This window comes from Chanodichthys erythropterus, chromosome 8 (assembly GCF_024489055.1).
Source record: "Chanodichthys erythropterus isolate Z2021 chromosome 8, ASM2448905v1, whole genome shotgun sequence".
Lineage (NCBI taxonomy): Eukaryota > Metazoa > Chordata > Actinopteri > Cypriniformes > Xenocyprididae > Chanodichthys > Chanodichthys erythropterus.
Genome location: NC_090228.1, coordinates 354,376 through 426,464, shown reverse-complemented (window position 1 = coordinate 426,464; position 72,089 = coordinate 354,376). Strand labels below are relative to the sequence as shown.

The following is a 72,089-nucleotide window of genomic DNA, read 5'->3' as shown; positions in this document are numbered from 1 at the left end:
TATGAACTTAGAATACCATGACGTAAGCCCCAGAAATGAACGAAGACTAACCTCGTCAGCCGGGGGCGGAGCGTCTGCCACTGCAGAGACATGCGAAGCATCAGGCCGCAATCCCTTCCCAGACAGCGTGTGGCCCAGAAATGACAGTTCTGGCTGTCTGAAGTGACACTTTGCTGTGTTCAGTTTCAGTCCTGCCTTGTCGATTCACTGCAGCACGGATTGTAGGTTTTCATCATGTTCCTCGAGTGTTGCTCCTGCGACCATGATGTTGTCTAAGTAGCAATGAACTCTGGACTGACCTTTAAGGATTTCAGACATCATCCTCTGGAAGCAGCTTGGAGCTGAGGCCAGTCCATACGGAACTCTTTTAAAACGAAATAACCCATCATGTGTAATAAACGCAGTAATGTTTCGACTGTCCTCATGCAACACAACCTGATGGTAAGCACTTTGGAGGTCTAATGTGGAAAACATTCTAGCTCCACACAGGTTTGCGAACATCTCCTCCATATGCGGAAGAGGAAAACTGTCCACTATGATAGCTTTATTAGGCTCACGTAAGTCGACACAGAGCTGAATCCCCCCGTCTTTTTTTCTGGTGACCACTATCGGGGAGACCCACTCAGAAGCATCCACAGGCTCGATTACATCCTGTTGTACAAGCTTCTTTAATTCCTTGGACACCTCATCGCGGATTGAGAAAGGTAAGCGCCTGAGTTTTTGTTGAATGGGCTGAACCTCAGGCCGAATCTTGACACGATGTACAAATCCTCTTGCACACCCCAGTCTGTTTTCAGAGTTTGCAGCTACAGATGAGCCAGGATGTACACATTGGGCGGTACTGATCTGGCCATCACATAATTGTAAACACAGTCCAGTAAAGAGGTCTCTGCCCAGCACAGCTGATCCCTTTTGTACGATGTACAGGTCTGCAGTAGTACAATGGTCACCATATGAAATGCTGGCCGACAGGCATCCTTTCACTTCAATTGCATCACCCCCAAAACTAACTAGACTGAGTTTTGGTGATGAGAGGGGTGCTTGATTGAACAATGCAGTGTAAATGGACATAGGTAATATGGACACGATCACTTCAGGCACTGTAATTTCACTCACCCGTTTGCTTCCACGACATGCCTTAGCACTTATTTGTACTGTACACATTATTTTACCACAGTTACGAGCAGAATGTTCAATATTTAACACGATCACTTCAGGCACTGTAATTTCACTCACCCGTTTGCTTCCACGACATGCCTTAGCATTCATTGTTCATTCATTAAAGTCCTTTAATGTCCTTTTTTGTTACAGTTCCTGCACACCGCATCCTTAGCAGGGCATCCAGGAAAATTAGCTGCATGCTGCTCGGATCCACAGCGGTAGCAGGTAAGCAGGAAATCCACATCCTGGCTGGTCTTTGTTCGAATGGATTTTGGCTTGCTGCTGAATTGGTAACACATATAGAAAGAGTTTATTTTTCATTAATACTTAAGTAGTTCAGTCACCTTTACATCCTTAACTAGCTGTTATTTTATCCATTGAATGGGTGACCTTATCCTTATCAATCATCCAAACATTTGGCAGGAGCTGCCACTGTGTCGAACGATTTTGAAGTTGGAGGAAAAAATAAGATGGAGTTTTTCTTCCTACCATGGTACTTCCGCCTACATCATGCATGATCTTTCCAACGTGATTATATAATGCGTGGCACATTGCAGAGCAAGTGCAAGACGAGCATTTTTGTTTAAAAATTATATAATTTTATTTTTTTTTGAAAATGACTGATCGTTTCACTAGATAAGACCCTTCTTCCTCGGCTGGGATTGTGTAGAGCCCTTTGAAGCTGCGATAAAACTGGACCAAAAAAATTTGACCCTTCAACCCGTTGTACCCTGTTGAAGTCCACTACATGGAGAAAAAGCCTTGATTTCTTTTTGACTGAAGAAAGAAAGACAAACATTGGATGACATGGGGGTGAGTAAATTATCAGGAAATTTTAATTATGAAGTGAACTAATCCTTTAAAAAATTTGAAGACAAAAATAATGCATCCATTCATTAAACAAAATAATCCATATGACACGAGCGGTTAATAAAGGCCTTCTGAAGTGAAGCAATGCATTTTTGTAAACTTTATAAATTCAGACAATAAGCATACTGCAACCTATGCTCTTTGTTTAGGTATGTTACAATGTTAGTATGATAATATTTTGCTTGTAAACTTAGTTGTTTTTGACCCTCTGAATTTTGAGGTTCTGAAAACTGTGATTCTGAATAATTGTGATTTTTGTGAATCACACAAAAACATGAAAATACAAAAACACTACATTTGTTTCTCAAATTAAGCATTTATTTATGACTCTCCCACTGCCAATCAATCTTATTTCCTATTAACTTCGAGGAATAAACGGCACACAGATGTTTCGTGTTTACAAGTGGATTGATAGTGAGTGCTTCTGAGGGTGAAAATGAAAAACCATTAATAGACAATCACTTTTAAGATCACTCACGTCATGCTTTGCTTCATACAAAATAATTTTTTGTATACTGTTGAATATATTTATGTGATAGAAATGAATGGTTTTCAGTGTTTTCAGTCAAGAAATAGATAATGGGTTAAATGTTACACAAAATAATAACTACTTTTGTATAATTTTTTCCTAATTTAATGTTTTGCATTAGTGACACGTCACACTTGAAGGCAGCATTAGTATTTGTCTGGTCATGTGATTTCAACATGCCTGTCCACACAAGACTACATGCTTCATGTTAAATAAAACTGCTTTAATTAAGCCATTGTGATATTCTTCAAAAATATCATCAATTTCTGTAGAGCTCAACACTTTAAATGACAGAGAATGGAAACCAACCTGTTTGTTCCTCAGTATCTTCTTGTTTCACACTGAATAATTCTTCAATCTTCATGTCTTCACTCTCCTCTTTTATAAACGCCATCTTTATATGTACATCATGTGGATCTCAGTTGCTTGACCACAAGTTTTTCTGTGTGTTTGGGAGCTGTCATGTTTAAAATTAAATTAATTAACAGCTAAAAATAAATCCAAACTAAATCTCTGAGTGCGTCTTACAGTTTTTTACGATTGCTTAAGCACAATTTTGAAAACAGGGCCCGGTTTGTCAAAACACTACACACAATTAACACAACCCTACACCAAAGTAGCACAACACTTCAGATCATTTGCAAAATGAAACACTTCATTCAAAGCTTTACATTAATTTAACAAAACCCAACTTTGACACCGTGTGGAACACACATGGTTCATACATTCTGATTCTGTTTGATTCATTTACACACTGCTGTGCTCAATCTTAAACACTTGTAACTTTTATACTTTTCTAATTATGTAGTCTGGTTTTTTGATTTTTTCAGAGATATTGTTAGAGTAAAGTACATGAATATATATATATATATATATATATATATATATATATATATATATATATATATATATATATATATATATATATACAGTATAAACACAAGATCAGTATTGCACATTGATGAAAATATTTATTTCTCACCACATTGTAAAACCATTCAATACATCAATGCTTTTCCAAAGGTTATATTTTGCACTGAAAATTAGAACATATTCTAAATATAATATATTACAAAAACAAAAATATTTGTGGAGACAAAACACCAAAGCATCATCTCTTGATGTCATCTCTTGAATCCATCCTTGCACAGATCCTGCATCAGTTCGGTCAGGCCTTTTCCATGGCTTGAATGAGGCATATCCTGACAGAGGGCTGGAGATTGTAAACCTTCCATGCCAAAAAAAACAACAAACAAACAAACAAAATCTCCTCAATGGGTTTAAGGAAGTATGGTGGGATGTATTGGAGTGAAAATTGTGGATGCTAATGAAACCAGTTTTTTGACCAGGGCAGATAGGTGGAAATTTATATCGTCCCATATGACAATGTATCTCATCTGCTCTGCATCTATTTGGTCTTCTGCTGTGATGATTTTGTGCAGTCTGTCTAAAATGTGAATATGTGGGCTGTGTTGTAAGGGTCTAAGTTGGCATGCTGGTGGAGGACCACATTCTGTGTGATTGCAACATACATTGGGATGTTACCACCGCGTTGGCCCAGGACATTCAAAATTATGTTTCTTCCTCTCCCTCTTACTGCAACATTGCCTTTCATTTTGTTGAAGACTCATAAACTCACATTTTGCCTTTTTATAGTACTATAGCACCTGATTGTTGAGTTTACAGTTAAGCACCCAAGTGTCTTCACACCTGACGGCTGTGTTTGATCAATTGGTTTATAGGGGTGGTATTTTGGAAAGCAGTGTCTTGAAATGGCAAAGAAGTGACATTATGTTTGATTTCTGTGTCTAATGTAGAGAAGTGTGTTTAGTGTTGTGCAAAACAATGTGTGGAGTGTTTTGCAAAAAGTGTGAGGCTGAGAATGTGCTTATAGTTGTACAGATCTAGCTTTGTGTTTTGCTCCTTGAGTGTAAGGTTTTGCTAATTGTGGGAAAAGTTTAATTTTAGTGTGGAAGCAATCGTAAAAAACTGTAATCAGCTCCCTAGGTCAATAGTCAGTGCACTAGCAAAGAAGTCATTCAGAAAGATCAGACCATTTAAGGCTCTCAAAACTAACTCTACAAATTAATAGAATAACATAAATCATAGGCACTTACAGATACTTCGGCATTTATGAATTATAGATGGTATTATTAATTTGTACATCAGATTTACAGTTTTTTCCAATTGCTAACACACAATTTTTCAAACTAGTCTGGTTTTATCAAAACACTTAACACAATTCACAAAACCACACACCCAAACTGCAAAATACCTCATATATCCTGCAAAATGAAGCACTGCAACCGAAACTACACAGAGCATTATCAAAATCAAACTTTTGCATGAAATTGCACACACTTCATTCATATTACCAGATTTTTGCCTAACCACCTACACACTGTTGGGCATAATGAAAAGCACCCCCATCTTTAGTATGCTTTGCCATAATACTAAAATATGTATCAGATTGTTCACATGCACAGGAATATTTGCAGATACACACACATGCTGTTGCAACATTTTTATTTTTTTTCCTTCACTACAGTAAACAAGTCAGTACAACATAAGCACAGCAGATATATTTACATGGGACTGAACAAAAATATTCTTACAAAAAAAGTAAACTGAAAAAGAAAATTTCTGAAAAAAATATATTACAGTAAAAAAAACAAAAAACAAAAAAAGGCAAGAAAAATAATTAGGCAGCATCTTGCCGCACAGCCGGGTCTGGCCACAACGCCTCGTCAACATCACAGGCAATATCTTCCCTTGCCAGACGTCGAGGGAAGAAGCGCCTTGAGTGCCTTATCCATCCCTGAATTGCACCCACATCAATCTCATCACATGCCTCTTCCATGGCCTGCACAAGAGGCATGCGCACAAAGGGCTGCCGGTCGTATACCTTCCACCGCCATGCCGAAAAGAATTCTTCTATGGGGTTCAGAAATGGTGAGTATGGTGGGAGGTATTGCACGAGAAATGTTGGGTGGTCAGCAAACCAGTTTTGGACTGGGGCTGCACGATGAAAGCTCACGTTGTCCCATACTACAACGTACCGGTTTCTTTGATGGTCTGCATCATGCATACGCTCTGGTGGTATGAGAATGTTGTGAAGTCTGTCCAGAAATGTGAGAATATGGGCTGTGTTGTATGGTCCACGTTTGGCATGACGGTGGAGGACACCATGCATATTGGAGATGGCAGCGCACATTGTGATGTTCCCACCACATTGGCCAGGAACATCTATAATGGCTCTGTGGCCAATGAGGTTTCTCCCTCTTCTTCTGGTCTTTGCTAGGTTGAATCCAGCCTCATCTATAAAGATGAACTCATGTGGGATTGCATGAGCATCCATTTCCAGTACTCCCTGAAAACAAAGAACAAAAATCACTCAATATGGTGTTATCCAGTACACTGGGAAACAATGTTGTGTGTAGTGTACTGCAGTCAATATAGTACTTACATCCACATATGCTCGTCTGAACTCTTTGTTTCTTTGAGAGTTTCTCTCAAACGGCACCTTATAAAGTTGTTTCATTCTGATTTGGTTTCGCTTGAGAATGCGAGCCAATGTGGACAGACTAACTCGTTGAATGTTGTTGAATAAGGTGTTGTCTTGGATGATGTGGCTTTGAATTTCTCGTAATCTGATTTCATTATTTTCCAAAACCAAGTTTACAATGGCAGCTTCCTGTACCCCGGTGAACATTTGGCCCCTTCCTCCACCATGGTGTCGTCTCTCAGTCCTTTAGAAAAAATAAAATAAAAATATATATAGGGCTTGGACAATGCAGCCTAAATATTTTCCCCCACAGTAGAGTACATTGTACAGGAAACTTGTACAGTTCATGAATGGCTGATGTCATACACTAAGTAAACAGGTGTCACCCAACTGATACACTATGACATGGGGTATACTACATGTGTACTACATGAAATTTTGGTTAGATACCTGTTCTCCAGTCTAAAGGTCTGGATGACAGAGGCGACAGTAAAACAGCTCAAGTTTGGCTGCACTCTCTGTCCAGCCTCACGCATTGTCAACCCATGGTTGATGACATGATCTACTAAGGTTGCTCTGATTTCATTTGAAAGTGTTTGTCTTCTTTGGCCATGAACTCCTCTACCTGCTCTACCCCTACCTCTCACTCTTCCTCCCCCTCTTATTCTCAACCTCCCTCTTCCTCTTCCTCTTCCTCTCTCTGCAATGTCTTCCATTGTTGTTGTAAAAAAAAAAGGTTCTCACCTGTGGTCTTTTCATAGTGCTTACATCCTGATTGAAGTGTTAACAATTAACCACTGAGGTGTTTGGCCAGGTGGCACATGTAATTGGTCAATTAGCTCATGTAGTGTCATTTTGAATGGCAGTGTTTTGAAATGGCAAACATGTGACTTTATGTCAGATTGTTGTGTCTTATGCAGAGAACTGTATTTAGTGAATTTAAAAAGTGCTATTTTGAAATCCAAAATGTGTGTAAAACAGAAAAGGTGTTTAGACTTTTGGAGACTTGAGAAGAAGTTTTGCTCTCTGTGTGTCAGTTTAAATAATTGTGCTGTGCATGTCATTTTAGTGTGTTAGCAATTGGAAAAAACTGTAATAGATTACACTTTCATGAACATTTGCTTTTGGTTTGTAAACTTAATTATAAAGGGTTGTGTTTGTATTATCGTTGCATTTCCAGTTTTGACCAGCAGGTGTGGTCAGCTTGCAGTGATTTGTGCGCTTCGAGACAGTGAATCATGGTAAGCAATTGATTCGGAGTTTCTAAAAGCTCCACTTCACATCACTACTTGTCGAGTAGTGATGTGAAGTCGAGTTTACGATATGCTGATTTATAATATAGGGAGCGAAATAAAACTCACCTTTTCAAGTGCATATTTATTCACAAACAGAATAGCTTTCATTGATGTTAGATGAAGCATTGCAATGTTACATTCAATAATAAAAAAATTTATATTAATTGGGAAAGTAGGTCATTAATTTAAGTGTTTATATCAATTTAAACTCAAATGTTTTAAAACACAAACCTTTCTTCAGTCAACTCACAACAGACGCATGAACTCGTCGCCGCCTTATGACATCACGACGCCAGACCAAAATAAATGTCCTACTTACACGTTGCTTCAAAATCACAAACGTGCATACAAATTTCCAAACGTGTAAACAAAACAATAAAATAGAATTCAATGTTGATGGTGAAATTCATATTTAATACATGATGTGTTGGAAATATTAGTGTTTTTAAAAGAGTTCATACATGTGTCAGTAAAGAAGCACACTCATTTGAGTCTTACAGTTTTTTACGATTGCTTAAGCACAATTTTGAAAACAGGGCCCGGTTTGTCAGAACACTACACACAATTAACACAACCCTACACCAAAGTAGCACAACACTTCAGATCATTTGCAAAATGAAACACTTCATTCAAAACTTTACATTACAGTATTTCACAATTGCTAAAACACATTTCTTGAAACCATCACTCATTTTCTCAAAACATTAAACACAAATCCAATCTTCAAACTAATTTCACAAAACCTCTGACTCTTCTGGCAAAATCAAACACTTGCCTCAAAACCATCTGATCTGTGCTCAAAATCAAACAATGCTTTCAAAACATAAACACAGCCAGTCAATATATAAACACTCATCAGCATTCATTAGACACTACATCAAAAAATTGAGAACACAGCGTCCAGAACATGAGGTTACAGAAAAAAAGTATATTGTAACACAGTAAACACATTTTGCCATTACATAAAATGTATAGAAATCACAAGTAACGTGAATTTATAGTATACTGCAAGTACAGTATTATATTCAGTATTATATAGTATTGAATGTCTGTATATACAGTACTTACATACTGCAAACATGCAGCAGTCTAAATGCAAATGACTAAAAGGTCAAAGAAAACTCTAAATGAAAAGCATGATACAGTACACACACACACACACACACACACACACACACACACACACACAAAAATCAAAGTTCAGAGTCAGTGAGAGATTCATTCTGCTTCAGCATCACATCTTCATGTTGGGTCCGGCCTAAATCAAGTCAAGTCACCTTTATTTCAATTGCAATTTATACTACACAGATACTAGTATAGTATAGTATAGTATAGTTTAGTCAAAGCAGCTTTACAGTGATAACAGGTACATGATGATCAGTATTGCAAAGAGGGTTCATTTTGGCTCTAAAAGAAAATAGTGTCATTGTTCAGCTGAAGTCAGTTCAGTGTTGATTCACTTACATTGAATCCATCACTTATTATGTAAATTACTGTAATTATTTTCCTCTATAAAGCAGTTCTGCAGAAAACAGTGATGTCATCATCTAGGCTAGCTTAGTTCAGTTCTCATCCTATAATGTCAGTACTGTCAGATCAATAACATTGTTGAATATTATTGAATATTGTTGAGGACATTTTCCACATCACAAGCAATGTCGTCACTCGCCAGGCAAAGGGAAAAACCTGTGCCGGATCCAGCCTTGACAGCCTTGTCTCCACACCCCTTGCTCTTTCTCCTCATCATCCTCTTACACATACTCTTCCTCCTCTACTTTTCAGATTGTTTTTCCCTCTATTGTTGGTATCATCATTCAGCACCTGTGTCACCTGTGCTCTCTGAACTGACCTATATTTTATACAGTTGATTTGATCACATCATTATAAATAAGTGTGAATCATTTTGAGTCATTGTGTTTAAAGGATGACAACTGTGTTGTAGTTGTGTTTAACTTTTGCCACATGTATTTACCATTTTGCAACACAGTGCCAAATGTGTTTTAGTGAGTAAGAATGTGTTTAGAGTTTTGCAAAAAGAGTAGATGAGATTTGCAAACAGTGTCTTAACTACCTGAACTTGTTTAAGGTTTTGCCTACAAAGTGACTGATTCGACAAATGGGTTTAGGCCACTGAGCTTTGGGTTCAGAGAATGGGGTTTAGTGTTTTAGCAATTGTGAAATACTGTAATTTAACAAAACCCAACTTTGACAACGTGTGGAACACACATGGTTCATACATTCTGATTCTGTTTGATTCATTCACACACTGCTGTGCTCAATCTTAAACACTTGTAACTTTAATACTTTTCTAATTATATAGTCTGGGTTTGATTTTTTCAGAGATATTGTTAGAGTAAAGTACATGAATATATATATATATATATATATATATAAACACAAGATCAGTACTGCTCCTTGATGAAAATGTTTATTTCTCACCACATTGTAAAACCATTCAATACATCAATGCCTTTCCAAAGGTTATATTTTGCACTGAAAATTAGAACATATTCTAAATATAATATATTACACAAACAAAAATATTTGTGGAGACAAAACACCAAAGCATCATCTCTTGGCTTAGCTGGATCTGGCCATAGCGCTTCATCCACATCTCAGGCGATGTCCTTTCACACAAGACAGCGAGGGAAGAATCTTCTTGAAAGGTGAATCCATCCTTGCACAGATCCTGCATCAGTTCGGTCAGGCCTTCTCCATGGCTTGAATGAGGCATATCCTGACACAGGGCTGGAGATTGTAAACCTTCCATGCCAAAAAAAAACAACAAACAAACAAACAAACAAAAAACTCCTCAATGGATTTAAGGAAGGGACCATATGGTGGGATGTATTGGAGTGAAAATTGTGGACGCTAATGAAACCAGTTTTTTGACCAGGGCAGATAGGTGGAAATTTACATTGTCCCATATGACAATGTATCTCATCTGCTCTGCATCCATTTGATCTTCTGCTGTGACGATTTTGTGCAGTCTGTCTAAAATGTGAATATGTGGACCATGTTGTAAGAGCCTAAGTTGGCATGCAGGTGGAGGACCACATTCTGTGTGATTGCAACATACATTGGGATGTTACCACTGCGTTGGCCCGGGACATTCAAAATGATTTAAAATGATGTTTCTCCCTCTCCCTCTTACTGCAACATTGCCTTTCATTTTGTTGAAGACTCATAAACTCACATTTTGCCTTTTTATAGTACTATAGCACCTGATTGTTGAGTTTACAGTTAAGCACCTAAGTGTCTGCACACCTGACGGCTGTGTTTGATCAATTGGTTTATAGGGGTGGTATTTTGGAAAGCAGTGTCTTGAAATGGCAAAGAAGTGACATTATGTTTGATTTCTGTGTCTAATGTAGAGAAGTGTGTTTAGTGTTGTGCAAAACAATGTGTGGAGTGTTTTGCAAAAAGTGTGAGGCTGAGAATGTGCTTATAGTAGTGCAGATCTAGTGTTGTGTTTTGCTCCTTGAGTGTAAGGTTTTGCTAATTGTGGGAAAAGTTTAATTTTAGTGTGGAAGCAATCGTAAAAAACTGTAAAACATAAAAAAGATATTAAAATGTCTTAAAATTATGGTCTTGCAAGAATCAGTAGAAGATAAGTAAGGAAGTAAAAAATAGGATTATTCTTTATAAATGTAACTATCATTACTGGTTTAAAAAACAACAACAACAACAACAAAAAACTTTATTTGCAGTTTGCAGGGTCCTTGCTGATTCCAGAACAATTTTTTCCTGATCTTTGAGCAAACGTTTTTTGGCAAAGCCAGTATTACGACTTGTTCTCAAAACAGTTGCTTGTCAAATGCACAGTACAAACATGCAATTAAGCACTGATGTGACTAGGACGTTTGCTCACATTTTCTGTCCTGCGTGGCAAAATATGATGAGAGTTGCATTTTAAACCCGATTTTAAACACGATGTGGTCGCAATGAGTGATGCAATATTATGCAAATAAAATGATACTGGCAGAAAAATAGAGAACTTTATTAAATCTGCTCTCTCTGCATCATCTTGAGAGCTTTTAGTATGTTTTACAAATGTCTCTGGATTAATTAAATAGCTCAAGTTTAGTCAAAGCCCAAAACATTCTACTCTGTGAGACTGTTCAAATGATATATGACACATGTCTATCTGAGCTGTATGATGTTTTTGACATATTGCAGTACATAGGCCTAGTTGTTATGAGCCAGAGCCATTTATTCATTTATTCCATTCTGTTGTCCTGTGTATGTCTTGTGTATCTCTTCTCTGTGTGTGTACCTGTGCCTGTTTGTGTTACGGGTGGGTGGTGTCTTGTGATAATCTGCTGGAGGCTGCAGTTGGTTTTCCTAATCTGATCCAGATATAATGACTGCCCCAAACACTCAACTTCCACCATCATTGTGCCATCGTGTCTTTGATTGTGTACCTCTTTGCCATTACTTCGTATCATTGTAATTTTGTTTAGTCTACAGTGTCGTACCAGAGAGACTGATTGTGATTATTTGGAGTTTGTGTTTTTGATTGTGATTTTGGAGGACCTTTGATAATTCTTGTTTACTTGATCCACGCCTTTTTGACTATGATCCTGGATTCTGATTTTGCATTGTTTGCTATATATTTATCTCCTGTAAATATTCTTGAATATATTTTTGCCAAATTAAGGGATGTAGAGGGTTTCTATTTATCAGCAAATAACTCAGCTCTACTTAGTTAATCAAATTGGCTACATTCATTGTGAAGTTCCGACTCTAAGCTTTCAAATGACACCTATTTTGTGTTGATCAAGGCAATAGATTTGAAAAATATTACTCATTTTTCGTAGCTAGGTAGCGCCCACCGGCAGAACACTGTTTAAGAGGGACTACTCAGCAAAATAGTTTCTAAGCTTTAAATGATACCTATTTTGCGTTATTACATTTAGTCTTAGCTTTGTCATTTTATTATGATTGTACTTTTGTAAAAGGTTTTCCTTGAAAAGTGTGCTTACAGTATTTTTATTCATAGTAAATGCTAATTTTTTATTGTTCTCTTATGCATTGGAACTCATATTTGAGTGTATCTTAAGTGTCCAAATGCTTAATAAAATATACTGTACACATAACATTTGCCCTTGCAGACTATGCAAGTGAAAGCTTTTTTTATTTTCTCCGTTTGGACATCAGTCAATGTTTTGGCAGGTGTTTCACTGGGCAGCTAAGAAAGCTCTTTGATAGTTGTGATAACTTACTGAAGGCCTTGTGTGGCCAGCACCACCTCCTCTATCCTCTATCTTATCGTAGACATCTTGTAGACTTGACGTCTCATCATCTTTTCAACTTGAACTGAAGTAATTTTTAAGTAGATTAGTATAGACTTGTGCAGTTGAGAAATGTTCTCAAATGATTGATTCTGTACCTTCTCTTCCTCTTGCTGCCCTTGAAACTGTGTGAAATTATGCTTTGCAATGGCAAAAAACTTTGCGGGCATTCTGCTTCCAGTAGAGGGACCCTGGGTACATGGGGATGACATGACCCAAAGATTGCCATTTAATTCTTGATGTTTTAAACAGCTTAAAAAATACAAACACAAATTGTAATATGTACCTTTAGTTCCTTCAGAATCAAGGATCTCATTACCCTGGGCATCGGTGAGAATTACAGGATCATAACTGCCAAGAGCATCTTGAACCTTCCCAACAATGCCATGTACTGTAGCCTCACATTCTATGAAACAGACCACCACCATCCTGCTCGGCCTCAGTTTGCTGTTTACTAGATCAGCTATGTAAATGATTCTGAATTATTAAGAAAAGGATAAATATAGAAAACTGTCTAAGAAACTCCAAACTATTAAATCAGATTACAATATTTTATACATCAATAGTGAAACAAATAACCCTGTATAACTTGCAGTGATGAACAAAAAATGATCAATTACTCTGTATAAACTGTTATAAGTTTAAGTAAAAACAGTGAATATCCAGTGACCAGTGAGTATTATCCTGGAGGATAATAGGCTACCCTTTATAACTGTGTCATTGTTATAAAAAAGGAACATAGCTCTTAATCATAACTTTATTGAGAATCTCCCTAACCCACATAAATACAATAATTATACACCTCTGAAATGAGCAAATCATGAGCAAATCATGGAGGCTCTCAGAGGTGGTGCGATAGTCGCTGCAGATGAACCAGCAGCAGCAGAGGATGAAGTAGTGTGGGTAAAGAAGAAATGCTGAATGACTGCTGATGGGGGTGTTCCTGATGAGAGAAGCCCTTTCTCCACTTCATCCCCATGGACCTCAATGTCCATGTGCAGCAATGTGTAGGGTGCTGAAGTAACCAGAATGTGTCGGGAGAATTGCTATATTTGAGTATCTGTCAAGTACAGAGTCTGCAATTAAACCTTAAAGGAACACTCCACTTTTTTTGAAAATAGGCTAATTTTTCAACTCCCTTTTGGTTTGTTATAAATTAATTAGTAGGAAGAGATGATTGGTTCATGAGCTGTTTGAACTTAGGCGCTACAGCTATCTGTCATGACACATTAAAGAGCCACAAAACGGTATTTATTGTTTAAATTTCTTTAAAAATGACAACATTTGAATTTGAGACTTTGAATAACATTTATTTCAACAATGCAGTAACAAAATAACATTTTCTATAAAATGTAACAACTTATTACAAATTTTGTATAAAATCCCACCTCCCCTGCCCAAAAAATAAACTATTAAATGAATAATAATAATAGTAATAGTAATAAATAAACAAATAACTGCAAGGTGGTCCACCAGAAACTCTTCTGTGTGGTTTCCGCTGAGCCTCCAGACATTCTCTTCTAGGTTCTCCAGGCCCTCTCAATGTGTTGGGTATGAGCTCCTGTCTGGGCATCAACAAATGCCACACTGTGGTTCACTGTATAATGCCTGTAATCGAGCATGTCTGTAAGCCCTCACTCATCACTGATGATGATGAACCCTCTCTTGGCATGGTGAGCAACAAGTCGAATCAGTTCCCTTCTGGTCCTCCTTTCAACTAAGTGGAGAACTGGTTTTGCAGATTTGCGTCCTTGGTATTTCCCCCCAGCATGCCAAACACCCACTTCCTCCTTTTCCATCCACCATCCATTCTGCCTCGCCCATACTGAAAAAGAAAAAAAAATGTCCAAAGAAAGAAAGGAATTTTAAACAGATTTGAAATTAATTTAAATAGATCATGATTAAAACTCTGTGTAATTATGGTGGATAGTTTAACACTTAAAGGTCCCGTTCTTCGTGATCCCATGTTTCAAACTTTAGTTAGTGTGTAATGTTGTTGTTAAGAGTATAAATAATTATATAAATTTTAAAGCTCAAAGTTCAATGCCAAGAGAGATATTTTATTTAACAGAAGTCGCTTACATCGAACGGCCAGTTTGGACTACATCCCTCTACTTCCTTCTTTAATGACATCACTAAAACCGTTTTTTGACTAACCTCCGCCCACAGCAAAACACAAGAGTTGCATTTGTAGAGTGTGTTTGTCGCCATGTCGTCGAAACGCTGTTATTTTCATCCCCCCAAAAAAACCTGAATGCATTAATATGCATTATATAGTACATTCAGATTACAGGGCATTCAGATTACAGACGTCAAAATTCCACCACCCCACCTTACCTACCATTCAAAATTGTCACTGCAATAGCTTTGCTTCAAATTCATTTTATGACCACAGGAATTACATTTAATCGTCCTTTTAAGTATTTTTTTCTTTTGAAGCCATTTTATAAGTTTCACATTTTTCTTTCCCTTGACCAGCTCGATCAACTTTCTGGCTAAATTTGGCATCTTTTTAACACCTTGTAAGTGTAGGTAACTTCTTTATAAGGTTCAATGAATAATGCCAGCTCTACTACAGTGGAGGGTTTCTGCATGCTACTCTTTCTAAAATTCTTCACTTGAACAGCTGAAATTTCACAGACAAACCCATGAAACACAACACAAGAAGACTATTACCAGCTAATACAATAAACATAGCTAGTAGCCTGTAATTTTACCTTTACTCCGTCTTTTCAGCTTTTGGGTTGCGGTCTGAATTGACACACTGTTCAAAGATGGAGCATCACATTGACAGGCCACATTTCTTATAAGGGGCTGTATAAAAGAAATTGCATTGCAGTATGATATGGGCACAAGGCCAAAAATTCCTCTTGATATCAATATCTTTTCATTTGGATATACAGTATACAGTTTTTCTCAAGGGGAAAAAAATCTCATATTTTTGCCAACTGTACAGGGAAATTTGTCAGGTGGTACATTATTATTAAATGTCAAAATTAACAACTGAATTGTATACAATTAGGTCCGTTTTTTATAATAATTGAGCAATTACATAAGACATGATTTAATAAGTTATGGTGTATTTTTCAACATACCCTCTGTAAAGAGTAAGAGATGATAGGTATTACAAATGTTGGTCTTGATTTAAGTGGTGATGTTGGTTGTTGGCGTGCACGCCAAAATAATTTTTTTGATTATGGATAATATGACATCAAGTTATGTTGGCAGCCCTGTATGATGTTCAGTGTCTGAAGTGCTTGGTTGTCGCTAGTTCCACTTACCGTAAAACTTTGCGAGTTACCGACGGTGTAGAGGTGGGACAGCTGTATCTGTTAAAGACAGATATTTAACAAACCCCATTTCGTGCTGTGTCCAGTTTGTGAAGCATCCACGTGTAAAGTGCTTAGAACACAACCGTGACCACTCTGAAATCCCTCCTTCATCAAAACGCAAAAACTCAAGCCATCGGGACCACAACGAGGGAATTTTGGGGAATGGGAAAAGTGTTTCGGGAGAGCCACAACCTAAAACGCACCTCCTAGCCATCTCAGTTTATTGTACGTCTCTTTCACGCGCTGTCAATGCTTGCACTCGCAGGCAGCAGTCTGTCTGTCAGTTGGATGGGCGTGATTAAGGATCTTAAGCCGAAACCCAAGCCCTCAAACTGACGTCATCAGAGAAGGGATGCCGTTGCAGAGGGGAGAAGCATTTTCAGATTTTGATTAAATATTACAAAGCCAAACAATTTTTTTTTTTGTGTGTGGATTGACTTGCACAGATGCGCTAACAAAGTGAATTAGGTCAATTTTGAGTTCATGTGTACTTTAAACTGCCATAACTTTAAAAGACAACATCTCAGTTTGCATTGAACTTTCAGCGCTGTAACTTTGCAGATACTGTTTATGCTCAAGCAGCAACTTGAGAGCGCTGAAAAAGAGACTGATGTCTCTTTAAGACATAATACACGGATCAGTACACTGATACTAAATACATGCGTTCTTTCTCATGTATAAGTTCACTTAAGACATAACCGACTATGCTTGCTAGGATACTCCTGAAGACGGGCATGTTGATAATTAATAAATAATAGTAGGTGGTTTGAGAGAGTGGGAAAAACAATTTATGGTTTTAATTTATTCATTTTTCTGGCCTTGTCCATACTGAATGCCTATCACCCCCTTCTTTGCCAAAAAGATGCAAGAACATGACTCAAAAAACATAAACATAAAAACAGTATTGCTTCCTTGGTGAGTGGATCATTCCATTATTTTGTAAGGAAAATGTTCAGACCTATACTTCAGAAGCTTACATCAGTTGTCCATAGTCATCAATTTTTCAAATTACAATTAAACATTGATGTTCTTTCCATTTTAAAAAGTTTAGGTGTACACTTCTAGACAATTTTAGGAGTGATCCAGGCTTATAGCAGAAAACCTGTGCTCAAAGCCTGTCATTGTTAGAATATCTGGATCTAATATCAGATCTAGAAGGATCTGGTCTGTGATGCTCCGTCGAGGGCTTTTATCAATGATATTACCTTACACAATGGATACAGTGGCTGTGATAAATGTGTACAGTCAGGCATTCACACTGTATTATTTAATTATATATGTATTATTTAAACATACTAAACTTACAGGAGATCACTGGAAAATAACAAGTAGAAAAAAGATCACAACTCCACATACATCAACGGGAACCAACAAGAGACTGAACTAAACAAGGTATATATATATATATATATATATATATATATATATATATATATATATATATATATATATATATATATATATAACATTACAGGACTAAATGAGTTAATGAAGGACAGGTAGATATGATAGGTTGCTATGGGATGAGAACACACTAGAAAACTAGGTCAACTAAAGCAAACAGGAAGTAAACACAGGAACTGGAAACACATGAAACTAATCCAAAACAGAACAAACCAAACAAGCATTTTAGGGAAATAAAGGTCAGGGGTTTTTAAGTTTACAACATGGTCTGACTAATCTTAATGATGATGTGAAGGTGCATGGCCACTTATATTTAATAACAAGGTTTCCTTTTGAAAACTATTTAATGAAAGGAATAGTTAGAAAACCACTGCAGCAAATTATACACACTATTTCAAAACCTGATACAACAAGTTTAAAAGATGAAGAAATTTGAAAATACAAAAAAAAAAAATAAAAAAAAAAATGCTGCACTCAGATGGACCTGTTCCACAAGGTTTTACAGGAATGGTATCACAATTTAAGGAACTGGCAATAGATGAGTTTGTCATCAACACATCAGAGAGTGACAGATGTATCAAGATGATTTTCTGTGAAAAAGCAGTCCAAACACTATTATTGCCATTTCTTCTTACCCATCGTCTGCCATGTTTGTTTACTCTGAAGTCATGTTTGACTGTGTTCAGAATCAGGAATCTGTTTGTGTGTGGTGTGCTGTCTTGATCACACTATAGGAACAAAACAGTTAAATCTATAATTTTCTAACATTTTTAAAATCGGATAAGATTTAGAAAATGTTTTAGTGTGGGCCAGCCTTAAGAAACACTGTGCAGAAGTGCATCCAGTTGCCTTTGAAGGTTGGTTTTGTTGTCATTCCCCTACTTAATGCAAAAGAAGTCTTAAATTGCAGTTTTAGCATGGCGTTGTGGTAGTCATTAAGACTTCTATATTTTAGATGGGCCAAACTTTTTATCTTGAGGAAAATTATTGATAATTTATGTGCAGATCATCATCATATTTAGACAGTGGTGACAGTGTCCAGCCTGCCTTCTTTTCCTCTGTAGGTGCATATACTCATATTTGTACTATTTTTATCTTGGGCTTGGAACTTGTTAATAAAGACTTATGTGCACTCTTTCTTTTTTAGGCCATATTTTACATTGTAGAGTTTCTGGAAACCCAAGAGATTTGAGTGGTACCAGCACTTGTGGGTTGAAGATGAAATCTGTCAGTGGCCAACTCACTACAATCCTGATGAATTAGTAAAAGCCAAATTAAATGAGGTGCAGCCTGGGCACACATGAGATGCATATTGTGTTGGAATTTTATAAACAGCAGGTATGTACATAATTTATTATTTTTATAGCAACCTACAAAACTGCTTGTCTAAAACTTCCTCAAGTGGAAACCCACACTGACCTTCAAACAGCAGAGGAAGATGACAAGGATACCAATCCAAAGAAAAAGTGGAAAAGGCTGTAAGTATTAAAGTGCTATTCTTATTGCTATTGTTTTAGATGTTAAATATTATGGAAAAATCTAATGTCAACATCTGTGAATTTGTTAAAGGTGCCCTAGATTGTTTTTTTACAAGATGTTATATAAGTCCTAGGTGTCCCCTGAATGTGTCTGTGAAGTTTCAGCTCAAAATACCCCATAGATTTTTTTTTATTAATTTTTTTAACTGCCTATTTTGGGGCATCATTAACTATGCACTGATTTTTTCAGCACGGCCCCTTTAAGAGATGCACTCCCTCTGCCCCACAAGCTCTCGACTATATATATACATCGCATAAACAAAGTTTACACAGCTAATATAACCCTCAAATGGATCTTTACAAGATGTTCGTGATGCATGCTATATGCATGCTTCGAATTATGTTAGTAAAGTATTTATTTGGATGGTTACGTTTGATTTTGTGTGAGTTTGAGGCTATGCTCTGTGGCTAAAGCTAACATTACACACTGTTGGAGAGATTTATAAAGAATGAAGTTGTGTTTATGAATTATACAGACTGCACTTGTTTAAAAATGAAAATAGCAATGACTCTCATCTCCGTGAATACAGTAAGAAACGATGGTAACTTTAACCACATTTAACAGTATATTAGCAACATGCTAATGAAACATTTAGAAAGACAATTTACAAATATCACTAAAAATATCATGATATCATGGATCATGTCAGTTATTATTGCTCCATCCAACGCTATCTCACGACCAATTCGTACTTATTCTACGAGGTGGCTATTTCGTATAAATTCATACGACCTCACTCGTGCGAATTCGTACGATTTGTCTAAACCCCAGTGACGGTTAGGTTTAGGGGCGGGGTTTGGGGTAGGCCATTCGTATGAATTCATACGAATTTGTCAACTCGTAAAATACATACGATTTAGCAAAAAACGTATGAATTAGTACGAGTGAGGTCGTATGAATTCATACGATTTAGCCACCTCGTAAAATGCGTACGAATTGCCGTGAGATCGGGTTGCTCCATCTGCCATTTTTCGCTATTGTTCTTGCTTGCTTACCTTGTCTGTGCACAGATCCAGCCGTTAATACTGCCTTTCCTTGTCTAATGCGTCGAATGGGCTGGCATTATGCAAATATTGGGGTCATACATATTAATGATCCCGACTGTTACGTAACAGTCAGTGTTATGTTGAGATCCGAGTGTTTTCCGGAAGTCTTTTAAACAAATGAGATTTACATAAGAAGGAGGAAACAATGGGGTTTGAAACTCAATGTATGTCTTTTCCATGTACTGAACTCTTGTTATTCAACTATGCTGAGGTCAATTTAAATTCTGATTCTAGGGCACCTTTAAGGTTCTCAAATATAATCTATGAGTTCTCAGGAATTGAGATTAATATATCTTAAAGTCAACTCTGAGAATTGTTTCTAAACACATTATAAATGTGCTGAAACATTACAAAGACTGTGAACTATGTAGTACTGAATTGTGGAGTTAGAACATTAAAATTCGGTGGCTCGAATTGGCTTACAAATATAAACACTATGCATAAGGAACTCTTATTTCTATCCTATATAATTTCCAGTATCTTCCAGTACCAGAAACTGTATCTCTTGGTGGGGATATGAGAGCTGACAGTTCAAGCCATTGTGCAAAATATGGCTCATACTCCACGGATCTCAGCACAATCAAAATTGTTCATATCCAGCTCATACAGGTAAATGGAATATAAAAACGAAGTAGACAGTATTTGCCAGGGAAACTCTTTGAGTAATTCATTAAATTTCTGACTTTAGAAATCTGTATTTACGTCTGTTCTGATCCACAGAGTAATGAAGTGGGAAGCAGTGTCCGTATGGAAAAGGAAGGGCTTATCCGGAGTCTGGAATTTCGAAAAATCATCATCTTTTATGTATTGATTATTCTCTGTCCCCCTCTAGCAATAAAGGCCAACTACAAGATGGAGAAGGTGATAATGAACAAGTGTGTTCTTGGTGATGTGAAAAAGCTGAATCCTTTCTAACAAACATCTGCCTTTGAGGGGTGATTCTATGGTGTGATTCTGTAGTTCACACCAAAAACGTGGCCTTCTCATACTTAGGAATGCTCTGCAGGTAAATTGTATAGCAACAGCCAAGCCAAACTGTCCAAACAAAATCTAAAATTAAAAAGTCAAGGGCAGAGAGCTCAACTAAAACAAGCCCTGACCTTGATGATGGTAACTTAAAAATTGTGATTTTCTCCTTTGGTGAAAAACTATAAAAAGGTAAATGTTTGGAAAAAATGTCTGTAGAACAGCCAAAAGAAATGTTCCCACTGCTCATCAACAGCTCCTTGAATTCACACACACCATGACAAAATGGCGTCATTACCTGCTGCAAACCAGTGTGTAGGAGGCTTGACCAGGAGAAAAACTTCATAATTTAAGTGCATTTAACTTACATTTATTAACACATTCAAATACACCCATATATTTTTAAGTAAATATAAAATCCGGGCTAAGAGTGTATAACTGAAACAACTAATAAAATAATGCTTACAACATGAGTTAGAACTAAGAGACTACTGTATTAATGTCAAATTATGTACATACATGCAGGAATTTATCTCAATTTACTATGTTTCATCAAGTCTCAACATGTGACTAGTCTTTCAAATATATTTCTATACTAAAGGGAAGCGGTCAAATATTCGCTTAATGTTGAAATCTGACTGATTTAAATAACCTACTTTTTGCTTCTCTATCAGCACAATACAGGCAAAGATGATAAAATATTTTTGAACTTACCTATATTCCACAACGTCAATGGCTCCCATGGGAACTGACGAGGCCACATGGATTTCCTGTCATCAGCGCATGTGCAAAAGTTGTAGTTGACTCAAATCATTCTTTTTCGTTGTTTCGCCAGAATGAATTGAGCTCGTTTAAAGTTGTGGATTTAGTTCAGACTGATTTGAAATAACTGTACATCCCTTAAACTGATTAGTATTATTTGTTTCAAAATACTCTATTTATTTTTATCAAACATCACCCAGACTTCATTGAGTGCAGTGGGGACCACAGTGTACATACAAAGCCAGTGGCTGCATCTCCCTTATCCTGGCCTGTGCTTCCTTTCTGTTGGCTGACATGTTCGCTGCTCCATCATATGTTTGTCCACGCAGACCAGACAGCGGAAGATTATAATAGATTATAATAATGGAATATTAGAGGAGAGGCAACATGTGAATTGAGCTAATGATTTTCCTAATTATGCTGTTTGCAAATAGATTTAAAATTTCACTCTGGATTTTGGGGGATGTGTAATCATGTTTTCTTGTTGACAGCCATTTCTCTAACCAGGGTCATCTTCACATCTTACTTTCAGTAACTGGTTTAACTTAACCTCTTCAGCTGTATGGCCCCTAAGAGCAGCTCCCTTGCATGCCAAGAGCTGTACAGAGCCCGCAATTTTCATGAGACACCGTCTTGATTCCTGTTGCTGTGCAGCTTTGGCTGAAGATAACTGGACATCTACTGGTTTTGTTTTGGTTTTGGCAGTGGGTAGTGATGGCAACTTTGTGTGCAATGCTTTGGACATGTTCTGCAAATTTTTGAGATGCCTTTTTCCAGTTTCAGAAACCAATTTTGACATATGTTGGATCTGCATTCTTGGCCAAATTGGATTTTTCATTCCCAAAAGCTTGAGCACAGAAATAAAACATAGGATTCCATTGACTCCTGGACTGTAGTGAAGCCAAGGAAATCATGGTACCACTTTTCTTGGAATGGTAGCGTTTTGTTGGTGAGCTGCTGCACAGCTCTGGGTTCAGATGCCTCGGATGCACGCATCGACACATGGCAGGCTCTCTGTGTCCTGCTCCTCCGTGGCGATGATGGCATGTGGTTAAAAAAATCATAACAAATGTATTTGAAAGTGGGCAGGGACACAAACAGGATTTTGAAAAGTGGGGGGACATGTCCCCCTTGTCCCCAGTGGAAATTATGCCCCAGTGGAATGCCATTTGCTGACGTGACGCAAGTGAGATAGTCAGAAATAATTTTGTTTTTTTTATTTACAGTTTTTAGAGAAGTGCATGGCATGACTAATGAAGTCATTGTATTTAAAGGTGCAATATGTAATATTTTTGCAGTAAAATATCCAAAAACCACTAGGCCAGTGTTATATATTTTGTTCACTTGAGTGCTTACAATATCCCAAATGTTTCCAACTATTTATAAATCATGAGAAAATTGCAATTTTAACCAAGGCTCCGGGACGTGTGAGGAGTCGCCTGTCAATTGCGTCATACCCGTGTTACCCTTGGTTTCTGGTTTTATTTTGTAGAAACCATGGAAACGCCAGACGCTTTAATATATTTTACATCATATATCAACTGTTTTGATTTATTTATAGACAGAAAACTAATTGTTGTTATATAGCTCAACACGTTTAGTCTTATTGTTTAAAATCTAATTTTCTTGATATTTTGCGAGTACCATGCTTTACCATGCCTCAGAGAAAAACACTATTTTGTGAAGTAGCTAACATAGCATAATCAGATGCTTTATTTTTAGTAACAGTAATACAGCATTTTCTCCAGCATACAATACATTTTAAAATTAATTGGATGCCATTTATCAACAAAAACCGTCCAGCTTAATATATTCTAAAATCGATCTATCTTACTGCAGTGTGTCTCAAACAAGTGGCCGCCAAATGAATGCACAGAGTAACGTTATAACATAATTTTAAAAACACTCAAATGTATCTAATATGATAAACAGAGCTGCGTTACCTCATACTCATGACCGGAATAGTGGAAGCAGCGCCGGCGACTGTGTCATAATAAAAATTCTGCTGCTCGTGAGGCGCGTGTTGCGCAATCGCTCCAGCGGCCTCGTTCAGCTCCCACAACACTCGGTTCTGCTCTGCTTCAGTACAGTTACTGTTAACTACTACAGTAACGTTAATAATCACATGCATGAACATGATTTATTTCTGAGTCCAGTCCCTATTCTTTTGTGCCATCCGTTGAGGCAAGACCACATATCCCAAGATTCCGCACTTAAACTTGGCGTCATCAAGCTACGCCTTTGTTTTGAATAGGCTTCTAGCGACATCTAGCGGACAGAATTATTACATACTGCACCTTTAATACAGTATTTCATGAGTATGTAAAATACAATGCAGTGAAAGTCTTTTTACTCCATGTAGATTGGTCACAAGAATATTAAACTATTTGTATATTCTGTATTTTATTTATTATTAATATATCTATTGAGGATGTTAGTGATGTCTATTTCTTGATCATATCTTTCTTTTGAGCTGATTTGTAGGGAATCGGTTGAGCCGGTTAACAAAATCAAAATCAAATGTGAACACTGCATAATGTATAATTAATTCTAAAGTGATGGTCACTAGTAATGACTGAAGTATTACCAAATCCTTCAGAAGAAATTACTAATAATTTGGATCAGAATCCTAAAGTGAAAAACATGATAACTCTCTAGTAACTACTGGAGTCACTGTAAACTTTTGAGGTTTTTGTAAAGTATTGGATAGTAATAACTCAAGAGTTACTACATCCTTCTAAAGGAACTACTAATTATTTGAATCAGTATTCTAAATTGAAGATCATGGTAACCCACTAGTAATTACTTAAGTGTTACCAAATACATCAGAAGGAATTACTGTACAAAACCCTCAAAAGTTTACAATGACTTCAGTAGTTACTAGAGAGTTATCATGTTTCTCACTTTAGAATACTGATCATTTATCAGTATTTGTTTGTCAGACGAACCCCAACAGTAGTTATATTCAAAACAACATGTTTACCTGTGCGCTCTTTCAAAAATAAATAAATGCAGTAAAATTGTCATAATTCCACTAAGTTTGTCCTTTTATTTATAATTTTCAATTGCAATGTGCTATTTCACAGCCAGACAGAAATGTATCTAATATTTTGATTTCAAGATATTAAACTGAATCAAATACATTGCAGAAATTACAGACAGACTTACACAACTGCTCACTGTTGGAAGCCATAGCAAAGGAGATGGTCCAGCATTCATATTTGCATGACAGAACCAAAACATTTGAGCAGAAAATCAGATTTGCCCTACATTCATCTGTGGCGTGAATGTAGCCTTGATCTCACACAAACACACATTTTCTGATGACATTTCAAATTGCGGAGCCATTTAAACCTCTTTCCACACAAGGAACACATATAGAATGTCACATCTGCATGACTTTTTAGGTGTATTTGTACGTGTGATTGAAAAAGAAAAGAAAATCAGAATTACACTGATCACAATTAAATGACCTTCCTTCAGAGTGAATGCGCAGGTGTTTTTTCAAATTGCTCCTTTTTCTAAATCTCTTACCATACTCAGAACACTGCAGTTTCTTTCCAGAATTAATTTGTGAATAACGTTTCAGATCTTTTTGATATGTGAAACTCTTCTTGCACTGAAGACATGTAAAAGGCTTATCTCCAGTGTGAACTCTCATGTGAACTTCAACGTTTCCTTTAAATGTGAAACTCTTTCCACACTGAGGGCAGATGAAAGGCTTTTCACCAGTGTAAATTCTCATGTGGCTTTTAAGGGGTGCATTTTTAGGGAAATCTTTTTCCACAGTATTGGCAGGTATAAGGCTCTTCATTGTGAATTCTCATATGGACTTTAAAGTCTTCATATTGATTGAAATTCTTTTCACACTTAAAGCATGTGAAACAACTGACAAACATACATACATGATCCCTCTTAATTTTGTTAAAATTATTTAAATTTTCACAGATTCTGCAGGGGGTTCACAAATTTAAGCAACACCATATATATAGGCATAACATAGCCATAACATAATTCCATGATCATGCAAAACACCGGCAAAAGCAACCTGGTCTCATGATGAAAACGTATCCGAGGGTCGCCAAATACGTTCCAATGAGTACATATCGCTGCAGTTTCGCTGCAAAATGTCCACTGAGCGGCGCTAAAAGCGTGTTCTTTTTTTTTTTTTTTTGCCGGAGCAGATAATAGGGTGAATGTGGTACGTTTTTATGACGTTGCTTTTTAGACTAATCGCCCGCGGTTCTTGATTTGACATTTGCGCTCCATTTCATTTTAAAATAACGTCCCACTGACGCTACGCCTAAATCTACCCGATGGCGTTAACAAAAGCAAACGTGACATAAGAAGTGTCTGTGATCGTATACCGTTTTTCAGCTCGTTTACATCTCTCTTTGAGCCCAATTTTTTATTTTTTTTTTACCAGTCAGTGGCCTTTCGCGGAATTCGTACCCAAGCAGGGGGGAGGGAGTCGACGCCTCGTAAGTCCAACTCCGTATTGGCTGAGCTACCGAGCTAGCTTGGTCACGGCCAAAAAAAGTGAAACGCGTAGAGCCGGACAAGCAACGCAAAGTCCAAAGTGCGTTCGTTTACAAATCGGACACTCTGGTAAGAAGCGTTTTGTCATGACGTGATATTGCGCGAGGAGGCGTCAAAACGAGTCTTTACGAATCCATAATCCAACCCCGGCCGTCATCGAAACCGTGTGTAAATGAGCCAAAGCGCTCATTGACGTTTTAGCGGCCTCTAGCGTTCGCATGTACGTTTCTCCCATGAGACCAGGTTGGGCAAAAGTAATGATTATGAATGTGTCAGGAAAAAAAAAAAATAGCAAGGAGACATTTTAATTATTTATTAATAAACTAGTGTTTTCTGAGTCAGTATCTGCTGCAAAGATGAAGTAGATGATGCTGCCTTGCCATCTCCACAGTATAGGAGAGAGAAATGCGTTTTCGATTTGAATTGGTTTGTTTAAAAGTAGACATTTCAAGTCTTCAATAGATATATTTCTCATGTCTGTGAGGCAAGTAGCCTATGTGCTGAGTTTTGGTTTATTTTCATGACGTGCTTCAGTTCAGGGAGACCGAGACAGCAGAAAGCGCATCCCGTTTGTTTTCTTTATTTTACAAAGGAACAATATGTTCTAGTTATTGTGAGTTTACACATATAAAAGAAGCATTTTGACATAGCATTTTAAGCTGTTCCCGCTGTTAACAGAAAAAATGCAAGTGATCCCACCAGTGCCTCCATGTCTTGCAGTAAGCGCGCTATAGTTCAGCTTCCACACTCCATACAAACACTTGTATATGTGCCTAATAAAAGTGCACATTTATCTAGGTTAACATTTGTTACATAACTACCCGTCTAGGGGTGGGGAGCCAGTAACAAAATAAGAAATAAAATAAAAATAACTAAAGAAAAAAAAAAAGTCTTGGAGAGTGTGATATTGTAACAGTTGTTGTGCGTATATGTTAATAATTTACAGAGACACCAGATTAACGTGACGATCTCTTTTACTCATCTCTTGTTCTTTCTTTCACAGGTCGTATCCACCCACACATTTACAGATGGAGAGCGCCCTCAACAGGTAAGGAGTAATAACACAATTACCATACATCACAATTCCCTTCTTAAGAAATATATTCCTCAACAGAACAGTTTAAGCAACACAACTGCTATTGTTTTAACTTTAGAACTTACTTAGAATTTACTTTATTTTCTTAGCACTCAACCTTCTATTACAACACACAAATTACTTTAGTTTTTTTTTTTTTTCTTAGTTTTAACTCAATGTCAAACTATAACTTAAATCAGTGTTGCTAACCTACTAATTATAAACAACTTTTACACCTTATACATCAACAGTGCTTTCATGGAGAATAAAGTTTTGGTGGTCTAATCAGTCTACCATATCGTGACCTTTTGACCTGTTCTTCCTTGTACACAGTTGGTGTTACAGGTGTTTTCACTGGTGACAGTGCAGGTGACTGCACTGGAGTACCACTATCTGCAGGCTGACTGTTCAATGAAGAACATTCTTCCAGATCCAGAGAGCTTGGTTGTGGAAAAGTCATTTCTCTGGTTTTCAGCAGGTGTCGCCGGTTTCTCCTGAAGGTGTTTCCATCAGGTGTCTGAATCACATATGACCTGGGTTTTCCATGAACCCTCAACACAGTTGCTGGTTGCCAGTTGTTTCTGACTTTTACTCTCACATTGTCTCCGTCTGCTAGAGGTGATAACTGTTTTGCTCCACAATCAAAGTAGCATTTCTGTTTCAACTGTCTGCCCTTGATGGCATTATGCACATTTCTGTACAGCTGGGGTCTCAACAGCTTTTCTGATGTAGGCAGTTTTGTTTTCAGTCTTCGACCCATCAGCAGCTGTGCAGGAGATAGTTTTACACCATCCAAAGGAGCATTCCTGTACTCCAACAGAGCAACATAAGGATCTCTTTGGCTCTCTCTTGCTTTCTTTAACAGGTTCTTTACTGTCTGGACTGTTCGTTCACTCTGTCCATTTGACTGGGGAAATCCAGGACTAGACGTGGTATGTACAAACTCCCAGTTTTCTGCAAATACTCTGAATTCTGCACTTGAGAATTGCGGACCATTGTCCGACACCACTTCATCCGGGATTCCCTGTCTCGCAAAGATGGATTTGAGAGCTGTCACTACATGTCTGCTTGTTGTCTGTGTAAGTTTGGCAATCTCTGGAAACTTTGAAAAGTAATCCACACACAGTAGATATTCACCTCCATCGAAATGGAACAAGTCTACTCCTACTTTCGCCCATGCTCTGTCTGGAATGTCATGGCAAATGAGTGGCTCTTTGCTGTTACTCCGTCTGAAAGTGTTACAGATGGCACACTTCAACACGACATCCTCAATTTGCTTTGCCATGCTGGGCCAGAACATGACATCTCGTGCCCTCTCTTTACATTTAACAATACCAAGATGAGATTCATGTACTCTTGCTACCATGTCTGCTCTCAAGCTTTGTGGGACTACAATTCGCCAGTTCTTGAAAAGTAACCCATCGGAACAGGTAAGTTCTTCTCTGAACGTCCAGTACTTTTTTATGTCTGCTGGAACTTCTTGTATGTCTGCAGGCCATCCTGACTGAACTACTTCCATGACCATTTGCAACTCTTCATCTTCTGCTGTTGCAGTTCTGAATGTGTTCAGCTTCTCTTTTGAAATTGGCAAACAAACTGCCACAGAATGAACTTGTAACTCATCTTCCAGGAGTGGCTCGGATTGTTCTTTTAGGTAGGCTCGGCTCAATGTGTCTGCTATGTACAACTCTTTCCCAGGCTTGTAGCTGACATGTAAATCATAGAGCTGCAATCTCATTAGAATTCTCTGGAGTCTCGGAGGAGCTTTTTGGAGAGACTTTTTGAATACTGTCTCCAGGGGCTTATGATCTGTCTCCACTTGTACTATCTTCCCATAGACATACTGGTGGAACTTCTCGCATCCGTAGACAATCGCCAAGAGCTCTTTTTCTATTTGGGCATATCTTTTCTGACACTCAGTAAGAGACCTTGAGCCAAATGCCACTGGTTGGCCTTCTTGCAGCAATACTGCTCCCAGACCTTCAGCACTTGCATCCACTGACAGTATTACATCTTTGTTGACATCGAAGTACTTCAACACTGGGGTGTTGCTCACAAGTGACTTCAGTTTTTCAAAGCTCTTCTGTTGTTCTGACTCCCAATGCCAAGCTATATTACCCTCTAGAAGTTTCCTTAGCGGAGCACTGACGTCTGACATGTTTGGAACAAACTTAGCCAGATACTGCAGCAGGCCTAAGAACCTCATTAGTGCAGCTTTGTCCACTGGCTCTGACATGTTCTGTATCGCTCTGACTTTCTCTTTGTCTGGCTTCAACCCATCTGCAGTCAGAATGTGTCCAACATAGCTGACTTCAGTCATCCTGATCTTGCATTTGTCTTTGTTCAACTTTAGATTCATACTTCTAATTCTCTCTAGTAGTTGTCGTAGTCTCTTGTCATGTTGTTCCATGTCTTCACCCCACACCAGAATGTCATCCACTATGTTCACAACTCCATCTAAGTCTTCTAGTCTTTGTGCAATGCACTTTTGAAACACTTCTGGAGCTGATACTATGCCAAATGGTAGTCTCAAGAACCGGTATCTCCCAAAAGGAGTGTTGAAAGTACATAGTTTGGAGCTATCTTCATCCAGCTGTACTTGCCAAAACCCATGATTGGCATCCAGCACTGAGAATACTTTGGCATTTGGCATCTCAGCTACTATTTCCTCGACTGTTCTTAATGGGTAGTGTTCTTAATGGGTAGTGTTCTCTCTTTATGGCTTTGTTAAGATCTTGTGGATCTATGCAGATCCTGAGTTTCTCTGGCTTCACTACCGTAACCATACTATTAACCCAATCAGTGGGCTCGGTTTGTTTCACTATAACTCCAAGATCTTCCATTCGTTTCAGTTCCATTTTGACCCTGTCCTTTAGTGCTATGGGTATTTTCCTGGGAGCGTGAATGACTGGAGCAATATCTGGGTTCAGCTGTATGTGGTGTAATCCTGGTACACATCCTAAACCAGTAAACACATCTTTGTATTCATTCAGAATGTCAGTTTGGTCTTTGTTCTCTACTTTGTAAATTCTTTTAATCAGTCCGAGTTTTGAGCATGCTTCTCTTCCAAGGATAGCTGGTGAATCCTCATCTACAATTTGGAATTCTAGCTCAAACTCATCTTCTTTGTAACCACATTTGAGCATTGCCTTGCCCTTTGGCTCCATCGTGTGGCCTGAATATGTAACTAACGAGCAGTTTGACTTCTTCAGTGATGTTGTCTTGTTAGAGGTTTTCTCAAAGTCTTTATAAGACAACACGTTGCATTCTGCTCCTGTGTCTAGCTTAAAGGTTAGTATGCACTTGTTTATTCTGACTTCCTGTGTCCATTTCTTGTTTTCACTTTCCATGGTAGAGACTGTATTCATTTGTGCAAGCCATTTGCTAGCTGTCTGTTCACTTCGTTCAATTTCGATGGTGCCTATAAACAATTCAGCATCTTCTTGCTGCTCTATTTCATGGACTTTTTTCTCCATTTTCCTAGGTTTGCCTTTTTGTTTTGGTGTTTTGCACATGCGGCTAAAATGGTTCTTCCTCAAGCACTCATTACAAGTTTTGCCATATGCCGGACACTTCCTTGGCTCATGTACATAACCACATCTTGTGCATTCTTCCTTCTCTTTCCCTGTGTGCTTGATATTCGACTGTCTGACTGTTGACTTGGTTTTCGTGATTTTGTTCACGGCCACTTCTGCTTCTTCATGCAGTACCTTCATATGGCTTTGTGTTACTTCGTTGGCCCGACAGATATTCACAGCCTTCCTTAGGTTTAAATCCGTTTCTCTGAGAAGCCTAGCTCTCACAGTGTCATTGTTAACACCACAGACAATGCGGTCTTTAATCAAGTCATCAGTTAACAGTCCAAATTCACAGTCCTTATTTTTCAAGTCCGTCACGTATGCATCAATGGTTTCGTTCGGTCCCTGTGCTCTCGTGAAAAAGATATGTCTCAGATACGTAATGTTCTTTCTTGGCTCACAGTACTCTCTAAACTTTTCTTTGAGCACATCAAAATCATCCACATCATCATCAAAGTCCATGGTATTAAATACCTTTATAGCATCATCTCCAGCCACGTGAAGAAATGTCGCACACTTAACTTTGTCACTCTTCTCTGCAATGCCAGTTGCAACGAGATACAGGTCAAACTTTTGAATCCACGTTCGCCAGTTTTCTGCCAGATTTCCTTCGAAACACAAACTGTTAGGAGGCTTCAACTGCTCCATCTTTTTTCTTCTGACACCATGTGATATTGTAACAGTTGTTGTGCGTATATGTTAATAATTTACAGAGACACCAGATTAACGTGACGATCTCTTTTACTCATCTCTTGTTCTTTCTTTCACAGGTCGTATCCACCCACACATTTACAGATGGAGAGCGCCCTCAACAGGTAAGGAGTAATAACACAATTACCATACATCACAGAGAGCACCAGGGCAATCCAACCTCCCGTCCCAGAATCAACACAAACACCAGTTCAAATTAGTTCTGTTTTTAATTGAAAGAATCTCAGAGCATTAACAAAGGAATTGGGAACAAAACTTCAGGGGAGGGCTAGGCCAACATAACAAACAAAACCCAAACTAACTAACCCAATAATTTTCTAACTTACCTGGACAAAGATAACGCACAAATTAAATACATAAATCTTCCCTCTCTCCCTCCCTGGCCATAACCAAGAGAAAAAGATGGAAGTACAAACAAAAATGGCACCCTCCCCCTACATTCCCTTAAAGAAAAACATAAAACGTTAACAAACATAGGCAACGTAAAAACAAAATCAAAGAATAATAAACCACATCAATTCTCTCTCTGATAAAGAGCACTCTGAGGTCTAAAAACGCGTCGGCGCGTTTTGCAGTTTTTTTTTCACATTGCAGCAAAACAGACTTCAAATACTCCGTCATTTTTTGTCATAGAGACATAAGTAATATATCAATTGAAACTATAGAATGTCTTCTTTTATTTATATACACTCAAAGTAAAAACAAAATGTTGTGCTTTTTGTAAAATAAAAAAAACTAACATGATGCGTGATCTCTCCTCTCCCTCTGAACGAAATCCAATCTGATAGTTCTCAGAAAATGAACTGTAACTTGAAGTGAATACTAATCACAGAAAAATTAAACTTATGTCTAAAAAAACGTTAAGATGTCAGGTTTTAAATCATGTAAGTCAAATCGAAAACAAACCTTCTGTGTTTATGTAATCTGTATGAAAAGAGAGCCATGTCAGAAGACTGTGATTCAGCTCATTATCCGCTAATGCGGCCACGCCCACGGAGCCAGCAGTATTCAGACGCAAATTCAGAGGCAATACATGCATTCATCATCTCAATCGTGTTTTTATTGTCTTGAAAAGTGTTTATATGGATGTAAAAGTCATGGTTAGCGATCTCTAGAAGACATGCAGTTACTTCCTGTTTACTTTTCTTCTATGGATGAATTTTAGATGAGTTTTTGTTTCTTTAGCGCCCTCCTGCTGCTGTATGAATTGGAAACTTCATTCATGGAATAGCCTCTTCTTCTTTTAGATGAATTTGTGGACTAAAATGCACAGAGCGCCCTCCGACTTCAAGGATGAATTGAAAACACCAGCGCTCATAGTAATGACAGTGAATATTAAATAAAAATAACCCCTCTGTATAGAAAATTGACATAAGCATATGAGAATCCAATATTTCTCCAAATGTGCATGCTTTTAAACTAAAAGCCTATATTCAGACTCTTTGCATCACAGAAATACATTATATTTTAAAGTATAATATAAAACCATTACTTTATATTGTAATAATATTTTTCTGTATGTTTCATATATCATAATGAGCTTGAGACATCACAGAAGGTTTTTTTTCACAGCCTACCTGACTGAAATGCCTCATTAATATGCAAGTCATTTCAGCTCATTACTATCCAATTCTTTTGTCTTCTCAGGTGAGAATGGCCCATTTTCAGTGGTGATTCACGCCTCCTCGCATACTGTGTTTCTTGGCAAAAAGTGTCTTACAAAAACTAAATGAATATATTGTTTTATATGAAGGAGTAGGCAGCAAAATTTTTACATAATTCTGAAGAAAAAATTATAGTCTACAACCTCCAATACCCAAAAGTCTTGTGAACACAGATTTACTATACTTTTTTTGGCCTTATTTCAGTGACTTAAGTTTTTAGTTTTTTCAATAACCACGCATAAATGTTATTCCTTCAAAAACACAAACATGTACATACATGTTCCTCACATATTATTGTAGCCTAGTTTGTGCTGAATACAGTGTAATGACACTTTTTCCATTAATATGTTTATGAACAACTGAAAAAAGCACAAATGTCAGAGCATGTCAAAACTTCTCCAGGCCCCAAATCAGCCTCAGACTCCAGAGGGTTAAGTTGTAATACTGAGTTCACTCACTCATACACAAAATACAAGAACTACAACAAAATGAGTCTGGGCCACGGGAGGAAGTGTTTGCCCCGATGAAAGGAAGTCCCTCTCCCTTCTCCAGTGTTCCACCACGTCTTATATCCTCACTCCTTCTCGTCAACATCCAATCACCCACGACCGGACTGAACCCATCTGATTGGAACACCTGTCTCATAACGAGAGGGAAAAAGAACAGGAGAGAGAACAAACAAACAAACTCCAACACACACACCCATTACAACACAATGAATACGTCTTTAGACGTAACACCCCCATCACTAAAGTTTTTTTTTGCCATGCAAAAAAAATAAAACGCATCACTCGTCAGCTCCGCACACTCGGGACAGCGCATCAGCGACCACATTGTCTGAGCCCTTGCGATGTTTAATTTCAAGGTTGTACTCCTGCAAAACAAGTGACCACCGCATCAAACGCTGGTTGGAATTAGACATTTGTGACAAAAACACTAATGGATTGTGATCGGTGTACACTTTAATCGGGCTACAATGACCTCCCAAATACACTTCAAAGTGTCGCAACACCAGTACCAAGGCCAGCGCCTCCTTCTCAATAGTGCTGTAGTTGCGCTGACACTTAGAAAATTTCTTAGAAAAATAACACACGGGATGCTCAAGCCCCGAGTCATCCTCTTGCGTCAGCACTCCGCCAGCTCCAACAGCACTCGCATCAACACTCAACTGAAAAGACCGTGCGAAATCAGGAGCTGAAAGAACTGGCGCGTTACACAATAAATCTTTCACTGCAGAGAAAGCGTGATCACACCTTTCATTCCAGTCAAATTTTCTTGAAGTGCTAAGAAGGTCAGTCAGTGGGGACACTATCGTTGCGAAATTATAACAAAATCCGCGGTAGTACCCCGCCATTCCCAGAAACCTCAGAAGTTCGCGTTTATTCACAGGTATGGGAAAAATCAAGGATTGCACTCACTTTGGCCATCACGGGCTTCACATGCCCCTGACCTACCATCTTACCCAAATACGTGATCACTGCTTTTGCAAACTCGCATTTTGAAAGATTCAAAGTTAAGGAAGCCTCAGCCAACCGACTGAACACTTGATCTAAACGAGTCACATGATCCTCCCAACTGTTCGAATAAATAACTAGATCATCCAGATATGCTTCGCAGTTCGTCACTCCTGATAAAACCCTCTGCATCAGCCGCTGGAAAGTCGCCGGAGCGTTCCGCATCCCGAACGCCATTACATTATATCGCAGAAAGCTATCAGGAATGACGAACGCAGATAGTTCACTAGCACGGGCCGTTAAAGGGACCTGCCAGTACCCCTTAAGGAGATCTAGTTTAGTTACATGAGTGGCAGAACCAATTCGATCCACACAATCTTCAATGCGAGGTAAAGGAAAAGAGTCTGCTTTGGTCACACTATTAACCTTTCGGTAATCCGTGCAAAAACAGAAGGAAGAGTCTGGTTTCTGAACCAACAGACATGGAGAACTCCACGGACTTTGACTATGGACAGCCAACTCATTTTTCAGCAAATACTCCACCTCGTTTTTCATTGCTGCTTGCTTCATTGGATTGAGTCGGTACGGATGTTGCTTTATAGGTAAAGAGGTACCCACATCAATATCATGACACAGGACTGTAGTTCTCCCCGGAACATCGGAGAACAGGGTATTTTTGTATTACTCTCACCACATCCTCTCGTTGGCACGCCGACAAATGCTCTAGGTGAGAATCTAAATTGTTCAAAACAACGGAATTCTCCAAACGTACCCCGCAACCTTGACAGTCCTCCATCACACCATCCTCCTGTATCTGCTCAGCACTTACATAAATAGGAGTAGCAAGCACTGAGGACGAGGGAGTCTGTGTCATCTCTCGCACATGATAGGTTTTAAGCATATTGATGTGACAGACCCGGCTCTTACGTTTACGGTCTGGTGTGCCCACCACATAATCCGTTTCGCTAAGCTTCTTCTCTATCGCATAAGGACCAACGAATTTCGCTTGAAACGTAGAATCAGGGATGGGAAGTAGAACAAGAACTAAATCACCCACCTGAAAATTACGCGACACACTTTTTTGGTCAAAGCGCTTCTTCATTTTAGATTGTACGCAAGACAGATGAGCTTTAGTGAACGCACATGCCTGATGTAAACGCTCACGAAAAGAGCTTACATACTCTAGAACCGACACAGGTGAACTAGACTTCTTTAACAACTGCTCACTCTAGAGCTTTAGCGGCCCGCGAACCGTGTGCCCAAACACGAGCTCAACGGGACTAAAGCCCAAAGATTCCTGAACCGACTCACGGATGGCAAACATTAACAACGGCAACCCGTCTACCCAATCCTTACCTGTCTCCACACAGAAGGCACGGAGCATAGACTTTAACGTCTGATGGAACCTTTCAAGAGCTCCCTGCGTTTCTGGGTGGTACGCGCTGGACATTTTATGAGTTACTCCCAACTCGGCAAGCGTTTGTGCAAATATTTTTGAGGTAAAATTTGACCCCTGATCAGTCTGGATCACCCGAGGCAGACCGAAAGTGGTACAAAATTTTACCAACTCTTTCACGACTAGAGGAGCTTTAATCGAACGCAGCGGGATAGCTTCTGCATAACGCGTCGCGCAACACATAACTGTCAGAAGATACTGATGCCCAGTTCTCGATTTGGGCAACGTGCCCACACAATCAATAATCAATCTCTCAAAAGGTTCACTTAGCACAGGAATGGGATACAAAGGTGCCAAAGGAATCTTTTGATTCGGCTTCCCTGCACGCTGGCATGTGTCACACGAACGGCAGAAATCTGATACCGCAGATTTTAATCCGGGCCAGAAATAATATTTAGAAACGCGCTGAAACATTTTCGTGACTCCCAAATGTCCTGACAGAGGATGTTCATGAGCCAGTTTTAAAACTTGCAAACGATACCCAGTTGGTAACACAATCTGATATCTCACCTGCCAGTCTGCCGCATCAGAATGCGGAGGTCTCCATTTGCGCATTAGAAATCCCTCCTCCCAATAATAAGCAGTATTCAACTCAGAGATCTCATTTACATTAACTGCCACCTCAGAACAATTTTGCAGCGTAGGATCAGCCTTCTGGGCTAGATCTCGACCCACCTGTAAATGAACTCCCTCAGTTATTGATATTTCTGAACCAGACTTTACTTCGGCCTCTACAACCAAGGGATTTTTTTCAGACTCAGAATTAACAGCAAGGAAAGAGTCAGAGATGTCAATTACATCGTTGAACTTCTTCAATTGCGACCTCGTTACTGCACAAACTGGGAACACCGTAGGAAACTGAGCTGACAAATCAGACTGAAAGAGGCAAGCATCAGGTCTATTAGCCACCACTGGGCAAGGGAAAACGTTAGCCCCAGCGAGATCATTCCCAAGAATTATACCAACCCCGCCCACAGGTAGATTTGGGCGCACACCCAACTCAACTCCTGTAACGAGATCAGATTTTAAGTGAACATTATGGAGTGGAACCTGAACACATCCCATCTCAATACCTCGCACCAAGACATTTCTACCTGTAGGACTGATCAGAAAAGGGCAATACATCTTTACACACAAAAGATTGAGCAGACCCGGTATCTCGTAAAATTAAAACTGGTTTTATGTCAGAACCACTTGCAAATGATACGGTGCCATGCAGAATAAACAGCCCATAGGTCGTGTCAGATTCAAATACAGACTGAGCAAAAGCCACATGTTTAGTTTTAGCAGCCGCTTTCTGCTTCCAGGCCTTGCAATCAGCAATTAAATGGCCAGGATCTAAACAAAAGAAACAGACCCTGTTCTCCACTGTCCGCCCCGAAGTAAACTGACGGGCTGGCCTTACATTCTTCCCCGGCCTCGAAGTTTGAGGAAACACCCGAGTCTCTTCCCTCGCTACATTAACTATGGGGGAGCTAGTTCGCTCAGAACGTGTAGGGCGATGTGTTAGAATAAATTCGTCTGCTAACACAGCAGCATCAGAAAGAGAATTAACTTTTTGTTCATTCAAATATATTACAACAGCCTCCGGCATACAATTTTTGAACTCCTCCAGTAACAACAACTCCTGGAGTTGCTCAAAGTTAACAACTTGACTGGCTAAACACCACTTTTCAAAAAGTACCCTCTTTTCCCGAGCAAATTCTACACAAGTTTGTTTGAAAGACTTTGAATGAGACCTAAATTTTTGACGATAGGCTTCTGGGACTAATTCATACGCCCGTAACACTGCCGCTTTAACGATCTCATAATCAAGCGATTGATCTACAGGCAATGAAGCACATACCTCCTGGGCTTTTCCCGTAAGGTTGCATTGCAACAATAAAGCCCACATATCCTTAGGCCACCTTAACTTCACCGCAACACGCTCAAATGCGATGAAGTAGGAATCTACCTCTGCCGCTCTAAAAGGAGGGACCAGCTTAACATACCTACTCGCATCAAAATCAGAATGTTCGGAATGAAATGGTTGACTTACCGGCGTCGTCGTATCCGAAGGAAGTTTAGTACGAGGAACTGGAGTTGGTTTACTCATTTTCTCGTTCGCTTGTAAATCCAGCTGACGCAGTTTAACAACGCGCTCTGTCTCGGCTTGAACAATGCGTAGTTTAATTAACTCTGCCTCGCACTCTTGTTTCTTAATCAACAGATCCAACTCTTTCAACTTAACAGCCAATTTAGTTTCATTACACGGTTCAGAAGCATCTGCAGTGAAAAAAACCTCCGAAGTCCCCACACCGGCTTCGGACGACTCCTCCCCATCAACAGGTGCTTCTGATGGATCAGGCATAATACCAGCAGAAACCAATTCATCAAAGAGCTGCTCTTTAATAACTTGTTTAGTAGCCTCTTTTGGAACGTTAATATGAAAGAAATCAGCTATAAGAATTAAATCTTTCTTCCTACAGCGATCATAAACTTCTATCGTAGGATTAAGAGAAAATTCTACCAAATCAAAATCCATACTCTTACAATTAACGCCTCTGCCCCTCCCACAAAATTTCAAAGACTCCCAAACAAACTTTTAGAGAAAGGAGGAGTACTTACCAGCAGATTGAAATGGTGTTTAGCAGCAAGTTTCATACCGGATTCCCTAACAAGAGACACATCTCCAAGTTATCAAATCAATAAACACAATTGTCACAAACAACTTAGCAAGAAAAAAAAAAAAAAAACAGACGAGCCCCCAATTGTTACATAACTACCCGTCTAGGGGTGGGGAGCCAGTAACAAAATAAGAAATAAAATAAAAATAACTAAAGAAAAAAAAAAGTCTTGGAGAGCACCAGGGCAATCCAACCTCCCATCCCAGAATCAACACAAACACCAGTTCAAATTAGTTCTGTTTTTAATTGAAAGAATCTCAGAGCATTAACAAAGGAATTGGGAACAAAACTTCAGGGGAGGGCTAGGCCAACATAACAAACAAAACCCAAACTAACTAACCCAATAATTTTCTAACTTACCTGGACAAAGATAACGCACAAATTAAATACATAAATCTTCCCTCTCTCCCTCCCTGGCCATAACCAAGAGAAAAAGATGGAAGTACAAACAAAAATGGCACCCTCCCCCTACATTCCCTTAAAGAAAAACATAAAACGTTAACAAACATAGGCAACGTAAAAACAAAATCAAAGAATAATAAACCACATCAATTCTCTCTCTGATAAAGAGCACACTTAAGTTGTAATACTGAGTTCACTCACTCATACACAAAATACAAGAACTACATCAACAAAATGAGTCTGGGCCACGGGAGGAAGTGTTTGCCCCGATGAAAGGAAGTCTCTCTCCCTTCTCCAGTGTTCCACCACGTCTTATATCCTCACTCCTTCTCGTCAACATCCAATCACCCACGACCGGACTGAACCCATCTGATTGGAACACCTGTCTCATAACGAGAGGGAAAAAGAACAGGAGAGAGAACAAACAAACAAACTCCAACACACACACACCCATTACAACATAATGAATACGTCTTTAGACGTAACACATTAGAGTGAGCAGCCGCAAAGTTGCTACTACTTACATGTTTCAAATGATAAGTCATATCTGAGGTTGATGGATGATAGGCGAACGTTTGAATTTCCTGCCCAACATACTGTAATTACCACAAGGACCCCCCCATTAACGATCTGTCTATCACGAACCACGTGACTTTGCCACAAGGTTTTTTTTCTCGGACTAATCGACTTGGTCAACTAAGCCTCTTCTAGTTGACTAACGATTTGTTGACTATTAGGGGGCAGCCCTACAGATTATTATTTTGTAAATAAAGTTGTAAATTATGGTGGTTTTTTTTGCAAAAAAAGCACTTGTGTCAATTCATAAAATTGAGGTTAAAGGTAGGGTAGGCAACTGGGGGATTGTTACACAGTGTAACTACAGAAGAGTCAAGTTTTAAATAGGAAAAATATCGAAACTCTTTGGTCAATTGTTTGAGCAAGATGCTATTATCAGATTCAATGAACTATGCTAAGCTATGCTAAAAGTGTTAATGCCAGACCCGGAGATCGGCTGAATGGATTTGAAAATGGTAAAACTCAACTGTTTAACTCTAGGGGAGATGGAAAATGAGCCTATTTCAAAATTTTTCAATAATGATGACCAACTTGTTAGTAGGATATTTAGGTGCAACTGAAGGCAGCATTAGAGTTAGTATGTGATCTCAACATATCTGTCCACATGAGGTGACTCGCCCCACGTCAAATAAAACCACTTCAATTAGACCCTTAATACAACATTCTTCAAAAATATAAATAATTTCTGTAGAGGCATTTCAATAAGGATCAAATGAGTTTTGAAAATGAAACCAACCTGTTTGTTCCTCAGTATCTTCTTGTTTCACTCTGAATACGTCTTCAATATTCATGTCTTCAATCTCCTCTTTAATAAGCGCCATATTTATAAAAAGTATGTAACATGGATCTCAGTTGCCAGGAGTTTTTCTCTGTGTTTGAACACGGTGTATAAAATGGGACAAAAAAGATAAAAATAAAATGGTAATGGTGAATCAGAGAGATGATGATCTTGAATAGCCTGATTAGCCAAGCCCTCTCCAAAAACACTCAAAAAGATTCTACTTTCAGAAAACCATTTGCAGTTAGTTTGTAAAAGTTGTCATTACTTGTCTCAAGTTCACAGTATCGACCTGAAAGTGATTAAAGTGCTTCAAGTGAATAATTTTGTAATCAATCACTGAAAGTATGAAAATATTAAATGCAACAATATAATATGCAATTAATGCAGAGTTAATCATTCTTCACTGTTATTGTGAAAACGATTAAATTCGTAACGCTTTGCATTGAGTTCTTCTTTAGTTTGGCGGGCTGGTGTCATGAGAACATGCCGCCACCTACTGTTCCATTTAATTCATTGTATTCTATGCCTTTCTCTTAATCCCTAAAAAACAAAACAAACATACAAACAAAAAAAACAAAAAACGCTCAGCTACTCCAGCTTCCACCCTGAATCCCTCTAAATCCAGACTTTCAACTTTCAATACATCTGTTTTTCAATATACGTTATATATTGTACTATACAGGTATTGTATTAAAACCCTATATCCTAACCTATCTCTATTAACCTATTCCTAATAGATATTTCAACACCCTATCTTTATGTTCACTATTGTTTACATACTGTATTACTTCCCTTTTCTCCTGTGTATACCTTGTGCAATTAAATATTATATGCTCTATGATTTCTTTTTCTTTACAATATTTGCATAAATCATTACCAAGAATTGGTATTAATGCCAATTAAGAGTTCAATCCTGTATGATCAAGGTTTGCATTGAGTTAAATATTTAAAATGCTTAAAAACAAACCTTTAATTTTCCAAATGAGCATAGCGTGACGCAGCATTATGGCGTCATCTCACAAAACCAATATAAAAGTCATGTTCTGTTTTTACACGCTAAAACAACAAAAGTGCAGAGATGGGCACAATTACAAATACTTTCTCATCAAATGTATTTTAAATTACAAGTAATGTGACAACAAAAAAATGCATGCAAAATAATCCGTAACACTATCTGCCAAACGTCAGATGCCAAAAGCAAACAACAGACAGTGCTAATTGTTAAAGTGCCAATAGTTAAAGTTCATGTTGTGTCCTTTAAAATACTGTAATAGTAAACATACATAGCTAAAAGTGAGCTTATGTGTATTGTAATGCAGCATTATTATTCTGCTTGTTAAAAATGTAGTGCAGTAACTTATAATATAATATTGCTCTGAGCGTGTGACAGTGGCATTACACATTGAATGCATAGAGCTTTATTCAGTCAATTTTAAATTGTGATTTGTATTTAAGTTATTTGATTTGTGATCAATATTTGACTGATATTTGTTATAATTGCCTTAAAGGTGCAGTAGAATATCTTTTTAAAAGATGTAATATAAGTCTAAGTCTAAGGTGTCCCCTGAATGTGTCTGTGAAGTTTCAGCTCAAAATACCCCATAGATTTTTCTTTTATTAATTTTTTTAACTGCCTATTTTGGGGCATCATTAAATATGAGCCAATTTAGGCTGCGGCCCCTTTAAATGCTCACGCTCCCCGCCCACGGAGCTCGTGCTTGCCTTTAACAGCATAAACAAAGTTCACACAGCTAATATAACCCTCAAAATTGTTCTTTACAAAGTGTTCATCATGCAGCATGTCTAATCGCTTAAGTACAGTGTTTATTTTGATGTTTACATTTGATTCAGAATGAGTTTGAGGCTATGCTCCGTGGCTAAAGCTAACATTACACACTGTTGGAGAGATTTATAAAGAATGAAGTTGTGTTTACAGACTGCAAGTGTTTAAAAAATGAAAATAACGACAGTCTTGTCTCTGTGAATACAGTAAGAGACGATGGTAACTTTAACCAAATTTAACAGTACATTAGCAACATGCTAACGAAACATTTAGAAAGACAATTTACAAATATCACTAAAAATATCATGTTATCATGGATCATGTCAGTTATTATTCCTCCATCTGCCATTTTTTGCTATTGTTCTTGCTTGGTTACCTAGTCTGATGATTCAGCTGTGCACATCCAGACGTTAAAGGTGCCCTAGATTGTTTTTTTACAAGATGTAATATAAGTCTAAGGTGTCCCCTGAATGTGTCTGTGAAGTTTCAGCTCAAAATACCCCATAGATTTTTTTAATAAATTTTTTTAACTGCCTATTTTGGGGCATCATTAACTATGCACTGATTTTTTCAGCACGGCCCCTTTAAGAGATGCGCTTCCTCTGCCCCACGAGCTGTCGATGTATCTTTAAAAGATGTTCGTCATGCATGCTGTATGCATGCTTCGAATTATGTGAGTAAAGTATTTACTTAGATGGTTACGTTTGATTCTGTGTGAGTTTGAGGCTATATGCTAACATTACACAAACATTACACACTGTTGGAGAGATTTATAAAGAATGAAGTTGTGTTTATGCATTATACAGACTGCAAGTGTTTAAAAATGAAAATAGCGACGGCTCTTGTCTCCGTAAATACAGTAAGAAACGATGGTAACTTTAACCACATTTAACAGTATATTAGCAACATGCTAATGAAATATTTAGAAAGACTATTTACAAATATCACTAAAAATATCATGATATCATGGATCATGTCAGTTATTGTTGCTCCATCTGCCATTTTTCGCTGTTGTTGTTCTTGCTTGCTTACCTTGTCTGTGCACAGATCCAGCCGTTAATACTGCCTTTCCTTGTCTAATGTGTCGAATGGGCTGGCATTATGCAAATATTGGGGTCATACATATTAATGATCCTGACTGTTACGTAACAGTCGGTGTTATGTTGAGATCCGAGTGTTTTCCGGGAGTCTTTTAAACAAATGAGATTTACATAAGAAGGAGGAAACAATGGGGTTTGAAACTCAATGTATGTCTTTTCCATGTACTGAACTCTTGTTATTCAACTATACCAAGGTAAATTCAAATTCTGATTCGAGGGCATCTTTAATACTGGCTGCCCTTGTGTAATGCCTTGAACATGGGCTGGCATATGCAAATATTTGGGGGCGTACATATTAATGATCCGGACTGTTGCATCACATTCTGTGTTATGTTGAGATTCGCCTGTTTTTCTGAGGTCTTTTAAACAAATGAGATTTATATAAGAAGGAGGAAACAACGGTTTTTGAGACTCACTGTATGTCATTTCCATGTACTGAACTCTTGTTAATGAACTATGCAAAGATAAATTCAATTTTTAATTCTAGGGCACCTTTTAAATATGTTTTCATTACTCCAAATGTTGCGTTAAAATGCGCACACACACGCACAAGGGCAGCACTGCGCAACTTTTCATTTCTGACATCGGCTTGTCTGGAGAAGAAACAAACAGCCATTCAGATTTTTTATTTGCTATGATGGTAAACAGCACCAAATACAAAAGAACAGAGAAAGAGTCCAGTTTCTTCCTCTGCTATTCACTGTTGCATAGCAAAAGAGTATGTTTTTGAACACTAAAACTGTAACAGCAATTTTGTGCACGTATACAAACATTTACATATGATCAGTTTAATTGCCTCTTTTGTAAATTATTAATAGAAAGTCTATTTTGTGTATTGTTAAACTCTGTCTGCCAATTAGTAATTGTAATTATTTTACAGATTTTATTTTTTCTTTGTCCTTTTGACATTAGACTGTATGTTTAGGGCTCAAAATGATTAGCCTCAGAGGAAAAGATTTTTTCTTCATCCCCTAAAAGCATGGTGTTAAGATAAAAGCAACATGTTAAGATAAATCCCAATGCTAGATACATTTCTTAAATTAGAAACCCTACAAGCTAAGATATTTTACAAATCTACAGGTATTGCTCAGGTATTTACACATTATACAGGTATTTTATTGACACACCTAGTTATATGACACAGTTTCCAACCCCTGGCAGGGACGTGCACAGACATTTTGGGGGGCAGGGGCTCAAGTGGAAAAAAGGGCACTTCTCATAATTATTTATTTAAAAAATAATGAACCCTTAAATATATTAAGACAACTTTGACTTCCCTTACACTCATGCAATTGTTTTATACTCCACAGATTTCTACAAAATAATTAGTTCACACAGAGACCATGGTCTTCTTTAGTATTCACTCGGTTTATTACAAGAGCAGACAACAGCAACTATTTTCAAGTAGCTATATACATTTAGAATAAATGACTGCACCAAGGAGAGGGACATAATCTATATAATGTTTATTTTGCACAAATCAAAAATCGTTTTATTTCTTTTGGTGTTATTGGAATACTTCTTTCATGAAGTGGACAATTTTAAGATTGTGGTCCATTTTTGTTTCCATGTCTTTTACTCTAATGGAAAGAAAACTTAACCCTAAGTCTACACATTTAGATGGTGTTTGTTTTTAGCCTTCTACCATCAGTCTCTTTGCATCTGTAGATTTCTTCCAAATTAACCAAAACAAGCTAATCTGCATATTTAAACACATCAAGAGTACATTATATATTATAACAAATGCCTGCAGGGGGCGCCAAAAGCCTGCTGATTTTAGTAGTTACACAGTACAGCACGATCAAAGCCAACCACCATAACTAAAAAATATATTATTAGTTTAATAATAATATTCAGCCACTTCTTTGTGATAGAAATGCTACAGCCACTGTAATTTCTTCAACAAGAATATGTGGACATCAAACATGCAAAGACAGAGCGAGGGTTTAAACTTTTATTCATGTAAGTGTAAGCGTAGATTTAAGAATAGCATTATGTAGCTAATACTGTATTATGATTTTTAAACAGTTTTATTAAACCATGCATCCTTAGAAAATTGTCTAATAATGTGGTTTATGGATGTGCGTCCATGGAATGCTCCTTTTCTGGTATTGACAGCCCTACAGATATCTTTAACATGGTTCATAACGCAATGCATAGCACAATCAAATAATTGAAATTATAATATGACATAAATTTCATTAGTATCAAATCAGGCAGATGTGTTGATGGTGGTCAAACTACTAATGCAGCGTTAAATGTATAAATAACTCTTAAATAGCCAAAACTTTCAGGTTTGTGAACATATAGCCTAGCCTACCTGAAAGAAATGCACGGGATGGATCCATCTAGGGCTTTTTTCTTTTTCGCTTCTCATCGCCAGACAGCAGTTGCATTTTCGAGGGAATAGTTGTCAAGTTTTCAGCCAGCAGCAAACACGAGGCGGGGCGTAGCTCGCGTTCGGGAATGAATGGCGTGTCGCGAAGGGAGGGCTGCTGAACTTGACAAAGCCGACCTGATATAGTATTTTTTTATTTGTTTTATTCAGTAAATATATTTGTTTGACAGGAAAGCTGTGCGCAAACAGATATATTCATTCATTAAAAACAAAAAAACAAAAAAAAACATGCGTATTTAAACATGCAAGAATTTAAATCAAGAATTTAAATATGACTACACACTGATATATATTGTATTATTTTTGTGTTTCCTGTATGTAAAGTTTTATGCGCTAAATTTAGCGCATGAAGATGGCTTTTATTTTGGTCTTGCGATATATCACGTCATAAGGCTGCGCCGCGCGCCTGCGTCTGTGATTCGTCAGAAGAAAGGTTTGTGCTTTTAAGCGTTTAAAATGTTTCGAAACATAACTTTTAGACAAAATTATAGTTTTTTTTATAGAACTGTTGAATTATTTATTATGGAATGTAATTGTGTAATGCCTTATCTAACATCAGTGAACATGTTTGTGTGCAAAGTGCGTGCCACACGAGTATGTATGTATATGTATGTATGAATTAAATATTATGGTAATTGGTAACACTTTACAATAAGGTTCATTAGTTAAACATTAGTTAATGTATTAACTAACATGAACTTATACATTTGTTACTTTATTTACTAATTCTTTAACGTTAGTAAATGAAAATACAGCTGTTCATGTTAGTTCACAGTGCATTAACTAATTTTAACAAGATTTTAATAATGTATTAATAAATGTTTAAAATGAACAAAGATTAATAAATGCTGTGTAAATGCAGTACATTATTACTACTAATGTAGTTAACTAATGTTAACTAATGAACCTTATTGTAAAGTGTTACTAGTATTATTTTATAATTTATCTATCTAATAACGTCTAAGTAACATACAAATATATATATTTTATATATATATATATATATATATATATATATATATATATATATATATATGATTTGTATATTTAAATATATATTTTTACAATAGTCTAAATATAATAATTATCTGTCTATTTATCTTGTCTACCAAGCTCTGATAATTTATGGAATGTTATATTAATAGATATTAAAAGATTAACCAAATTAAATAAACAATAGGCCTATACATTCATTATCAGTACAGTCCACCATGAGCAACTGAAAAAGCTTTAATGCTTTAATGGGCGTACTTGTGCTCCACATGCTTATTAAAAAAACGTGCAAAATAATGAACATCACAAGCATAGATAAATATATTAGAACATAGATTAAATAAATATAATAGAAAAAATAAGTATTATAGTATGTTTTAATGAAGCTAAAATGTTTTAAAAAGCTATAAAAGGCTAGACTATTCCATGTTTGATTCCTATTTAAATTATTAAAAGAGTTTCCTTTTTATTGTCTATCCGGTCAATGTTTATAGGGATTTTAAAAAGTAATTAGTAATGAGTTGAGTTACTTAAAAGTAATTTAATACAATAAGTATTTTAAATACAGCATTGATGATGTAATTACTTTTTTGAAGTAACTTACTCCACACTGAGCGTAACACAGTTTGTTTGTACGGGAAGTAGTAGGCGGGAACCGGCGAACGTTCAAACAGATTTAATGTATAAACAAATACAAAACAAAAGTAAATGCTGGCAGACGTCCATGAGGGACACACATACATAATAAAACATAACATAAAATCCAGGCCTGGTCCTCTCTTATCCTTCACTGTCGTCGCTCCTCCTTTTATGCTTCCGGAGCTCCTCTGTGAGAGATACGAGACCGGTGCAATGCGCAGCTGACACTCGCTATCACTCGCATCACCGGCCTCTGGCCGTTCCCTCACAGCTCTCGCCCCACCCTGCTCTTCACAAATAGCAGTTCATTTCTGTGATTTAGTATGATTGCATTCATATCAGCAGCAAACCGTACTGGAGTTCGCATTAACCCTACCCCAGACCACCCTTTTTATGTGGACTTGGGTACGGTTCGCGGGTGCACACCCATATTCATAAAAATGCATGATAAACGCAATGTGTTGGAGCACTACATACAAGACTATTTTTATATGGTTTAGAAATAGTCATGTTTAGGGTTAACAAATACATTTAAAAAATATAATTTTGCTATTTAAGATCACTCTGACTCCCTTGCTAGTGCACTGACTACTGAACTAGGGAGCTGATTGAGACACACTCAGATTTAGTTTGGATTTAATTTTCTTTCCAATAATTACTCTCATCTTAAACATGACAAATTGTCTAACCACACAGAAAAACTCCCGGTGAAGCAGCTGAGCTCCATGTGACACTATTTTAAAGATGGCGTTTATTAAAGAGGAGATTGAAGAAATTAAGATTGAAGAAGTTTTCAGCGTGAAACAAGAAGATACCGAGGAACAAACAGGTTGGTTTCATTCTCAAAGCTGAACTCTGCCATTTAAGCCTTTTTAAAATGTCTCTACAGTAATGAACAATATCTTTGAAGAATATCATCTGAATGTCAAACTGGGGTACACGGAGTGACGAAAGGGGATGAGTGAACTAAACACTGAAATGTACTGTTAATTTAATTATACAGCACTCTTAATTAACATTCATCTGAGAAGAATATATAATAATTAGGGCTGGGAAGTGATTAAAATGTTTAATTAATTAAATGATTAATTACATGGCAGTTAATTAATCTAATATTGTCAATCTAAGTAATCACACATTTATTGTACATCAAATTCAACTGAGAAATTATCCCCAAAAGATAATTTAAAGTCATTATTGTGTAAAGCATCAAACAGACATTTCATAAAGTAGATTCAGAAAAAAAATAATTGATTTGATTCAACATAACATCGCATCACAAAAGCGCATGCACAATAGCGCTGTATGGGCATACTTGTTAACTATAGCCTATCATGAACTATTGGCTATAGGCACTGAGCACCAGCGGAAAAATGTGAGATATCCTCCATTCATTTTAAACTATAAAAAATGACTGCAGCTTTCAGACGTGACGTTCTTGTCATTTTTATAGTTAACGATCTGTCCCTCATGGACTGCGTGACTTCGCCACTTCCTATAGAGTTTTTTCAAATTGATTTTTTGGGCTAGCAGCCTATGTAATGTCTATTGAAAGGGTTAGTTCACTCAAAAATTTTAATTCTGTAATTAATTAGGCTACTCACCCTCATGTCGTTTCACACCTGTAAGACCTTTGTTCATTTTCGGAACACAAATTAAGATAGTTTTGATGAAATCCGAGAGCTGTCTGACTCCTGAATTTTGTTAAAATTTTAAGTCTTTGAAGACTCTACAAGGTGTAAACCACAATTGTATATTGATTAACCTTTATTCAAAATGGAAATTCTTGTCACTTCCTAACCTTTACAAATAAGGAAATAACCATAAAATGTAAGCTTTGCAGTGGAGAAAACATGTCTTAAAAGCATTCAACAACACAACGCATCTGTCAAAACCCTTAATACAGCAAGCACTCGTTAAACTGTATTCTTATGAGTTAGTTTGTTTTAATGTTTGAGTTTTGTGCTTAATATGATGTATTCTCATGTTTTAAACAACTTGGGTTATTTACTGCTGTAAAGTGACATGCTTTCCATGCACTGCATGCAGACATAATTAAGTGATAAACAGATTTGTTAGTGATTGATTATTTTTTATAATCATTATTTTTCAAGATCCATAAAGGTACTAAAAACATATTTGAATTTTGAGTTCATGTGAGTACAGTGGTTCAATATTAATATTATAAAGCAATACTTTTTGTGTGCCAAAAAAAAAAAAAAAACCATAATAATGACTTTTCAACAATATCTAGTGATGGGCCGATTTCAAAACACTATAGAAAACAGAGTTAACAATATTGATGAGAGGTTTTGAGAATACAACTCTTTTAGTAGTTTCATTTGTATAGGACTGCAAATATTTGTTGGTTTTGATGCTTTAAACATCTTAAATGTGTTGATGTCTGTTGCTGTGGGACATTACGCTGAGAAGAACTTGTATTTGTCTCTTTTTGCCTTAGACCTGATGCCACTAAAAGAGGAGAGTGGAGTATTGAATGAAATTGAAGAGAAAGAACAATATGAAAAACATCATGGTTTCATAAGTGGAGAAAAATCCTTTAGTTTCTCACAGACTGTAAAGAATTCCTCACAAAACAGAGCTAAGAAGATGGAAACTAAAAGTTATTTCTCCTGCTTTCAATGTGGGAAGAGTTTCAGCCAACATGGTGACCTTAAGGTCCACATGGGAATTCACAATGGAGTGAGCCCTTTCACCTGCCAACAGTGTGGACAAAGTTTCACTGAAAGAGGAAGTCTTAAAAGGCACATGAGAATTCACACTGGAGAGAAGCCTTACACTTGCCATCTGTGTGGAAGAAGTTTCACTCAAAAGGGATCCCTTAACAGGCACATGAAAATTCACTCTGAAGAGAAGCCTTACACCTGCAAACTGTGTGGAAACAGCTTTAAAACAGAACTAAACCTTAGTTATCACATGAAAATTCATACTGGAGAGAGGCCATTCACATGTGATCAGTGTGGAAAGAGTTTCAGATGTAAAACAACCCTTAATGGCCACATGAGGATTCACATAAGAGAGGACTGTTTTATATGTCAGCAGTGTGGAAAGAGTTTCCCAGATAAGCAATGCCTTAACAGGCATGTAAAAAGAATTCACACTGAAGAGAAGCCTTTCAAATGCAACCAGTGTGAAAGAAGTTTCCAGTTCAACAAATGCCTTAAGACTCACATGAGAATTCACACTGGAGAGAAGCCTTTCAAATGCTCTCAGTGCGGAGAGAGTTTCACATATAAAGTGACCCTTGATTCCCACATGAGAATTCACACTGGAGAGAGCCCTCACACATGCAAACTGTGTAAAAAGACCTTTTCACACAATGGAAACCTAAAGACTCACATGAGAATCCATGCTGGAGAGAAGCCATTCATATGTGTTCAATGTGGAAAATGTTTCACACGTAAAATATCCCTTGATTACCACATGAAGATTCACTCAAGAGTGAATTGTTTTGTGTGTAATCAGTGTGGAAGGAGTTTCCCTAACAGTAAAAACCTTAGGATGCATGTATTCACCCATGTTGGCAAAAACCCTCTCATGTGCCATCACTGTGGAAAGAATTTCACACATAAAGGAAATCTGAAAGCTCACATGAGAGTTCACACTGGAGAAAAGCCTTTTACATGTCCTCACTGTGGAAACAGTTTCAGACATAATGTAAGCCTCCAAACTCACATGAGACTTCACACTGGAGAGAAGCCTTTCATGTGCCATCACTGTGGAAAGAGTTTCAGACATAACATAAGCCTCAAAACTCACATGAGATTTCACATCGAGGAGAGGCTTTACAGATGTCTTCAGTGTAAAATAAATTTCACACATCAGAGATTATTGAAACACCATTTGCGAACTCATGCGAATGTAAGACCATATTTGTGTTCCATGTGTGGAAAGAGTTTTAAATGGCTTGGCCATTTAAAATGGCACCAGAAAACATGCACCTGTGTAAAACCCGGAACACACCAAGCCGACAGTCGACCGTCGGACAATTTTTGTGCGTTGGCCGACTAAGTTTCCTCAGTGTGTTCTGCACCGTCGGCTGAAGTAGGTCCTCGTTGTCTTTTTTTCACCATTGGCGAGAGAGAGAACTCTGATCGGCTGTTCAGTATAGTAAACCAGTCAGTTCACAAGAATATAAGCAAAAGTTATGAAAGCAAGCAAATAAGTCATGACGGCACAGATAGAAGGTTGTTCCAATTTTACGTCATCTTACCTGAGCACTCGAATGCATAAATATTTTCATAATAACATGAGTGGAGTGGAATAAAGAACGTGATAAGCATGATTGATATTCAGAACAGTAAGCAAGTGCTGCTTTGTTTATGGTTTGTATACATACAGTCTTAGTTTCACTTTCACTTTTTGAATGATGAATATAGACAAATATATGAAGAGTTTTGTTCCAAAACGCTCCATTTCCAAATCCATTTTGATTAATTTGAGTAAAAAGGTGTTTTCTTTACCAAGAAAGCGGCAAGATGAAAACCACTATTTTCTGTTTCAAACTTTCACATAGCATCTTTTGGTTATAAAAACATTAAAGATTCAAATCTAGGTTTATAATAAAAACTGATTATTTTTTCCCCAAAATGCAATAAATCCATGACATGTTTTTTTTTTTTTTTTTTTTCAGAATGCAATTAATCCATCAATATAAAAGTTATTTTTCAAATTGAAAATACACAGCAAAATAAGTTGATTCACATATATGACAGCCTCTGAACTTTGTCAATCCTAATCTTATATTCAGGGATTTGACAAAAAATACATCGTCGCTCCCAAAATGAATTCAATGGGTCATCTTGTTAATGTTAAATTAATTATGTCTCCGTTTGTCATTACCGATTAAAGAGTTTCTGGAGCCACTGCACGGTTAAAATTAACACATTTGCCGAGTACATTGGTATTAAAAACGGCTCATGATTCAGTTTTGGGGACCGTGACAGAAGTTTGATGCTGTTGTTGAACAAGCAACAGCCAGCATAATTTCCTCATCCTGACTCGAGTGCCTTATCTTCTTAATCTCCTCACGTAAATGATTACATTTCAATGACTTACATCTTTTCCCCACCGCAGAAACCACCACAGGTTCATCAAAATTATTAATTTTTCTGTTTTTGTCGATCACAAAGTAAGGAAAACTAGGATGCCGGGTGTATTCAGAGCGCCGCCATTACTGTTTACAGTGTGTGGTATGGTGCGCTGTGATTGGTTGAGCGGATATATCGCATTCTGCAGAGAAGGGAGACTGGTGTTTGTCGCGTTTTGGAAAGAAAGGGAGAAAACATGACAGAATAACAACGAATATCGCATTTTGTGCAAATGAATGACTTTTCAATACCGACAAGATATAATACTGATTTTGGCGGAAACTCAAAAAAAATAAAATAAAAAAAAGGCGTTTATCGCGTTTTGGAACCCAACTCTTCATATCTGCTTAAATAGACAGTTATCTCCTTTATACACAGGCGCAGAACTCGCGTGCTAGTTGACAGTCGGTTTAAGTTCTTTCGGTGTGTTCAAGCACATATTTTTTTCCCCAACGCAGCCGACGTGAGGCAACTACACCGGCGGCTTTCATTGCCGCTAGTCGGGGTGGTGTCTCCCGGCCTTAAAATTAAGGCTACCTTCACACCACAGCTGAATGTGGGCCAAAACTCAAATATGATTTTGTGAGACTATTCACATGATCTGTGGTGGGACGAGCAAGACAAACACAGTGGATGTGGCATCAGGCCCCGGAAAGGCATTTATTTAACTACTAAAATGGAAAAGTGTCCAAATAAACAGGGAATCTGGTGCTGGAATTGTGAAGAATAGGCAGTGTCAAGTCAGGAAAAGAGGTCCAGGTAAGAGGACAGGGTCCGATGGCCACACATGCTACCTTCTCTCTGGTCCAGGGTGTGAGGGGTGGCAGCTTCTCTCAAGCGGCTCTTCTGGTGGCCACGGCACGTTGAGGGGGAATGGCGGCCCAGCATCCTAGCCCATCAGTGGCTACACGCATGCTTCCAATCCAGACTGTGGTTCTGACAACTTGAGCATTCGCGACAGTCTTTTTACGCTGGTGTCCTCGTGGGTCCAGGAGGGTAGTATGGAGGATTCCTCCACCGCTGAGTGCTCGAGTCGCCGGATGGGAAGCACACGTTTTGCCACCAGCAGGCTAGAATGCCAGGCTGATATTCCTCTTCACACGCTGTAGCCCCAGGAATAAATAAATGCCTCCCTGAGACCTGCGCCACACACTGTGTCTGTCTTGCTCATTTCCCCCACAGACCTTAATCTGTCTCGTATTAGATCTATTGTCATGTACATACGAACTCATGTTGACACACCTGATAATTTCCTTTGCTATAGTTTTAAATACCAAGTGGTTATGGTAGCTGCCCTTTAATTGTGATTATATAGAGGCATCCATTATATGTTTGATTCATTTTAATTTTCTAGAATCAAAAGATTCTAGTTAAGAAAAACTTGTATTGCTGTGAAATTCCATAGTGTAAATGAAAGATTATAAATAAAATGATATAAATGGAATGAGATAATGAACTGCATTATTCAATTTATCTTTAATTCGAGAAAATATCTACTGTTGGGGCTCACCATTGATCCTAGATGTTTGTTGCTCATTCAATTAGTCCAGTTGATTTCTTTTACACAGTCAAGGGAAGACAAGTCGCCTTTATCTATATAGTGCTTTATACAATACAAATTGTTTCAAAGCAGCTTTACATGGATAAACATGAGTCAATGATTCAAATAGAGTTTCATTCTGCTTTAAAGCAGCTCTAAAAAAAATAGTGTCATTGTCTAGCTGAGGTCAGTTCAGTGTTGATTCAGTGTACACAGTGCACACAGTTTCAAAACACCTTTACAGAAAAAGGTCCCACTTTATATTAGGTGTCTTTAACTACTATGTACTAACATTTAAATTCGATGTACAATATAGTGTACCTGTATGATTTTACATTGTAATAATGTTTTAAAAAAATACCTGCATGTCATTACATTTCTAATTACACTGTTGACATTTCTCTTACACTTTAATCCACCCTTAAACCCATACCACCAAATCTATCCCTAACCTTACCCGTATCCCACCTCAGTAGCAGCAAATGTGTTTTCAATACAATATGAACACAATAAGTACATTGTACTTATTTTTTGATGCAAGTAAATAGTGGTTAAGGAAACCTATTATAAAGTAGGACCCAGAAAAATATTGCAGAAATAATGTTTTGAATTTGTTAAGGTCATTATTGAGTAGTCTTCAAATCTTCATAGATCTATATCAGGGATGGGCAACTTTGGTCCTGGAGGGCCACTCACCTACTGTAACTTCCTAGTAATCCTGAGGGCTGTTCCATAAAACAAGATTAGAATAAAAGACGGGCTTATTTTGGTCAGTCAGACTTATTGTCGATGGATTCTGTTTCATAAAGCAAACTTAAAATAGTTCAAACTAAGTTACTCTGGAAACTTATGCTGGGAATCTAACCTGGTCCGGGGCAGGCTAACTGTCAGCTAAGCCTTAGTTGATGATTAACCAGAATACCATTAACACTGACCCGCTGGGAATGTGCTATTACCGCTGACTCTATGGCAACTTGCCAATAAATTTAATAAATTATAAGATACAAAAATGTAAAGTTACATGTGTTTAGTTAGTGTGAGTTTTTGTAATTAATTAAAATCTCTAAATATGGAGCTCAACCAATATGTGTCAGACTCTCATAATCACGGCGTGTCCTTTCATTAGTGAGGTGGTGAATGAGGGAGCTATTATCATATGCAGGACATTTCAAAGAGAACATACTTTTCGGGGACAGGTCAGACCCGTTGGCATTTCCTGACAACTACTTGTATGAGCGGCATAGGTTCTGGAAGGGATTGCAAATATTTGCAGATTACTGAGCCTACACATTGCAAATAGCACATGCCACAATAAAGTGTTCACAGTCCCGCAAAAAAATGTTATGCAGATTGTGTGCATTGCACTTCACTTTTTTGCCAATGGAACATTTTTGTACACAGTTGGAGATGCAGAGAATATCAGCAAAGCATAATTTTCCCACTCTGTACGAATTGTGTACCTGTCTTTTAAAAAACTACTCAATGTGTTCATCAACTTCCCTGGCAACAGAGCAATTCGTACCATTTAACAGGCCCTTTATGGAATCGCTGGTAAGTTAAAATAACTGTATAGAAAGTCGAAATATTTGTCGACTATTGAATGGTAGACATGGCAATTGGAAGCCAGACACTTAACTTCTGTAGCTTTCCCAAATGTTATCGGTGCTCTGGACACACACACACTACTCTATCCAGGTGAATTCTCAGGAGTTTTGCTGGGAGACAATGGATATACAAGCCTTCCTTTTCTCTTGACTCCCTATCAGGAGCCCCAGACTGAGGCATAGCACAACTACAACATTGCCCATGGATGCACAAGAACTCATATTGAAGTGGCATTTTTTGCTCCTCAAATACATTTTCTAGTGCCTGAACCACCTCAGAGTGACTCCACAAAGGGCATGTGACACTGTAGTTGCATGTGTTTTGCTAAATAATATTGCCTGTCTGAGGAGAAAAAGGCAACCAAGGATGGTTATAGAGGGAGACTGGGGCACTGAGGCAGCGTTTGAGGACAATGGAACGGGCAGGGTTATAAGAGACAGTTATGCCAATATGCCAATAATTTTGGTTAATACAGTCCAAAACATGTAAAGCCTTTACTTAAAGTTTTCACTTTCCACTTATCTTTCTCCTTAATTTACCAGACACACAAATTAAAATTATTATTATTTTTTTCTTTTCAGGTTTACGCTGACTGTGGTGAAAACATACAATTAAATGTTGTCAAAAAGAAAAAGAAGTAATGTCATGGTTTTAAATATAGCAGTTCTACTTGTGTTTTTCTTTAGCTGTTAGATTTCCAGCTCCAACTTTTTTATGTTGAGTTTTATATTGGATGTCAGTATATTTGGCTTCCATTAGTTTGACTCGCTTGTAGATTCCCTTTATTTTCTCTGGGTTCCGTAGTAACTGAAATTTAAGTTCGAACAAAGTGCTTCTTAATTTCTTAATACTCACTTTGTCACATGAGGTCCCAGACTGAGAGGGCTCTAGAAGAATGTCAGCATCCTGCAACCAATAATAATTGGGTAAATACACACTATTAGCACCTCACCACACAAGTAGGCTTATACATATATAATGTGCAATCTGTGCCTACCTCAGGCTTTCTTGTACATACTGACACAGTCTCCTCATCCTCCTCAACTGTGGATGGGCCTTCAACCTGAAAGCATAAATTAAACTCCGTTTAATAATCAGTATTTGACGATAAATCAGTGTTTTAAACTCTCTCATACTCACATAGTTCAGCATGTCTGGTGGATCCAGCAAACACATAGAATTTGGCATCACTTTGAAACCAAACGTTTGTGCTGAAATGTTGGTCAATAAAAACTTTTCTCAAGTGAGTGTGCAGTCAAATCTCTCATATATTTAGATTTATCTCTCTTGACCTGCACCTTGGACAGAGTGTGTTTATGTCTTTTTTGATCACTTTAAGAACCAAACATGTTAGGAAAAATATTAGCTCTTATTCTTATACACTGTATTGCCAAAAGTTATGGGATGCCTGCCTTTACGTGCACATGAACTTTAATGACATCCCATTCTTAATCCGTAGGGTTTAGTTGGCCCACCCTTTGCAGCTATAACAGCCTCTTCTGGAAAGGCTTTCCACATGGTTTAGGAGTGTGTTTATGGGACCTTTTTGACCATTCTTCTAGAAGTGCATTTGTGAGGTCAGGCAGCGATGAAGGCTTGGTCACAGTCTCCGCTCTAATTCATCCCAAAGGTGTTCTATCGGGTTGAGGTCAGGACTGAGTGCAGGCCGGTCAAGTTCCTCCACACCAAACTCACTCATCCTTGTCTTTATGGACCTTGATTTGGAACAGGAAGGGGCCATCTCCAAACTGTTCCCACAAAGTTGGGAGCATAAAATTGTCCAAAATGTCTTGTAATGCTGAAGCATTAAGAGTTCTTTTCACTGGAACTAAGGGGCCAAGCCCAACCCCTGAAAAACAACCCCACACCATAAAGCCCCCTCCACCAAACTTTACACTTGGCACAATGCAGTCAGGCAAGTACCGTTCTCCAGGCAACTGCCAAACCCAGACTCGTCCATCAGATTGCCAGACAGAGAAGCATGATTCATCACTCCAGAGAACACGTATCTCTACCCACTGTTCTTGAGCTAATCTGAAGGCCACATGAAGTTTGGAAGTCTGTAGCTATTGAAAGTCAGTGACTTCTGCGCACGGTGTGCCTTAGCATGCACTAAAACCACTCTGTGATTTTACGTGGCCTACCACTTAGTGCCTGAGTTGCTGTTGTTCCCAATTGCTTCTACTTTGTTATGATAGCACTAACAGTTGAACGTGGAATATTTAGTAGTGAGGAAATTTCACAAATGGACTTACTGCACTTGTGGCAACCTATCACAGTACCACGCTTGAATTCACTGAGCTCCTGAAAGTGACCCATTCTTTCACAAATGTTTGTAGAAGCAGTCTTCATGTCTAGGTGCTTGATTTTATACACCTGTGGCCATGGAAGTGATTGGAACACCTGAATTCAATGATTTGGAGGGGTGTTCCTATACTTTTGGCAATATAGTGTAGATCTTCTTATAGATCTTATTAAACAGGTCGTTAATAGAGCTTACTGAGTAAAATCGTTGCCTGCACATATAAGGAAAAGGGAGATCGTGCAGAACGTACATTAAGCTGAATTTTAAAAAAATGCATGTCTGTCTTGAATTACCTAAATGATGTATCGTATGATGTTCATGATATACATATGCGTTGTACAGGATGTTCACAAACACAGCACAAGACTTTCTATAACGCCCATGTCTAGAAAACACACTCTCCACTGTAAAAACAAAACAAAAAAAAAAACAGTGATGTTTACATCTAGACTAAAAATGCCTCTCTTTAACCTGGCATACACATAAGGCCTCACCGACACAGCCCGTGGCACAGATTCCCAACAAACCGTCCCATACCGGCATGATGAATCCGATCTTCAGCTAGATGGAACTGGATTAAATATTTTGACTGTTGCAATCCCATTCGGACTTATGACCTGATGCTGCTTAAATCATAATTATGCACTGGCTGCTGTTGACCAGAGGAGAACTGGCCCCCTGACTAAGCCTGGTTTCTCCCAAGGTTTTTTTCTCCATTTTTGTCACCAGTTGTCACTGTCGCCTTTGGCTTGCTTAGTTAGGGACAGTTGATATTCAACAATGTTTTTGATCTGCCTGCATTGACACCATTGTATGCCAACAGGACTGAGCTGAACGATGACATCACTGTTTTCTTCAGTGCTGATATATAGACAAATTAACTAAATTTATACCTATTGATTTTTACCATGGAATAATCAATACTGAATTTATTTATGCTGGTCAATGACACCATTTTCTTTAAGAGCTGCTGTGTAGCCAAAATTATTTACCTGTTACCACTGTAAAGCTGCTTTGACACAATCTGCATTGTAAAAAGTGCTATATAAATAAAAGTGACTTGACATGTTAGTCTTGTATGAATCAGTACATGAAATCACGTGTCAGGTAATAATAATTGTAACTCAAATGACATTTAGAAAACTAGTCAAAAACTATCAAATACTAATAGATAAAAAATCAAAACCTGACCACTTCTGCTAGAAATCCAATAATGGGCAGTGGTTGGATCGTCCATCAGGACAATGATCCAAAACAAACATCAAAACCAATACAAAAATGTGTCACTGAGCACGAAATGAAGCTTCTGCCATGGTCATCCCAGTTCCCTGACCTGAACCCTAAAGAAAATGAGTGGAGTGAACTGAAAAGAAGAAGCACCAACATGGAGCTGGAATCTGAAGGATCTGGAGAGATTCTGTATGGAGGAATGGTCTCTGATCTCTCCTCAGGTGTTCTCCAAACTCATCAGGCATTATAGAAGAAGACTCAGAGCTGTTATCTTGGGAAAAGGACATTGCAATAATTGGGTGCCAATAATTGTGGCCAAAATGAACTAGAGAAAAACATTTATTTCATAATGAGCTTTTCCACCCATTTTCAATTGTTTTCCTTCAATGAATTTTTTGAATGAAAGATCAAAAAGATAAACAATGCAGATTTATTTTCACAGCCGCTTTTGCTCATATTTACTAAGGGTGCCAATATTTGTGGAGGACATTGTATTAAAATGGTTGCTGAAATGTGAGGGGTGTACTCACTTTTGTGAGATACTGTGTATATATATATATATATATATATATATATATATATATATATATATATATATATATATATATATATATATATATATATATCTCTCTTTTTTTAAAAATAATTAAAAATAATTGAACTCAAGGAACATTTAAAAAAGTCATGACCTCTTTAAAAAGCCCCCTGCGTTCAGCTGTATAATATGGGCTTTACCACATTTTGTGTGTGTGTGTGTGTGTGTGTAAAACTGCTTTAACAGTGTACATTTTGTAAATTAAATGAACTTAAATTATAAAGCTAGAAACACCTACGATTAACAGTAAGACTACTATAATGTTTAGCTATTACACAACCAGTGGCTTCCAAATGTTACCAGATGAGATATAACAGTTGCCAAGTTAAATCCATACTGCATTATTTGATTTACCTTTAGTGAGAGAATGCATACTTATGCATTCTCTCACTAAAGGTAAATCAAATAATGCAGTGCAATGTTCATTATTTCATTCAGTTTATGACCTTTTATTTACATTCCTTCATTTACATTGTGGCATTTCACAGCAAGAAACTTTTATCTAAAATTTTGATTCTGAGGTATCAATAAGTAGATTGAAGCATCGCCGCTATACAGACGGAATTAGAAGGCATCCACCATGCTCAATATTCGTAAATATAGCAAAGGATCAAAAAGATATAAACAAGTAAAGAATTCAAATAAATGGTCATGAAGTTAGATTCAGTGTCAGATTTGACACGCATAGTGACAGAGTTACATACTTCTTTTTTAAATTGCAGTGCCATTTGAACCCCTTTCTCCACTAGGAAAACAAAGTGTTTTATAGATGCATGATTTTTCAGGTGTATTTGTAAAAAAAACTTCTTGGTACACTGATCACAATTCAAAAATGTTTTTAAATTCCAGAGTGAATGTGGAGGTGATGTTTGAAAGAGCTTTTTCTCTAAACATCTTGTCACACTCTAAACTTTGCTATTTCTTTTTCAGAATGAGTTTGCAAATGACGTTTCAGGTCTTTCTGATATGTAAAACTCTCTTCACAGCGAAGACATTTGAAAGGCTTCTCTCCAGTGTGAACTCTTATGTGAGTCTTAAGATTTCCTTTAAGTGTGAAACTCTTCCCACACTGAGGGCAAGTGAAAGGCTTCTCACCAGTGTGAACTCTTATGTGAATATCAAGGTTTGCTTTGTTTGTGCAACTCTTTCCACAGTGATGGCACATGAAAGGCTTCTCTCCAGTGTGAGTTAATATATGATTCTTAAGATGATTACTGTCTGTGAAAATTCTTTCACACTGATGACATTTAAAATGGTTCTCTCTTGAGTGAATCCTCATGTGGCGAGTAAGGTTTTCTTTACATCTGAAACATTTCCCACACTGACCACATGTGAAAGGCTTCTCTCCAGTGTGAATTCTCATGTGACTCTTAAGACTTTCTTTTTGTGTGAAATTCTTCCCACATAGTTTGCAGGTGTAAGGGCTCTCTCCGGTGTGACTTCTCATGTGGGAATCAAGGGTTCCTTTACGTGTGAAACTCTTTCCACACTGAACACATATATATGGCTTCTCTCCAGTGTGAATTCTCATGTGTGTCTTAATATTTGCTTTTTGTGAGAAGCTCTTCCCACACATTTTACAGATGTAAGGGCTCTCTCCAGTGTGATTTCTCATGTGGGAATTAAGGCCTTTTTTCAGTGTAAAACTCTCTCCACACTGAGGGCATGTGTAAGGCTTCTCTCCGGTGTGAACTCTTATGTGAGTCTTTAGATTTCCTTTTCGATTGAAACTTTTTCCACACTGTTGGCAGGTGTAAGGCCTCTCTCCAGTGTGAATTCTCATGTGGACATTAAGGCTTCCTTTTTCATTAAAACTTTTCCCACACTGTTGGCAGGTGAAAGGGCATTCTCCAGTGTGAATTCTCATGTGGACTTGAAGGTTTCCTATTCGATTAAAACTTTTTCCACACTGTTGGCAGGTGAAATAACTTCTAGTTGATGTCTTTTGAGCTCTTTTTAGCGAGGTCTTTCCAGTCTGTGAGCATTTAAAATATTTTTTTCCAGTTATGAAATCATGATGTTTTTCATTCAGATGTTTCTTTTTCATTTCATTCAGTTCTTGACTCTCCCCTTTCAGCAACATCAACTCTAAGGCAAAAAAAAAAAGACAAAAAAAGACAAATACAAGTTAACCCCAGTTCAATAGCACACAAAGCAACAGATATCAAAACCTTTAGGCCTGGTTTCACAAACAGGGCTTAGATTAAGCCAGGATTATGCCTTAGATCAATTAGGATATTTAAGAAGTTTTAATAAACATGACTTAGAAAAAAGAATTACTGGTGTGCATCTTGAGAAAAAACAATGGCATTGACATTTTAAGATGTCAGTGCAAGTTGCTTTCAGTTAAAACAGCTCAAACATGTATTTTAGTCCAGGACGAGGCTTAAACCTTGTCTGTGAAACCGGGGTTAGACATTTTTTAAAGCATCAAAACTAACACCATGTATGATATATCCTAGACTCACTAAGCTACTAAAAGTGATGTTACCTATAATCTCAGTTCCACTCAAATTCCAATATGGCAGTTATCAGGCCCCTTTAAAAAAAAAAAAATTCATCCAGAAGTACTGGGCTGGATTTCCCAAAACCTTCTTAACTTTACGTCGTTCTTAAATTATACCTTAAGCTGTACCTTAACGTTAATACGCGTTTCCCGAAACATTCTTAGTTAATTATACCTTCTGTAAGTCATACTTTCGTATGGTTGGTCTGGACCACTCTTAGCTATACCTTTTCACTGTTGACAGTAAATAGGGATATAATTCGGAAGCTGTAATACACCCAGTGTTCGATTAGGATTATGACAAAAAATAAAATGCAAAGATTCACTGCTAAATTCAAATGTGCTTTAGCGCTGATCCAAAGACAGACGCACGCTCTGCCATGTATCACAACTATTCTGTGTTTTTAACCTCATCAGGTTTATTTTGTTTCAGACATTTAAATACACATTTGAATTAAGTGGGCTACTGCATAAAAAAGACATTTATAGTTTGTTAAAATTTAATCCCATACACTGATGTCTACAGAAGCTGCAATAATAACCCTTTCAATTATATAAATTGACTAAGTGTTTTATTCATATCAGATACACATTGTGTATGAAACAAAAAAGTTCACTCTATTCTTATCCCAGTTCACCAGCCACATACTTTTATGTATTTTGGGGAAGATTTCGTAAATCCGATAGCTCTGAATTGCCGTGCAGAGTCATTGCGCAACAACACATTCACTTTCACATATTTTACAATCGGAATCATAAAATTCATGATATAGTTAACAAGTTTGTGAATATTTTGAATATAAAAATGAAAAAACAATATATATGTCTGCCAGCTGCATGATGCGTCTCCAAGGAATTAAAACTTTGTTCTAAAATAATGGTCGCCTTAAACTCACGCTGATGAGGGCTCCACACCCCCAGGATATAGATAAATTACAATATAGATTTAGTTTGCAATTTGGATTGGAACATCCCATGAGTCCTGATAAATGCAATTTCTACTTCTGAAGTGCTTCTTTTTATAAAGAACACTTATTTCTCACATAATGCAGTGAAGCAGCCCCTGTATAGTGAATTATCGATTCTTGAGCCATCGATATCAACCAATTCAGCACCACCGCCATGGACAGCACCTGGTAACGTCGCACTTAAAGGGGTGGTTCAGTGTTTTTTTCTAGGCTTGATTGTGTTTTGGGGGCACAGTTTAACATGTCTCAATGTGACATTGACGCTGTATTTTTCATATATTTTAGCTTTATTCTACACCTCGGAAACACCACGCCCCTTACCATTCGTAGTTAGCACTTCAGAGGAAATGTAAATAATAGCGCCTATATTGCTGTTTCAAACTGAGCCGAATCAGACCCAGATGAAGAGAGTCAAGCAGAACCCCTGCAATCGCTGCTTTTTAAGGATGTTTATGAATGGTATTTCATTTTGTATTTGTGTCAAAGTGTTTAGATATGCTGTCACTGCTGTTTGTTAGCTTTCAATATACAGTTTTATCCTGATTAAAGCTTTACTGTAGCCGAATACATTACTGAGTAGTCACATTTTTGTAAAGGTAGCGTTTAATTTATAGCATGAACAACTGTTTGTCTATGAACATAGCAAAAACGAGTTGCTCTTTGTATATGTCCTTGATGCATTAAAAATAGCAACAGAAGTATAGCATTACATTTAAAAGACATGTACAAACAATAAAATGTACTTAGAGTTTGAAGCCAATAAACAGCAGCTTCTGCTTTTAAAGTAAGAACTGTTTCATCTTTCAGTAATAGCCTTTGTGCAAATCCAGCATTGAATGTAGATTCTGGAAGCTGTCTTCAGCACCGCATCCAGTATAGAAAATATCACAGATTATAATGGGTTCTATTATCTTTTGACGTGTCGTGCCGTTCACGTCCGGTGTACACAACTCTTCCACTTCCATTATACTGCGCCACATGGCCTCGCCCACTTTGTTGCGTGTCCCCGGGGGCAGGGTTTATGTTAATAGCAAGGGTTTATGATGTCACCAACCCGGGAAAAAGCTTGTTGTAGTCCAAACCGGCCGTTTTTGTAGGCAATAAACTGCCATAACTTTAAAAGACAATATCTCCGTTTGCATTAAACTTTCAGCACTGTAACTTTGCAGATAGTGTTTATGCTCAAGCAGCAACATTACACACTAACTAAAGTTAAAAAAGTGAAATCACATTGAACCACCCCTTTAAGAAGAAATACCTTAAGCAACCTCCTAAGGGATAGTTCGGGAAACACGCCTAGAAACGGTATATCTTCAGTTAAGGTCTACCTTTAGAGTCTTCATAGGGCGCTAAGAGACAACATTATCGGGAAATCCAGCCCTGTTTATTTGTACAGGGTTGGGAGGCTAACTTTTAAAATGTATTTAAAATGTTAATGTGTTTAAAATGTAAAATGAAGAGATGCTGTATTAGTAATCTGTAACGTATTTCATTAAGGCGAATAACGTAATCTAAATACTTTGAAATACTTCTCTCCAAAATAGGCAGATTCCTTTTCTTCAATTTGTATAAACAATTGAAGAAAACTGGCCAGTGTTGCTTCTCAAGTAAGTTCATCTTGTTTTAATGTTTTTTTTCTTTTTTTTTTTTTTTCAAAAGTCTTGCTATTATGGTTCTATTAGGACCAATTATCATAATCAACTAGTAAGTATTGAGGAAGCCCTCTATAATTTATTCAGGTCCACCAAACCCCATCCAGATACATTTCTCAGGGATATATGCGGAGCCCATCGACAGGTTAATAAAACAATTAAGCAGGCAAAATAGCTACAACCAATAACCATTTATTATTCAAAATAACCAAGGTCCTCTCAAGAACAACTCATATTAGGATTGGTGCAAAACTGCTTATGGCCATCACAGATGAAACATGATACGCTTCAATAAACTGAGCATTAAGACTCACAGGATGATAAAAAAGAGATGATTTGAAGTATGACATTGAGTGTCTGAATTTGTTTCATTCATTGAATATATACATACACAAATAGAGTTTTGATGTCTTTAATAAATCTTTCAAACTGAAAGGACTAAATATTAAATTAAATAAATGGGGCTCAGTATTAGGTCTATTAACTATTGCACCAAAAACCTCCACAAATCTAGATCTCAATGGATGTACTGCTACACTGTTCTGTTCCATTCCTCCTGACCACCAGAGGCAGTACTAAGCACTAGTGGATAATTGCTGTGCCAGCTAGATAGGTTGAGAAAAATATAACAACAAAGTCATGTCATGACACAGACCAAGATGCGAGGATACAAACCACAGTAGCCTCTTTCGCTATCTCGCTTACGATATGCCATCTTTTCGTGCTCTACACTATCATCAGGACAGATATCTCTGATTCCCTTTCTTCACTACGTGAGTGCATACTATTATATTTGATTGTTGTGTTGGCGATACCCTGTGCTTCACGGTACTATCTGGTGGCTGGTTTCGACTTTGCTTAGGTAGCGTTATTATATATATATATATATATATATATATATATATATATATATATATATATATATATATATATATATATATACACATATTCTTCCTGACAATGGACATGATAGATGCCCATCATGCTTAGGGATTCAACATCTGAATGTGGCTCTGACTGATCTGTGTTTGGATTGTAATATGATACTGTTGTCAGAGAGACAGCTTCGCCTTGCTGAGTTAGATCCCATCTCATCTGTTAGCCTTGTACAGCAGCCACAGCACACTCAAAAGCATCACGCGTCAGCAGCTACTGGTGCTTTATCACAGACCAAAACTCTGGAACGTTTGCTATCAAAGACTGTGTTCAGTCCCTACAACCCCCAGTGTCAGCCGCACATACGAAGAAGACATAAGTGGATGAGAGTGATTTCCAACCCCCACATGCTATAGATTTAGACGCGCTCTCCATGAGCGTGTCTAATTCACATTTTCTTGATGAAGACTTGGTGGAACCTGCCAGGCAACCCACCCTCCCATATGATGTCTTCTCCAGCCTATCTGCTGTAGGTGGTTCGAGCAGTAGGTCTGTACATTCATTGGGTGCAGGCACATCTTCTGCAGATGTTATTTTATCTGTTCTGCAGATGGCGGTGATTCTTTGGGTCTTGACAATTTGCCTGCCCAGCCTATACAAACCTGTCTGTAGCCTATATAACTCGAGCAGAGAATGCTATCCACAAGCTGCTTCTTGCCTGTAATAACACAAAGTCAGTGAAAGTTGATGCTTCTGTACCTCAGTTCTTACGGACTGCTCTGTTGACTATGGGTCTTGTGACTCAGGTACTTGGGGACACTTTCAGTGACCCTTCTTACAGTCCGGTGCCAGGTATGGCTTGCTCAGGCAAGGTTAATTGAAAATTGTAAAAAAAGACATTAAGAGAACTGCCAATTGTACCAGGACATCTTTTTGGCCCCATTGTTTTTGAGGTATTAGGGAAGAGAATGAAGATGTCAGAAGCCACACGACAACTAACTCAGGTCCTACGGGCACCACCTTTTAGGATGCTATTGGCTCCAGCTCACCCCAGCTTCCTGGAGTCAGTACTAAGCTCTACAACACTTCCTACTAAATCTGATGGGTCATCAAGTGCTTGTCTGGTCTGACAACAAGTCACCGGTCTTTCATTTGAATCATCAGGGCGGCACCAGGTCTCTTGCGTCTTTACAGCTAACTTGCAAGATCCTCACATGGTCTCAGGGCCTGCAGGCTCCATCAAGGGCCATTCATCTCCTGGGATCGGACAATCAAGTGACGGACACTCTGTCCAGAGACCTGCTGCTCCTGGGGCAATGGAGACTTCACCCAGATGTAGTACAGCTGATTTGGCAATGGTTTGGCAAGGCAGAGGTCGACCTATATGCCTCAGAAATGACCACTCATTGCCGCTGGTGGTTCACGAGCACCCAGACGTCCAGCCCATTGGAACAGAATGCCAAGCCCAAAAAGGCTGGTCGTCCATGTAAGACAAATGGACAAGAGGACAGAATGATGCAATGGGGAATTGCTTCAACACTGCAGCTGGAAATGCTTGCAAATGCAGTGCTCAACATGGTTAGGATCTCTCTCGGCATACAGTCTCTCACCATTGAGAATTTGTACTAAAATCCCACTCAACAGTGACCAAGCCTCTTGTCAGGACAAAGGATCAAAAGGTTAGACCAGGGGTGGGCAAGTTTGGTCCTAGAGAGCCGCTGTCCTGCAGAATTCAGCTCTAACCCTGAAAAAAAAAATCTCACCTGCCTATAGCCTTAGAAATCCTGAAGGGCTGGATTAGCTTGTTCAGGTGTGTTTGATTAAGTTTGGAGCTAAACTCTGCAGGACAGCGGCTCTCTAGGACCGAAATTGCCTACCCCTGCTGAGAATCATGTTCTGTGGACAGAGGAGAACTGGCCCAAAATTCACTTTAGTGATGAGAGCAACATTAATTTATTTGGGTCCAATTGGAAACATCATGTTCAGCATCAAACTGGTGAAAGACTGGAACCAAAGACTGGACCTTTTTTTCCATGACTAAGATGAGATGATGACAAGACGACACCAATATCATTAAACGATAATTGTTGTTATCATTTAAATATTGAAATGTGGTAAAAAAAAAAAAAAAAATAACTTGACCAAAATCACTCTTTGTTTTTGTCAACTAAATGAGGAGACAAAACATTTATAGACTGTTTTTACAAGCTTTCATGCTTACGGTTGCCAGATTTCAAGAATTTAAATCCCTAATCAGAGCTTTTCTGTTAAAAGAACATGTTTTCCACCCAGTCTTTTACTTAATCTCTGCAATCTGGCAGCAATGCATATGCACTCTCTTTACACTGTGGAAGAAGCGCGGATTATCTGGAAACACAAACAAGTAAGCTGGAGTTCAGCGATCTTCATTTTAGATTTTCTGCTTAAATACAAGTGTCATTCAGTCGGTCTGTGTTGTCACGAGGCACTTGTGTTGTTTGCTGTGACTAAATTGGTGATCGTAGTGCATGCTGATATCCAACTAAGGAAAAGGAATATGCAAATTGCACAAGTGTTACTGCTAAGAGTGCAATGTCATGTAGCGTCTGGACCAATCAGCCACACAATTATTCATTGTATTTAATGAATTACCCATAAACTCACTCTCACTATCAAAGTTCTCTGAACTCATCCCCCTAAAACTGCAACCAGCATCCCAAGTGTAGCTAGCACACAGGCACAACTAGGTGTCCTGTTACAGTTTTATGGTACTTTTATGATCCAGAAGAATGCTGTAGAGACTAGTGACTCATTCTTCCTGAGAAGGACAAATAAACTCTCTTAATCCTATGTATTCTCTATATAACCACTTGGGAAATGTATAAACATGTATCCAATTTTCCCATCTCATGACTTTCCTTTTATAGGCTTTATTCTATGTATTAATTCTCTCTTTTGAACTATTTTGGTATTAATGTTCCATAGTTGCAAATGTATAGTTAACTGAGATCACATTGGCAACATGTTTGGTATCTACGGACTCCAACTTTAATTTCCTATTTGGTAATTCATGTTACTAACTCTGTGACATGTTAGTATTATAAGAATCTAGAAGGTTATTCTCTCATTCATCCAATCCAGTGTCTTATGCTAATATCATGCTACAGAACAAAGACTCGTAAAACTTCCCTCTGAAAGGGAAACTCCTTATTGGCTCAGACACCTCAAGAGGGTGTGACATCTTCACCCCTTATATTTACTGATCACAAGTTCAAACCTCTCTTCCTGCTCTTCCTCCTCTTCTTCTCTTTTACTGACAAATGCTGACGTCAAGATGATGCTGTAAGAAGCTAGAAGCTTCTAAGGAACCCCAAGCTTGTGCCAGGCCTCGGCCTAGACCTTCCATTCACCAAAGATCCTCTGAATCCAACTGGTTCTCTTCATCAAGACAATATCAGCAAAGATTCAATGGAAGCCTCCACAAATTGCATCAGGACAGTTTTAATTCAACTTGGAGAGACATGCAAGTATCAAACTTAGTCTCATTATTTGATACATTGAGTATCCTTACCCCTTTTAAAGAAGGGCCTGTTAAAACTAAACTGATGGTTTGCTCAAGGCTGTTGATCTGCTGAATGTCCAACAATGCTGTAACTTCCTGCTTTACTGCACTCTGCTTTATCTCTCTCTCTCTTGGTAAACTGTATGCATGTATGTGTGTGAATGTTAGAGTAGTTTAAATGTTTAGTCTAGTTAATAAAGTCTTGTTCATATCACACATAAAGTTGTCTGTGCTTTGCGCTCATATACGGGAGTCCCTATTCATGTCGGTCCTGACTACAGGCTTTTAGTAGAATAAAATTGTTATTTCCCATAACCTGGAAATGAACATTTCTTAGTTAATTAACAATTAACACTGTGTGTTCACTGAACAACAGGTTAATTGATTGTAATATTAATTTTATTACATTAAGTTAATTTTATTAACTGATTAAAATATTAATAATTAATTATAACTAGTTATGATTAATTATTCATATTTATTTTGAGCTAATTTGCTACAGTCAATACATTAATGTTGGTAACTGCAGTTGACTAAAAGCAACTAAAACAAGACTAAAAATATGAAAGACAAAAATGTCAAAGCATTTTCGTCTGAAGATAAAGACTAAAATTTGACTCAATGTCAAATAAAACCACTTTAAGGACACTCATGACATTCTTTAAAAATAATTATTTAAGGTGGAAACATTTCAAGGATCAAATGACTGAGTTCAGCTTTAAGAATGAAACTAACCTGTTTGTTCCTCAGTATCTTCTTGTTTCACACTGAATGTTTCTTCAATCTTCATGTCTTCACTCTCCACTTTAATAAACGACATCTTTATAATAGTGTCATGTGGATCTCAGCTGCTTCACCAGGAGTTTTTCTCTGTGTTTGGACACTGTCATTTTTAAGATGAGAATAATTAACAAAAAGTAATAGATGGTTTCTGTCATTTTAGTTAGTTCTTATCACACAGACATGTGTTCAAGTGTTTGTTTTTCTCAATAAGTTTGGTTTTAGTTTAAAAAAACAGGGTGTAATGCACTGTCCATCTTTTTTACAGTCTATATGGTGGCATTATATTAAGGCTATCTAATTTCAGAAAAGCACCATTATAGTAGCAATTGGCACTTTTGAAAACACTGCTTCATGAAGCTTCGAAACCTTTACGAAACCTTTGAATCAGTGGTTCGGAGTGTGTATCAACCTGCTAAAGTCATTCGATTACACTATAAGCTTCATTATGTCCTAACTGTTTTGAAATGTGTTTTTTTGTGTGTGTGTGTGTGTGTGTGTGTGTGTGTGTGCATGATTAGTTAATCGTGTCTTATTGCCCTGTTTATCTGAGACATCCATATAACAAAATAAAAAATTGATAAAAGAACATATTATACAGACACTTGATATTTAATGGTATTCGATGATTAGTTAATTGCATTTGATAGATTAAAGCTGTTTCTATGCATGTTTTTTTTTTTTTTTTTTTTTTAAATTATTTTGACCAGCAGGAGTGCCCACCCAGGTGAAAAAATATTATAGTAAATACTAGTGTTTTTAAACCATGCTATAGTAAATTGTAGTATACTGTAAATATTATAGTATTTACAACACTTTGGCAATGAATGCAGTAAACTGTAGTGTATTGTAGTATAATATACACTATAGTTGTAGAAAACTACTACAGTATTGGGTAAAGTAATTTGTTTATATTACTTTAGTTGTTTTATTACCACAGCAACTATAGAATTACCACAATAAACTAATGTAAGTACTTCACTATAGTATGGTTCAAAAACACTCTAGTATTCACTATAAATTACTATATGGGCAGGGCAGATGAAAAAAAAAATGGCACTAAAATACATTTTATTTCAGTACACTTGCTTCCATAACATACTAAAAGTGCTTTATTTTCGCGCACTTATTTTGTACTTTTTATACTAAACTGTATCCTTTACAACTGCTTAAGATAATCTTAAGAACATCAAAGTGTACCTAATAGTCAGCCCAGGTATTACCATCGCTTCTTGTTTACAACATACCGCATTCGCGCCAGAGGAAGCGGAATGACACATTTTCTGTCACTCATGTGTGAATGCTCTTTACTAAAAAAAAATATTTTCATTAATGATAAAGCATTGCAACGTTACTTTCAACAATTCAGTTTGGAGTTACTGTAAAAATAAAATTTAAAAAAGTAAGTTTTTGCTAGTTTTGTTTGTATCGATTTAAACCATAGACTGTAAAAAGATTTAAACACATTAAGTGCTTAATAACAAACAAACCTTTCTCCTGCTGAACCACAACAAACGCAGGACCGAAGCGCAGCCTTATGACATCACACAGACAGACCAAAATAAAAGTCATGTTCACACTCTGCCATCTAAAACAGTCAAAACTCTATAAATGTCAGAGAATTTCTGAATTTATTTCTTGGTGAAAATAATAAATGTAAATAAATAAATAAATAAATAAATAATAATAAAATTCAGTTTGCATCACTGAATCATTATTTTCCGTTTATCCATGTAAAGCTGGTTTGAATGTTTTTGTTTGTTTTCTTTTTTTTTTTGCTGTCCAGACTTTCAAAAACTCATCTGGATAAAATCTGGATATACAAAAAAAAAATTCCTGGCATTCTGAACATAGCCTATATT

At 37.6% G+C, this 72,089-nt stretch overlaps 2 protein-coding genes across 3 annotated transcripts; one reads left to right on the top strand and one right to left on the bottom strand.

Moving 5' to 3' along the window:
- The first annotated feature begins 46,274 nt into the window (after nucleotides 1–46,274).
- On the top strand, nucleotides 46,275–54,022 carry LOC137024114 (zinc finger protein 160-like). Its single transcript, XM_067391270.1, has 3 exons — nucleotides 46,275–46,319; nucleotides 48,215–48,347; nucleotides 49,980–54,022. The coding sequence occupies exons 2-3, from the start codon at nucleotides 48,263–48,265 to the stop codon at nucleotides 51,548–51,550; spliced, it is 1,656 nt and encodes a 551-aa protein (XP_067247371.1). The 5' UTR covers nucleotides 46,275–46,319; nucleotides 48,215–48,262; the 3' UTR covers nucleotides 51,551–54,022.
- A 6,311-nt stretch (nucleotides 54,023–60,333) lies between these two features.
- Nucleotides 60,334–71,766, bottom strand: LOC137024115 (gastrula zinc finger protein XlCGF57.1-like). Of its 2 annotated transcripts, none has more exons than XM_067391271.1 (3): nucleotides 71,718–71,766; nucleotides 70,183–70,330; nucleotides 60,334–61,992 (listed from the first exon to the last, which is right to left on the bottom strand). In XM_067391271.1, the coding sequence occupies exons 2-3, from the start codon at nucleotides 70,265–70,267 to the stop codon at nucleotides 60,803–60,805; spliced, it is 1,275 nt and encodes a 424-aa protein (XP_067247372.1). In that variant the 5' UTR covers nucleotides 70,268–70,330; nucleotides 71,718–71,766; the 3' UTR covers nucleotides 60,334–60,802. The 2 variants fall into 2 exon arrangements, with proteins under 2 accessions (XP_067247372.1, XP_067247373.1); XM_067391272.1 differs by having other exon boundaries at nucleotides 71,428–71,749.
- Nucleotides 71,767–72,089: the final 323 nt, after the last annotated feature.

What these genes read in the sequence shown, in the direction of transcription:
- LOC137024114 (XM_067391270.1), top strand. Translation starts at nt 48,263, where the DNA reads ATGGCGTTTATTAAAGAGGAGATTGAAGAAATTAAGATTGAAGAAGTT. An exon ending in AGATACCGAGGAACAAACAG is followed by an intron (nt 48,348 to 49,979) that starts GTTGGTTTCATT and finishes TTTTTGCCTTAG; the next exon opens with ACCTGATGCCACTAAAAGAG.
- LOC137024115 (XM_067391271.1), bottom strand. Translation starts at nt 70,267, where the DNA reads ATGTCGTTTATTAAAGTGGAGAGTGAAGACATGAAGATTGAAGAAACA. An exon ending in AGATACTGAGGAACAAACAG is followed by an intron (nt 61,993 to 70,182) that starts GTTAGTTTCATT and finishes TTTTTGCCTTAG; the next exon opens with AGTTGATGTTGCTGAAAGGG.